We start from the raw sequence: 57,900 nt of genomic DNA on the forward strand, positions 1-57,900 counted from the left end.
TAGTCAGTAGGCATAATGTATTCACAAGGACTCTGTGTATTCCTTCCATCTTCTTTTGATGCTTTCTGCATCATTCAATAATTTGCCCAGAGATTCCTTCAGTAATGAAAGTTGAGGCTAGAATTTTTCCGTCAGTTCCCTCAGCTTGAGAAATGCTGAGTGTGTTATTCCGTTTTGGTTTTCTGATTCCAGATCTTTGCACATTTTGTTGTAATATTTGACTTTGTCGTCTCAAGCTGATCTTTGAAATTTTCAGTTCAGCTCTTGTACCTCCTCATTTCTTCCATTTGCATTAGCAAAACTCTATGCTGGTGAGCAAATTTCAGTGTCTCTTCTGACATCCATTTTGATCTTTTCCTTCGTTCTTGTCTTAATGACTTTTTGCTTTTTTTATGTATGATGTTCTTGATATCATCCCACAACTCGTCTGCTCTTCAGTATTTAGTGTTTATGAAATCTTTTCTTCAGATGATCTCTAAATTCAGGTGGGATATATTCAAGGTCATATTTTGGCTCTCGTGGACTTGTTTTCATTTCCTTCAGCTTCAATTTGAATTTGCATATGAGCAATTGATGGTCTGTTCCACCATCTGCCCCTGGCCTTGTTTTGACTGATGATATAGAGCTTTTCCATCGCTTCTTTTCACAGATGTAGTCAAATTGATTTCTGTGTATTCTATCTGGTGAGGTCCATGTGTATAAGTCATCTGTTATGCTGTCTAAAGAAGGTATTTGAAATGAACAAATCATTGATTTTGTAGAATTCTATCATGCATTCTATAGCATCATTTCTATCATCAAGGTCATATTTTCCACCTACTGATCCTTCCTCTTTGCTCCCAACCTTTGCCTTCCAATCACCAGTAATGAGTAATATAGCTTGATTGCATGTTTGATCAATTTCAGAATGAAGAAGTTAGACTTCTTCTATTTCATCCTCACTGGCTTTAGTGGTTGGTGCATAAGTATGAATAATAGTGGTATTAACTGGGCTTCTCTGTAGGTGCATGGATATTATCCTATCACAGACAGCATTGTACCTTATGACTGATCTGGATATGTTCTTGTTGACAATGAATGCAACACCAATTTGTCATTCCCAGCATAGTAAACCATGAGCTTGTCAGATTCAAAATGGCCAATACCAGTCTATTTCAGCTCACTAATGCCTAAGATATCAATGTTTATGTGTTCCATTTCATTTCTTGACAATTTCCAATTTCCTAGATTCATACTTTGTACATTCCATGTTCCAATTATTAATGGATGTTCACAGCTGTTTCTCGTCTAGTTGTGTCCGATCAACAAATGAAGGTCCTGTGGGCTTTACTCCATTCATGTCATTACAGTCAACTCTACTCTGAGGAGGCAGCTCTTCCCCAGTCGCATTTTGAGAGCCTTCTAACCTGAGGGGCTCATTTTCTGGCACTGTATCTGACAGTGTTTCTCTGCTATTCATAATGTTTTCAGAGACTAAATATTCAGAAGTAGCTTGTCACTCCATCTTCCTAGTCTGTCTTCATCTGGAAGCTGTCTGAAACCTGTCCACTATGGGTAACATTCCTGGTATTTAAAATACCCGTAGCATAGCTTCCAGAATCACAGAAACTCACAAGCCACCACAGTACAACAAACTGACAGACCAGTGGTGGAATACACAGTCACTGTACCAAAAGGAAATGGTTGATGTTCAACCATTTCAAGAGGTAGCATATGATTAAGAGCCAATGATAATGAAGGAGGAAGTCCACAGTGCATTGAAGGAATTGGCAAAGAACAAAGCACCAGGAATTGATGGAATAAAAATTGAAATCTTTCAACAAAGTGAGGTGGCACAGGAGGTACTCACTCATCTCTGCCGAGAAATTTGGAAGACAACTATCTGGCCGACTGATTGGAAGAGATCCATATTTGTGCCCATTCCAAAGTGAGATGACCCAATAGAATGTGGAAATCATTGGACAATCTCTTTGATAGCCCATGCGAATAAAGTTTTACTAATTGTAATACAGAAACGGCTGCAAGCATACATTGACAGAGAACTTTCAGAGGTTCAAGTCAGATTCAGAAGAGGTTGTGGAATGAGGGATATCATTGCTGATGTCCGATGGATCTTGGCTGAAAGCAGAGAATACCAGAAACATGTTTACCTGTGTTTTATTGACTACGCAGACTTTTGATTGTGTGGATCATGACAAGCTATGGACAAAATTGCAAAGCATGAGTATTCTGGAACACATAATTGTGCTCATGAGGAATCTGTACACGGACTACGCAGTTGTTTGAACAGAACATGGAAATAAAATTAAGAAAGGTGTGTGACAGGGGTGTATTCTTTCACCATACTTATTCAACCTGTATGCTGAGCAAATAATCCAAGAAGCTAGGTTCTATGAAGAAAAAGGTGGCATCTGGATTGGAGGAAGACTCACTAACAATATGTGATGTGCAGATGATAGGACCTTGCTGGCTGAAAGTGCAGAGGACTTAAATATTTACTGATGAAGATCAAAGAGCACAGCTTTTGGTATGGATTGCATCTGAATGTAAAGAAAACAAAAATTCTCACTACTGGACCAATACACAACATTCTTATCAATGGAGTAAAGATTGTAGTTGTCAAGGACTTTATTCTACTTGGATCAACTATCAACACTCATGGAAGCATCAGTCAAGATATCAAAGGACGTATTATTGCATTAGGCAAATCTTCTGAACAAGACCTTTTTAAAGTGTTGAAGAACAAAGATGTCAGTTTGAGGACTAAGGTGCACCTGACCCAAGCCAAGTATTTTCAGTAACCTCATATGCATGTGAAAGCTGGACAGTGAATAAGGAAGACCGAAGAATTGATGCTTTTGAGTTAAGGTGTTGGAGGAGGTCTCGCATACTTTGGACCTATTGTCATGAGGGACCACTTGCTGGAGAAAGACATCTTGTTTGGTAAGGTAAGGGTCAGAGAAAAAGAGGAAGACGCCCAGCAAGATGGATTGGCAAAGTGGCAGCATCAATGGGCTCAAGCATGGCAACAATAGTGAGGTTTTCCCAGGATTGGGTGGTGTTTTGTTCTGTTGTGCATAGGGTTGCTATGAGTCGGTACTGACTCGATGGCACCTAACAATACACAAGGATATTATTATACATCTAAATTTGGTGAGTTGTGTCTGGGTTCTTAAAAGCTTGCAACTGGCCATCTAAGATACAACTATTGAAAATGAAAGAGTCAAAGAAACTAGTTCACAGGACTAATAAAATAGTCCTCACAAACCACAACTTCTATCTGAGACCAGAAGAACTAGATGGTGCCCATTCTGATCAGGGACACAAGAGCAGGTCCCAGATAGAACAATCCTCAAATTCCTAATAAATGGTTAGACTTATTGCTCTAGTAGAGTCAGGAAGTGATAGCCAAGACTTATCACCCTCACATATCCTTTGAACTTGAATCTATTTCACAGGTCATCTTTCAGCCAAACAACAGACTGGCTTAATAAATGATATCTGTGAGTTATGTGCCACTTAAGCATAACTATAAGATCAAATGGTAAAGTTATCCAAAAGCAAATATGAGACAGCAAGAGTGAAAGGGACGGTAGATCAATGGAAACAAGGCAAACAGAATGAAAATAATGAGAATATTGACACAGTGTAACAATTAACTAGTGGCATGGAATGACTTTTACAAATATTGTTAAAGGGGAGCCTAATTTACTGGGCAAATTTTCTCCTAAAATACAATAAAATACTATTAGTTTTTTTTTTTTTTAAAGGCAGCTGAGGATAATTTAGCAGACAGGCAGCAGAATAAGAACTTCATTCTGGACTAGCTCTCGAGTGTGTTTGCCTTTGGGTCCTTGATTCACCACTGGTTCACTATGCAACCTTTGGCACATCTCTCAATCACTCTAACTTTCTTCCTCCTCCCTAAACTGGGAGAAAGATGGAGGCTTTCTGCTCCCAAGATGATTTGAAGTCTTGGAAATCCTATATAGGGTCATTATGAGTTGTAGCTGACTATGCAGTACTTAACAATTTGTATGTTCTGAATGAGCATGCAGCATTAATGATGACTGAATGTGTGTGTGTGTATAAAATAGTCACAGTCATAAAGCAAGGGTTAGCACATGCTCTGTTCTCAGAAGGTAGGCAGGTAAAGCAAACATTTGAGAGAATTTCATTTGGGAACATACTAAAAAGCTAACAGTGATTATTGGGAGAGGTATGATTAAATCTTTTTCTTAAAATTTTAAACCTTTATTTTTCTCAATGAGCATGTTTTATTTTTAAACTTTTTAAAAGGAAACTTTCCATTAAAATAAAAGAGTAATCAAGAGTCTGTGCTTTATGTTTTGTGTGACCTGTATGTCTGTCTCTGTACTCAATATGTCCTGCAACTGCCTTCTTCTGGTCATCTAAGTACGCCTCATTCCTAGGTTCTAGAAGACCTATGTCAAATCATCATTCTCTATTAGGGTTTCTGCTTGAGAGAAACCGTTCCTTCTCTTGTCAGCCAAGACACCTGACACGTAACAAGAGCTCAACAAAAATGAATTTGAATAAATGTAGGAAACAAACAAGCCAGCAAGGTCCCCAATAAGAAACCTCCTCCCATGATTAGAATTGCACCCTTTATCTGAGCTAAAGGAGCTCTGGTAGCATAGTGGTTACTAATCGGGCTGCGTACCTTAAGGTCAGTGTTTCGAAACTTACCAGCCACTCTGCGGAAGAAAGATGAGTCTTTCTACTCCCGTAAGGATTTACACCCTCGGAAACCCTGTACAGGGTCGCTATGGGTCGGAACCGACTCGTTGGCACTTAACAACAACAACAATCTTAGGAGAATAAATCAAGTTCCTTATATATCCATCTACCTGTATGAATTGAACTTTGTTTAGTGTTCAACTACCAGGGAGGGAAGCGCTCATTTGATGGGCACCTGTACTCAAGGCTTAGAGCGGACACTACTGTGTGTGGTTGGTCTGTACTGCAGCTGGCTGGGAATGGCTAGATGTGGGTTTTCCCTGCTGAGTTTACCTGCTCAGTCTAACTCATCTCACTAGTATGAGGCTCTGGAAAACTCCAGCAACCTAACCAAAACTCTCTGCTTCTAGACATTGAATAAAAAAACACAATTGAAATTTAGTAGGTGCTAAAACTTGGTTTTGAAATTTTATTAAAAAAATATATTTGCAAACATATAAAATTTAGAATGAAAAATGCTCATTTTAAAACATGTAATAACTTAATATTTGCAAACATACACAGATGGTATAAAATCCATACCATTAAAAATGTTAATGATGCAGTATTGCGCTCATGGAAGAAAAATCTTGCTGTAACTTCAGAGCTTCTCACCCCCGCATTTCAGGGAGTGGAGAATCTGGTACACTGAAAGTCGTAAGAGCCACATGGCCAAAGCAGTAATACAGAATAAAAAAACCATTTAGAACACGTATTTCAAAAACACATTTCTTGAGGAATCACGCGGCTAAAAGGGAAACAGGTTTTTGTTTTTTCGCATATTTCCCACTTCAAAGTGAATATTGCCATCTTAGCATTTTAAATAAAGATGTTAAATATAAAACCGAGTGAAACACTGAACACATGTATCCTGGTGGATGTGCTGGAAAACAGGCTCCAGGAGGCCCCGGCCCACACAGGGAAAGTATTCTCAAGAACATCTTTTGAGAAGCCTAGTGTAAGTTACTTCGCTTTCTTTAGATTTTTATAATTTAGATACTTGAAAACACATGCCATTATTGGCTCTGGAAGGTACTTTCAACACAACTAAAGGAAACCAAAGGTAGGTAAGAAACAAACATGTTCAGCAGCAAATGTGCAGCAAGAACGCAGGACAGACATTCCTGGGATTCCCTCCTGTCTCTTCACTCACAAGGGTTGAGTCACTTGTGCCCGTGCTGACTCTCATTCCTCTGTTTATGTTTGGCCCAGTGTTACAGTATAATGATGGATTTTGTTTTTTAAAGCAGTTAGGCACCTTCAGTTTCACGTTGCATTATTAGTAAAAGAATGGCAGTCACAGTCTCCACTACCAAAAAAGAAAATTTCAAACAACATTCTTTGGGGAGGAGAGTAATAAAGCTGCATGGTTTAAAAATATTTACCTAGTAGAGGATTCAATGGGGTTTATAATTTTTAAAAGAAAATATAGACTAGCAAAAAACCAAATCCGTGACATGCAAAACCTGTTCAGATATTTTCTAAACTAAGCCTGTGCATCCTTTGGACAACAAGGATCCAGGTCAACTCAGGTGCTTCTCTAATGGCTACCCATAAGCTTTGATGGTTCGCTGTGGATATTCCACATGCAGACAGCATGACCTGCTTCTCCTGACATGAAAAGACAGGATCCAAAGTCAACCAGGCCAACTTTCACATCTCAAATCTCATGACAGATTTGAGATATCAAGAGGAGCATCTGCCTTACAAGGAGCATGGCTGTTTGGAAGAATGCATGAGTCCATTTAAAGTCACCAACCATTACATAGAGAAAGGCAGGTCCACCCCCAGTGACACCCTAGACACACTCCCGTTCCAAGCTCTGGGCTGCTCCTCTCCCTTGTCTGCACCCAGGCCTGGGGCTGGGCACACAGAATGCCCTGAATATAGGTCTCTTGGGGTCTAACCCAAACCTAGCAGGAAACATCTCTTTTTCTAGTGTCTGTTTAGATTCTAAACAGTTTTACACTAAGGTTCTAATAAAGACACGACAGTAATGTAAACATGCAACCTAAGCTAGCATGAGGTTCTGGATCGCAAGCTTGAATGAGGAATAAGGCAACTGAACTGCAATTTTCAGGCCAGTGTCATCCAACTACAGTTATCCAGGCTTGGCCTGGCTTCTCTAGGGACTCATTCTGGCCTGAACTTTCTGGTAATAACAACCACGAGCTTCTGGTTTCTGTATATTAATTAAATGCTTCAAATATACAAATTAGGGAGTTGAAGCTGGTTTACCCTTTTCAAGTCACCATGACTTGGGCACTTAAAAGTTTAGCTTCACACTGAGGGAAACCTTATCATAGATTCTCCTTACTATCATATTCATTCCTTGGATTAAAGGGTGAAAATCCTTATAAACCCTCTAAGATATTTTCTCTTAACTCTTTCACAATATTGTACATTCAACTCAAATGTCTATTATAACAAGAATCCCTTGATTCTTCTGTTTACCAAAGCCCGGAGAGACAACACTTGTGGGTATGATGAAACCTACTGGTGCATCCATTTTATGAGAACAGTCACATAGCTCCCTGGACACCACATCTCCTGGTGTCAGCAACACAAGTCCTTATTACAACTCTCTTTCCTGGATGATGCATGAACAATTCATTTTGGTTTTATATACTATCTTTGAAAACAAACAATTCCTAATTGAGTGTGAGAACTTAAATAAAAGCTTTCCTGAATTCTGTACAATTCACACATAACTAGGTAGACAGCAATAGAAGACAATAAATTGCGAAGCAGAAAAATTGTTCAGGAAGCATATCTAGATTAACGAAATCCAATTAAAGTATTCTTAATGCTAAAAAACAAAGACCAAACTAAAACAAACATGTAATTCACAAGGAATTCTTAAAAATTTCAGCTAGAAAAATCTATGGATTTATGATTGAGTTACCATTAAAGCTTAAATGATCATTCCCGAGGAACAATCACATCTGTCAGCATTATTCACAGCTAATCCTTATGCTAGCTGGTTGAGCCAATTGGGTTTTTACCCCATCATTAAATAGTGCTCAGAAAAGTAAGCAGTGCATCTTAATTGGTTAAATACTACAAAATGACCTGTATCATAGAAACAAAGACACTTTCATTCAAAGGATTATCTTAAAATTACTACTGCTGAAATAAATCAAAACCTACATTAAAATATTACTAATCACCATTACATGCCATAAAAGAATAAATATAAATCATGGCAGATTAATAGCAGCATAACACAGCATCTTTACATATTTTCAAACTTGGGGCTGGAAAAATACTCACAGCCTAGGAATACATTGGTAAAATTCTTAATTTCACACTTTTTTTCAACTCCATAGGCTACAACAAAGTAAGGGCAGTGTGAGTAATAGCTCCTTTTTCTGCATAGCTTTAAAACTACTCTCAGTACATGAGGAATGGAACCAGAATGGCTTTGTCATATTGGTCCATCGGTCCTTTTGTCAAAATGTTAAGGAAAATAATCAATGACATTTTCCTGGTGTTTACCTAGAAAAGGAAAATAAGGCTATGCTTCACATACAAACAGAACACTCTTAAAACCACTGCAGAGAGCTCATTTTAGTGTGAAGATTTCTGATAGGATTTGGGTTTACCAACCCCAGTCTTTGCTTCACAGGTGTGACATGCCTGCAGCCACACCACCACAGGGCCTGAACTGGCCCTGTTCAAACAGTGACGTGACAATGGGAGCCCGATGCATGGCAGGACTGGGGACACTTAAAATGAAACATAGTTAAGAAATGATGGAACTCGTACGGCCCAAATGGGACATTCATATAAAACAGACTTCACCTAGACAAATCACTCTCAATTTTCCAACCTAAAACTCTGATTCTTAAAATGCGAAGTTACTTCCCACAGAGCTGACTGGACTCTGCTCAGAGCTTCACTATCAGCCTAACGTCCAAATGAGTCATATTACTAGGAGGTAGGAGGTGGGAGTAAAAGTGCAGGCTGGGCTGAACTCGGACTGCTGCAAAGCTGGTGACTCCTCCTCCCCAAGTCCATGAAAAGGACTGCAAGTGGAAAATTAGACTCCCCAGTCCACATAATCACAGCTGATGAAAATGTCTACATAACTTAATGACAGTCCTTTTTTTGTCAAAACAAAGGTCTGCTGGTGATGCTTCACAGTGAAACCTCTGTCGTCACTGAGAATGTCACTTGGAAAACATTCTTAAGGGATGAGTCTCTTTTCTTATAGGCTCAATTTCAGGATTCTCAAAATTCAATGTTCTGTTTAGAAATTTCCATGATGAAGCCTATTGGTTTCTGACGTTGACAGGCTGCCTTCACATTGACACAGCCCCAGTCATAGACTGAGGTTGTCTTTGTTCTTGGTCAGAACCTGCAAGTAGACTTCGTGAAGTGTACTGAGAAAGCTGGAATCATTCTGGAAAAGATCATAACACGGAATGACACCTTTATCTCATCAGAACTTATTTCCTTGATAACAGGTTAGAAATAACTTGTACAAACAGCCCAGTGCTTATCTTGCCACTGTAAGTGCCACACCAGGAGTCCCCCAAATCCCACTACCCAGAGACAATCAAACCATGAATAGTATTTTAGATATTTCTTTTAGATATTCTTCCATCAGCAGTATATGCTCGGGAAGAGAGAAACATTACTCCTAGCTATTCTTTGGTACTGGCTTTCTAAGGAAAATCTATAAATTTGCTTTCTTCTATAAAAGAACAAAAAGCACAAGACTCAACTGCTGTTTTACATACCTTTATCATGTGTATTAATGTATCCTGGAGCTGACTTTTGCTGAGAATGATGGAAGGTTTTCTCTGATTTTCTGATGTTCCCACAGTTAGAGGGGAAGGTGAGTTTGCTTTCCTTTCCAGCTCTGTGGATCTTGTAGTTGCCTGCTGGAAAACACTTGGGGATAGCAGAAGAGAAGGTATTGCCGGAGTCGCTGCGGTAACCAGTGGGGGGCCTGCCACCTACAGAGAAATAAGGGTGATTCTGCATCAAAATGTAGAAGGCAGTATTCAGGACCAGAGTAGGACATAGAAGCAGAGTCAGATGCTACTGGTTGCTGGTAAAGAATATTGAGTAAAAGCATCTGAGTTTGTCGTGCTGTGATGACTTATGAGTTGCTGTGATTCTGGAAGCTATGCCACCGGTATTTTAAATACCAGCAGGGTCGCCCATGGTGGACAGGTTTCAGATACGCTTCCAGATGAAGACAGATTACGAAGAAGGAGTGACAAACTACTTCTGAATATTTAGTCACTGAAACCTTTATGAATAGCAGAAAACACTGTCAGATATAGTGCCAGAAAATGAGCCCCTCAGGTTGGAAGGCCCTCAAAATGTGACTGGGGAAGAGCTGCCACCTCAAAGGAGAGTTGACGACCATGATGATGTGAATGGAGTAAAGCCCATAGGAGAAAAGCCTGGGGGACCTTCATTTGCTGATGGGGCACAACTCAAAATGAAGAGAAACACTGTAAACATCCACTGAAAATTGAAACATGGAATGTATGAAGTATGAATCTTGGAAAATTGGAAGTTGTCAAAAATGAAATGGAACGCATAAACATTTATATTTTAGGCATTAGTGAGCTGAAATAGATTGGTATTGGCCATTTTGAATCTGACTACCACATGGTTTACTATGCCAGGAATGACAAATGGTGTTGCATTCATTGTCAAAAAGAACATATCCAGATCAGCCATGAGGTACGATGCTGTCTGTGATAGGATAATATCCATGTGCCTACAGGGAAGACCAGTTAATACCACTATTATTCAAATTTACACACCAACCACTAAAGCCAGTGAAGATGAAATAGAATCCTACCAATTTCTTCAATCTGAAATTGATCAAACATGCAATCAAGATGTATTGATCATCACTGGTGACTGGAATGCAAAGGTTGGGAGCAAAGAGGAAGGATCAGTAGTTGGACAATACGGGCTTGGTGATAGAAATGATGCTGCAGAATGCATGACAGAATTCTGCAAAATCAATCATTTGTTCATTTCAAATACCTTCTTTAGAAAGCATAAAAGACGACACATGGACCTCACCAGATGGAATACACAGAAATCAAACTGACTACATCTGTGCAAAGAGATGATGGAAAAGCTCCATATCATCAGTCAAAACAAGGTCAGTCCAGTTGATAAGAAAGGGCAGATGCACAAAAACACCCACACTTGCAGATAATAGCTACTTGTCCTGGCTTCAATGACTGGATGATCAGAGCTCAACCAGAAGAAAGAAGAGGAAAAAAAAGAGTAATCTGATACAATTTGATGAACTTGACCTACACCTATGGATGCAGTAACTCAAAAGAGGGAACAAATCCTTACAGCAAGAATCATTCCCACCCCCGCTCCACACACAGAGTAGACAGAGATGGGCAACTTGGACACTGGATATCCAAAATGGGGGTGGGTGGAGAGAGTACAAAGGCAAGAAGTGACTGGATTACAAGCTTTCAAGAGGGGACCTAGAGCCAGGGGGCATGGAGGAAGGCAGAATCTCCAGTATTATCCAATCTGTCTAGGCGGAGTTGATGAAATGAAACGCAGATGGGTCACTTGTGATACAATAGTGAAAAATTGTTATCAGGACTGTGAGGGTTGGAAATGTAAAGGTAGACATTTTATAGCAAGAAAGGGAGTGATTAACTCTCCAGTCTAGGAGCGGAGGTCTCTAGGACCATCAATGGAGAAGAGCCGAGAGCGGGACCCTACCCAGAGAAGCAGCGAGGCCTGAGATAGAGGCAGAGACGATGACATGGAGTGCTGAAGCGGCTGGGGACTTTGGATCCAGAGAGGGAGAGGGACTGTGTGCTGTCAACCGGGGAGCAGATTTGTAGTGTATACCCTTTGGTTGGTTGATGATGCATGGAGGGGATTGTAACCATGGCAATGAAATGAGATATGATAGGATGAATGTAAAACTATTGTTCTCATATAATTCACATTAAAAACATTAAAAAAAAACCAAAACAAAAACCAAACAAGGCCAGGGGCAGACTGTGGAACAGATCATCAATTTCTCATATGCAAATTCAAACTGAAGCTGAAGAAAATGAAAATAAGTCCATATGGCTAAAATATGACCTTGAATATATCCCACCTGAATTTAGAGATCATCTGAAGAACACAGCTGATACATTAAACACTAAAGACCGAAGAGCAGAAGAGTTGTGTAATGACATCAAGAACATCATACATGAAGAAAGCAAAAAGTCATTGAGAAAGAAAAGATCAAAATGGATGTCAGAACAGACACAGAAACTTGCTCCGCAGCGTAGAGATGCTAAAGCAAAGGGAAGAAATGAGGAGGTGCAGGAGATGAAAAGAAAATTTCAAAGATCAGCTTGAGAAGATAAAGCCAAATATTACAACAAAATACACAAAGATCTGGAATCAGATAACCAAAAAGGAAGAACACACTCAGCATTTCTCAAGTTGGGGGAACTGAAGAAAAAATTCAAGCCTCGACTATTGTTATTGAAAGATTCTGTGGGCAAATTATTGAATGATGATGAAAGCATTAAGAGAAGATGGAAGGAATAGACAGAGTCACTGTACCAAAAGGAAATAGTTAATGTTCAATCGTTTCAAGAGGTAGCATATGATCAAGAGCCAATGGTACTGTTAAGAAGCAAGTCCAAGCTGCATTGAAGGAATTGACAAAGAACAAGGCACCAGGAATTGATGGAATAAACATTGAAATCTTTCAAGAAAATGAGCCGGCACAGGAGGCACTCACTCATCTCTGTCAAGAAATTCTGAAGACAACTATCTGGCCAACTGATTGGAAGAGATCCGTATTTGTGCCCATTCCAAAGTGAGGTGACCCAATGGAATGCGGAAACCATCAGACAATCTCTTTGATATCCCATGCGAGTAAAGTTTTACTAATTGTAATACAGAAACTGCTGCAAGCATACATTGACAGAGAAATTCCAGAAGTTCAAGCTGTGGAACAAGGGATATCATTGCTGATGTCTGATGGATCTTGGCTGAAAGCAGAAAATATTAGAAAGATGTTTACCTGTGCTTTATTGACTGTGCAAAGGCTTTGGTTGTGTGGATCATGACAAGCTATGGATAGTATTGCGAAGTATGAGTATTCAGGAACACTTAATTGTGCTCATGAGGAATCTGTACATGACCAAGAGGCAGTTGTTTGAACAGAACATAGGAACACTGAATGGTTTAAAATTAAGAAAGGTGTGCGACAAGGTTGTATTCTTTCACCATACTTATTCCACCTGTATGCTGAGAAATTATTCAATAAGCTGGGTTATATGAAGAAAAAGGTGGCATTAGGATTGGAGGAAAACAAAGAACCTTACCACTGGACCAATAAACAACATTCTTATCAACGGAGAAAAGATTGAAGACTGAAGTTGTCAAGGACTTCCTTCTTCTTGGATTAACTATTAACACTCACGGAAACAGCAATCAAGTAATCAAACAACGTATTGCATTAGGCAAATCTGCTGCACAAGACTTTTTTAAAGCGTTGAAGAGCAAAAATGTCAGCTGGAGGACTAAGGTGCGCCTGACCCAAGCTATGGTATTTTCAATAACCTCATATGCATATGAAAGCTGGACAGTGAATATGGAAGACTGTAGAAGAACTGATGCTCTTGTGTTATGGTATTGGAGGAGAATATTCAAAGTGCCATGGGCTGCCAAAAGAACCAATAGATCCGTTATGGTGTTGGAGAAGAATATTCAAAGTGCCATGGACTGCCAAAAGAACCAACAGATCCGTTTTGGAAGAAATGTAGCCAGAGTGCTCTTTGGAGGCCAGGATGGCCAAACTTCATCTCTTACACTTCGGACATATTGTCAGGAGGGACCAGTTACTGTAGAAGGATATGTTTGGTAAAGTGGAGGGTCAGAGAAAAAGAGGAAGACCCCCAGTGAAATAGATTGGCTAAGTGGCAGCATCAATGGATGCAAGCGTGGCCACAGTAGTGAGGTTGGTCCAGGATCGGGCAGTGTTTCGTTCTCCTGTGCTTAAGGTCGCTATGAGTCGGTACCGACTTAATGGCACCTAACACCAACATGAAGCTTCTTTGAGCTAAAGAATAGAGTCCATTTATATGACAAGAAAGTCTTACAACTGTTATGGGTAATCAAGTCCAATGACTGCAGCAGACAAACATGGTAAACAGAATAACATGAACAGTAAGAACCATAGTATGATAAATCAAAAATGTAAGTCCAGCCAAATGGAGGTAGGAAAACGATTTTAAGAAGGCAGGCAGAACTCTTAGGAACAATGAAAATGCTACATTTTATGGTATGCAAATTATACTTCAATTGGAAACAGAAAATTAAAGCAAATCTAGTTATACGCAGCAAGTTTCTTTGGTAGTGTTCAATATAAAAAAAAATTATAGGTGTCAGAGACCAAATTTCTTAAAGAAGTCTTTAGTACAAACAAAAACATACATACTGTGTTTTCCAGTAAAAGGGAACCCTTACCGGTATGGCACTGGATGACACCTTAGGCTGGACAAATACTTCAGAGTCCTGGCTCTGCTGCATAGACTGCAATATTTAAAAGGAAGAGATGAACAGATGTGGCAGGTACCAGCTAAGATTTTGTCACTGGTGAAAAATGTAGGTAAGCAGTGAGGTATGCTTCAGATATTAATTAGTTCCTAGATTCTAGAAGGAAGATGCTGACAAGCTTACTTACTGTGAGAGTTATAGGACAGTTTTTCCTCCCATTTTTAGTTCTCAAAAAACAGGGGTGCATATAAAGTCTTCAAGGTGTTACTCAGAAAACAGCTGAAACTGCTCTCTCTTACAAAAGCTGGGGATACTTACTCAAGCTTGTTTTTGTGGCCAAGTTCTGTCTAGATGAGACATCTGGTACCCTAAGACCTCTTGATGAGGTGATTTAAACTTTGGACAAGTAATACTACATACAGTCTTCACCCAGTCATTCTCCATGCTAGATTTTATCCTCACTCACTGGGTTTCTTATTGCAAAGCAAAGACATTAGCGCTCAGTGATGTCCTGAGTCCTAATATTAGATTGTTGCTGTTAAATGCTACTGAGTTGATTCTAATTTATAGCAATCCTGTAAAGGTTTCTGAGGGGTGGGTGGTAGGTTTGAATATCGACCCTGTGGTTAGCAGTCCAGTGTTTACCCTACAGTACCATACCAGGACTCCCTTAATATTAGAAACTGCCAAATATATGGAAATTTACATGATGCTGCTTCCCTTGCCAGGAGATGGGCTAGAGAGCAGGTTGTGTCCCCGAGGCCATGGTCTGGAGAGGACAGCATTCTGATCAGGCTCTCCCAAAGCTTCCCAGATTGCTAGTGCATTTGAGGGGTATGATTCCTGTCTGTTGAACTAAATATTCTCTCCTGTTTTATGTATCAGAAAACTTCAGCAGAAATAGCCAAAAAATGACACCGCAATGTTACCACAATACTGTTTCCTTTCTTACTATATGAGGTTTCAAGGAAATAGAAGAAAATACTCTATTAACTAAAAGGATATACAATTACTATGATGGCTCTTCTACACATTATTATTTGGTAAAAGTTAAGATTGGAGATTATTATTATTACAAAAGAGCACCCTCTAAATAAAATCTTGAAAGGCAACCAATGCTACTGTAGAATAGAAGGCTGTATTCCTTTCAGTTGTATGACTTTGCATGTCACTTCAGCTGAGTTACTTTTCTCTGTAAACTCAGACCTTAAGGATTTATTGTGAGGGACAAACCTCTTCTCAACCCCCACATCCAATTACTATGTTCCACTGATTATACACATTAGCAAATCCACCTGTCCATTCTCCCAAATTGAAGTCTCTACCAGTTCTTTCCTAGGTGGCTGCCACAGCCTCCTTCCTGATGGGTTGTCCTATTCCTATGTATTTTCCTGCACGTTACCCTTGGCTCAATGCCCTTCAAAGACTCCCAGGGCTCTGAAAACAAAGCTCCACCTTCATGACACAATTTACAAAGTCTTGCTCATCTTAGTGTAGTAGACTTTTTTAATGGCACCTAACAACAACAACTATTAAAAAAGTAGGTTACACTATGGTTCTTTTAAGTTCTTCAAATGCCTTCTTACTGCTAGGGTTTTGCATCTGCGTAGTGGTTACCGCAAGGCCAGCAGTTCCAAACTACCAGTTGTTCTGTGGGAGAAAGATGAGGCTCTCTGCTCCTGTATAGATTTACAGCCTCGGAAACCCTGTACAGGGTCGCTGAATTGGAATTGACGCCACGGCATATAACCACCACCACCACCACCATTCTCCTTGCCTCAAATGCTCCTGCCACCTCTAGGCAAGATTCAGGCTTAAATGTTGGTTTCACTGGAAGGCTTTATTTGCCTCATGCCTACAAATCTGGAATGCACCCCTAGAATGCCAGGCACAAAGTAGGCACCAAAATGAAAGTATTGAAGGAGCCGGGAATGCAACAAAGTTTTGTTCGCCTTTATCTGTTGAAATAATTTTGAGAAGTGAACTGAGTTGTTTACTACAGGACTTCTTACCTCCCCTTTCTAGCCCAACACACTTAACAGGTGCTCTTCAAAATTACCCCAACGCCTGCAAAACCATGGCTTTGGCAAGTTGACACTACGTAATTATAGTTAACTCCCCGATGCACTCCTTCCCCATCCTGTTAGTACCTGAAGGGGAGAGAGCACCACGTTGCACAGGGAGGCTGAGGCTGCTGCTCTGGCTGCTCCAGTTTTAGGAGGCTCTATGAAGCTTTCAGGTGTGGCCAGTTGGCCAGATGCTGGAAGAAAGCTGGGTACCACTGCACCTTTCCCAAGTGACTGTGTCTGTATTTGGTCATGCTGTGGAGTCAACCTGAGTTTCTGGAGAAGATCCACACTTGTGAGGGAAGTAGCAGCTGTGCTTGTCACACTCAGTGGGGCCCTGAAGGGACTCTGGCTGGCAATCAGACAGGCTTGGGTTAGCTCAGGGACCGGCTGATTGAGGAGTGGAGACCTCTGTCTCAGCGCGGTTTTTACTGCCTGCATTGTGGTGCTGTTTCGAGGTAAGCTGGGGGGAACCTGTGCAGTAGGAGCTTCTGCTGGCATAGTGGGACTGAGAACAGGGCTCAGCGGGATCACGTAGCTTGGGGCATGCTTTTCACTGGACTGCGTTATGGAGGCAGGAGTGATGAGCACTGGGGTGGTGATTTCAAGTTGGGGGGCAGCAAACGGAACACCCAGGTTTTCCGATTGAGGGGCCCCTCCTGACTGTTCAAAGGAAAACGGGAGGAATGAGCTGGGATCTTTCTGAGAGGCATCTCCTGGTAGCTTCTCCATTTCTTCTGCATCAGGACCCACAACCATAGGCTGTTCCTTTGGCAAAGAAGTTCCAAATAATTCTTCCACTGTCAGATGTTTGTGTCCAGATGGAGCCGACTGAAAAACAGATCAAACCACCCAATGAAAGCAATCTCTTGAAAGTGGGCAGAATTAAATGTAGAGAACCCAACACATTGTCCTCCAGGACAGGGGCTATCATCCTCACTGGGGATTGCTGCCCTCCTTCCTGTCCAAACAATGCCCCCCCCACCCCCAGTACCACAGATCTAATAAGGATGCAGCAGATGCTCAACAATCCTCTCTCCCCAAACACCCCCAGACAGAGAAAGGCATGCAGGACAAAGGGCATTCATCCAGAATAGTATCATTAAGGGGTAGATACAGGATCCCCTTTGTTTAGGAGCGACTCATGTCAAATACCAGGGAAGAGGCTAACATCGATGACTGAGGATGCAGGGACATTTGCATGTGAGGGGCAGAAAATTAAGGGAGTACAATTTTGTACTTTTCCTGGTGTGGGGACAGCATTGTCTGCTAGGTAAGAGGTGGTTGCGCAGATCTGAGGAGAGTGCAGGTGCTTGAAACAACTACTGTAGAGGAAGAGGCAGTGGTAAAAAATTGTAACTTCATACTAAGTCATTTTTTCCCAGCAAAACTCAATGAAGAAAATTCTATTAATATTGAACAGTTAACATATCTTGGCAAGTTAATGTGACAAGAGGCCTTTAAGTCAATGAATCCTCAAATAGCAAATTTAGGCTTCAGTTAATAATACTGTAGAAAGACTGTCTTGTTCCAACACTTTCTGGCATGTTATGAGATTTTCCATATTCGGAATCTTACTTCAAATATAGGGCAGTAATAACATATAATTATAAACTCTGGATATAAAAAAAGCACAAGATTTTATGGTCCTATTTCTTCCCATTTTTCAATCTGAGAAAACTAGAATTGGAGTCTAGAATCAAAGATTGCTGTTATAGAGCCCCTGTATATGGTTTCTGAGGAGCAGCTGGTGAGTTTGAACCACTAACCCTGTGGTTCAGTGCTTATCCTACAGCATCACACCAGGACTCAAAGATATGTAGTTTCAATTCCTAGCCATGTTACCTGGGAAGATTACATAACCTATTAGTTTCCTCATCTGGAAAACTGGGATAAGTGTAGTAATTACTTCACAGAGCTGTTGTAAAAGTTAAATTCACAGTATAAGGTCTTATGACCAACAGGCACTTAATAATGGAAGTTGGCTATTATGAAAATCATTTCATGGATGCCAAATTAAAAACTCACCTTCTAGAATTATCATACCCTCATAATATAAAGCAACTGAAAAATTATTTGGTGGGCTACCAAGGCTGTGTTGTTTACTCTGAACCATCCTGTCACTCCCTGGTGTGAGGAATTATCAAGGACGCAGCAGTTTAGAACTCAATGGTTTTTGTTCTCCCTTAACTTTTTTACTGTGAATTGGGTGAAGGGCTAGAAAGAAAACCATCAGTTTTACATCTAACAATTCATACACATTTTGTTTCATCTCACTAATGGCCAATTCCCTCAATATAACCTCACTTCCTCCCTGTGTTTCTTGTTTCCATTCCTCCTCCTTTCCTAAGCCTTTTGACCTTTGGGTAAATGCTACCTTTTTTATCTCAAATGTGTGTATCTCACAAGTGTTATTGCACCCCTATAGATCTATATACTATTTGGTTGAAAACGGAATCATGAGACTAGTTCAATTCCAGACCTGTTACAGCCATTGTGTAAATCCAGTCCTTTGGGGGTTTTCCGCTTTTTTGCTGACTCTCCACTTTACCAAGCATGATGTCCGTTTCTAGGAACTGGTTTCTCCTGATAACAGTAAAATCCTAATGTATAGATATATGTTGTTGTTACTTGCTGTTGAGTTGGTTCCAATTCATGGCAACCCTGTATAGGGTTCCAAAGAGTGGCTTGTGGGCTTGAATTGCCAAGCTTGCAGTTAGCAGTCCAGTGCTTACCCTACAGTGCCAAATGAGAACTCCATACCTTGCTTTATTATGCTTTGCAGATACCTCTTTTTTGTGTTTGTTGAAAATCAAATAGAAGGTTTGTGGCAATCATACAGTGAGCAAGTTTTCTCAAAAGCATTTGCCTAATCCATGTATCTCATAATATTTCAAACTTTTTCATAATGATACTGTACATTTTCAGGAAAAGTGTGCTGTCTTCTTTCACCATACTTATTCAATCTGAATGCTGAACAAATAATCCAAGAAGCTGGATTATATAAAGAACTTGACATTAGGATTACAGGAAGACTCATTAACAACATATAATATGCCAATGATAACAAAGTTGCTTGCTGAAAGCAAAAAGGACTTAAAATACTTAGTGATGAAGATCAGTATGGATTGCATATCAATGTGAAAGAAACAAAAATCCTCACAAGTGGGCCAATAAATAATATCATGAAAAATAGAGAAAAGATTGAAGTTATCAAAGTCTTCATTTTGCTTGGATCCTTAATCAATGCTCACGGAAGCAGCAATCAAGAAATCAAACAACGTATTACTGAATTAGGTAAATCTGCTGGACAGGACCTCTTTAAAGTGTTTAAGAACAAAGATAACATTTTGAGGTCCAAAGCGCACCTGACCCAAGTCGTGTATTTTTAATAGTCTCATATGCATGTGAAAAGTTGGGACAATGAATAAGTAAGAACATAGAAGAAATGATACATTTGAGTTTTGGTGTTGGAGAAGAACACTGACGGTATAACAGACTTCCAGAAGAACAAACAAATCTGTGTTGGAAAAAGTCGAGTCAGAATGTTCCTTAGAAGCCAGGACGACGAGACTTTGTCTTTCATACTTTGGACATATCAGGAGGGACCAGTCCCTGGAGAAAGACAGCATGCTTGGTAAGGTGGAGGGTCAATGAAAAAGAGGAAGACTAACTTCTGACAAGATGGCAGAATAGGCAGATGCACTACACTGACCTATACAAACAAAGATATGAGAGTTAAAATAAAGCAGACACTGATGAAAACTTTGGCACCTTGACCTTCAGAAGAAAAGCTAGAGGTGGATAGAGTGCTTTCAGGGAGAGCGAGAGAGGGAGACTGACTACTGAATGGCTGGCCAGATGCGGCTTCACCATCTTGTGGGAGGCTGTGGCAGCGGAGGAAGGCCATGCAGAGAAGATTTGTACAGGTGACGTACAAGGTGTGATTTCTTAATTTCCCCAGGGGACCAGAAATAGGGCCATCCCACCCTTATGTCCCCTAAGTACAGACCCTGCTTTCCCAGAGTTTGGAGCCATCCAGTGTGAGGTATGGGTTGGCTGCATCCCTTTGGTGTGCTAAACAAACAAACAAAAATCTAACTACAAGGTGACTTTTAAGGATTCAAGTGTATGGAACATTAATAAGGCTTGACAGTTTATTTGTTTTTCAACACTAGATGGCACTATTACTAAATAAATGTAATACGTGCGTGTAGGGGCTGAGTACGGATTTGAAAATAAATGTAATACCTGCGTGTAGGGGCTGAGTATGGATTTGGGCTAACTTTACCACATGGTTTCTGATAATATAGATTTTTGTTATTTTACAAAATCTTATCACTTTAAAACTGGTAAGTGGTAAAATTCTTCAAATTCATCATCACTGGCTTTAGTGGTTGATGCATAAATTTGAATCATACTGTTAGTAACTTGTCTGCCTTGTTGTTAAGCACTGTTTATAGTCAGTTTCAACTCACAGTGACCCTATGTAGGGATTTTGAGGAGCAGCTGGTGAGTCTGAACTACTGACCTCGTGGTTCAAACCAAACTTGCATTCCAATGTTTAGCCTACAGTGTCACATCAGGACTCACTCTGGTCCGCTTAGTAGGTGTATGCATACTACCCTATCAGAGACAGCATTATACTTGAAGATAGACTCATACATTCCATGTTCAAGTTATTAAGGGATGTTTACAGCTAGTTCATAACTACCAGCTGTTCCGTGGGAGAAAGATGTGGCTTTCTGCTCCCGTAAAGATTTACAGCCTTGGAAACCCTGTACAGGGTCACTATGAGTTGGAACCGACTCCACGGCACACCACCACCACCACCACCACCACCGTTTCTCCTCATTTTGAGTTGTGCCCCACGAGCAAGTGAAGACTGAAAGGTTTACTGCATTTGCGTCGTCATGATCAATTCTATTTTGAGGAGGCAGCTCTTACCCAATTTTATTTTGAATGCCTTCCAACTTGAGGGGTTCTTCTGGCATTATATCTGACAATATTCTGGTGTTATTCGCCATATATCAATATTAAGTATTCTGGCACTGCCTAAGCGTTTTTCACTGCTATTCACAAGGTTTTCAGTAGCTAAGCATTCGGAAGTAGTCTGCCTCTACTTTGTCTGAATCCGTCTTAGTCTGAAAACTCACCTGAAACCTGTCCATCATGAGTGACCCTGCAGGCATTCAAAATAGCAGAGATATAGCTTCTAGGAACACAAGCAAGCTACCACATACTACCACAGTGGGATAAACTGACAGATGAGTGGTGGAGATAGGTGAGGAGCAAGGTCAAAAAAGCTGTGAGAGCACATAGGAGGTTACAGAAAAAGCCAGACCAAAGACAGTTAAGTGGACTCAGAGCAATGATCTACATAGATGTTATGATACTGCCAGATACATGTTGCTGCATGCACATACCTTGACATATAGGTGACAAATCAAACTTACATGTCATTCATATCCTTACAAAATTCTTTGTTTTGTTGCTCTGGAAAAAGTGAGGGCTTTAATGTACAAACCTTATCTTGTGACGATGAGGGCATATCTTCTAAAGTCTCTGTACTTCCCAAATTGGATAGCTGAGTGCTTGGCTGTAACCCAGGGCTAGAGATATCGGAGTCACCCATCTGATTCTTAAAAAATAAAATAAAAATAAGTATACCATGGGCTAGGCCTTATGGTATATATATTTTTCTTTTAAAACTTTTATAGCTCTACATTTAGATCTGTGATCCATTCTGGCTTGATTTTTATATAAGGTGTGACATTAAGGCTGTAATCTAATTTTTTTTTTTTTTTTAGGGCAGGGCATATGGATTATCAATGTGTTTTAATACCATTTGTTAAACTCATCATACATTCTTTAAAATCTATGGTTAAAAAAAAAAAAAAAAGCCTTAACCTAGAGCTTATAGAGATTTAGCTTTCTTGATTATATACGTTGTTGTTAATACCATTGCATTGATTTTGACTCAGAGTAACCTAGTATATGGTTTCCAAGGACCAGCTGGTGCATTTGAACCACCTACCTTGTGGTCCTGCACTTATCCTACAGCACCACACCAGGACTCCAACAACATGCTGAGCATAAAAGAAAGCACTCAACTATTAAATGAATGAATGTTTTTTTGTTTTTTTTTTTTATTCAAATGATTTAGTCTTTATATCTTTTCAGAATACCATTTACTCAGTGCTAAACATTTAAAGACGTTCTGGTGTGGCACTGTAGGATAAAGCACTAGATCACAACCACAAGTTTGGTGGTTCAAACCCACTAGGCACTTTCCAAAAACCCTAGACAGGGTCGTTATGAGTCAGAACCGACTTGATGGCACTTAACAACAAACTCATTTAAAAAGATGTGAAATAGTCTGTGAAAGCCTATGAAATATCTTAATCTAACACATTCATCTTTGTGCAACATTATCATCAATCAATATCATCACATTATTGAAAATGGTTAGAATGCATGAACTTGAATTAGACAAAACAAACTCGAAAGTTCCTAAAACAGGTGTACAGGTTTAGAAATATCTTAAAGTGTTGGGAGCTTTCACATAAAAATTCAGTCTTGCCATTTTCGGAGATAATGATCTGGCAGTATCTGCTCATCTGGCAATAACTAAGTGTTGATGAACTGCAGGCGACCTTTTTTGTTCTCCATGGGCTCTAAGTCTACTCTGGCCCATTTTATTCACTAAATGAAGAAAGCTATTAACTGTTTTAACAAAAACCTTTCTTTCTCCCAATGAAATTGCACAAAGAATCCACAAGAGATAAAAATAAAAAGATAGGTAAGCAGAAATATTCCAGTTGAAGTGGGCCCCAAAATGCCCCCACTGGCTAACCTCTCACACACCTCCTCTTCAGAATGCTAGCGGTAATCACTTGAAATTAATAGTCACTATCAATGAATGGCGCTGTAAGATACGCACTAGACCACAAGGTCGGTTTAAACTGCAAAGTTGGCAGTTCAAACTCACCAGCCACACCTGGGAAACCCTATTCAGGGTTGCTATAGTCCGAACCGACTGGACAGCACTTAACAATCACAAAATAGACCCTGTGTGGTGGGGGTAAAAACAGGTTACAAAAGAGTATTTTAGTAAAACCAGTATTTTTTTTTTTGGAGTTGCTGGTGTGGTGCTAGAGGCACTGGAGTGCTAACTGCAAGGTCAGCAGTTCAAACCCACCTCAGAAACCGAGTCAGATCCAATCCAACAGCACTTAACAATACACAGATTTTTAGAAGACTGCATAACAAGATTTTTTTGTTTTTAAGTGACACTGAATTAATTCCAACTCATAAGGTTTCTGAGGAACTGGTGGGTTTGAACCGCCAACTTTTTGTTTCAAACCGAACTTGTGATCCTGCACTTATCCTACAGTGCCACAGCAGTACCCCTAGGTGGTAGAATTACGTTTTTCTTTTGTGTTCACTTTAATTTTGAAAGATTAAAATTATGATACTTTCAACCACCTTTACTTACATTAGAAAAATGGACAGCTAATTAAAACAAACTACAGGAGCTATGGGAAAAATGATTATAGAGAGCTTATATTTTAAAAAATCTCTAATAACATAAATGCTGTATTTGAAAGACTAGAATTTCACTCATTATGTTATACACAACAGACAAGGGAGATTAGATCTGGGACTGAATGGCATCAGTGAGGCCTAGTGACCATGTACAGGGCTTCTGAGAAGCGGGTTTGAACCATGGACCTTGTGATTCAAAGTGACCTTGCAGTCCTGTGCTTAAACCTACAGTGCTACACCAGGATTCCTAAACTAGTGGAAGACAGCATTTTATTTATTCCAAATTGAGGACCATGTTTGAATAATCAGAAACCATGTTCAAGTTTTAGGTTTCACATTTGACCCTAAAGTTGTTTCATAGCTTAGTGGACAAAGGTTTTACTCTCCTTTCCTCTTTCCTTCTGTGACTGGCTTCTCTTTATGAGAAATTAGCCAGGCAACTTCCTTGAGAATATGTAACTTTACTACACCTAGTTTCTGTCCTATGTGGCCCTTCTATCCAGTCATCACAGCAAGGCCTCTAAAAAACTGAAATTTATGCAAAGTACTTAAGCAAAAAACTCAGGTCTCATTAATGTCAAGTGGGGTGAGTAACCCAGAAGTCCAGAAAATGATTCTTGAAACATTCTCATTCAGTTTCTAAAGAACAAATTCATAAAACAGATGACTGAATTTTCCTATATTTAATTTTCACAGATGTAAGTTGTTGTTCAGTGTCGTGGAGTTGCTTCCAACTCATCGCAACACTATCTAGGGTTTCTGAGGCTTTAAATCTTTGCAGGAGCAGAAAGCCAAATCTTTCTCCCAATATATAAAACTATTTATTTTAGATAAAGGAAATTACTTTCCAGAGTGCTTTTTCAATTATGTTCCCTGAACTCCAGATTTTAAGTCTAAATTGGTAGTGCGAAAAGATGGTCTTGAAAAGCGAATCTGAGAAGCAGCCTTAGCATTTAATTTACTGTGCGACTGCTAGGCGTCTTCGGCACCATAAAAGCCCATGAAGGCATGGGGAAGAAAGAGTCAAAAGGCCAACATCTCCGAAAGTCATTTGACAAAGGAATCTTTTTGCAAAGTTCATCTATTAACAACTATTGTCAGTGTTACAACAGGATATTTGGGAAACAGTCTTAGACAGTGTGTTTTTAAACCTTGCTCCTTGAATTTTTGGTGAGACAAGGACCAAATAAAAAAATGAAAGAAAAGTACTTAACCCAATGTTTAGTGAATGGTAAGATGACAATTACAATTCTGCTGAAACAAACCAGAACAGTAGAAACCTTTAGTCTCACTTCAGTGAACCATGGCATTGAGGTACTGCTCTCATGTGAAAGCTATCAAAGTTCCACAGACAGGTTTGACCACCGTTCCCTGAGCGCTTAGTCTTCAGTGGACAGTTTATAAATATGTGCTGAGTAAATTATCTGAAGTACCAAAACTTCCATTTTACTCACTTTTTGGAAGAATATTAGTTAACTTTTACATGAAACAGGAGAAAATGGAAAAAAACAGAATTCAAGAACACTCTCATTTGAGTAAAGTTTACAAGGGTTGTGCATCCACTACAAAAAATATCCGTTTTAATACTGTTGTTGTTGTTAAGTGCCATCGAGTCGATTCTAACCCATAGCGACCCTGTATAGGGTTTCCAAGGAGCAGCTGGTGAGCTTGAACCACTGACCTTGCAGTTCAAACAACTTTGCAGTCTGATGCATTAGCCCACAGTGTCACACCAGGACTCCCTTTTAGTATTAAGGGGTACAAATTATTAGAATATTTTTCCTAAGCCAATGATGATCAAGCCTACACAAATTTCCAAGCCCGGTGAGCATCCTTAACAGAGACTGTGAGACTGCCGAGGTGAAGAAAAGTCTTCACATGAAGCGTTTCCAGCACAATCTGTAGCAAGCTAACGCCAGTCTCCAAAACCATGTTCTCCCACAGTAACAGTATAGGAATAGAAAAAGAGCATTCTTTTCTATTGATTTTGACAGCATCTGGTTAAAATCAAGTACTCTGAGATAAGCAGATTTCTTCCCTTATCTTTTAGGTGTAAAACGATGTAACACATACTTCATTTAAAAAAAAAAACCCACATACTTCTTCTTGAACAAATTATTGGTGTCTTCCCCAGATCATAAGCCCCTGCAGACCTTCTAAATGACTCATTTGGTCTTTCCTGGGCAGCACCCAGAACATCTCACCCTTTCGTATTCATCCTTGGCTCTGCTCAACATTTCCAGGATGTCGATGGGCCTGTGGTCACTGCAACCATTGGCCTGGCTAGGACTCTGCTTATCCCGAGCAGCTTGCTGGGACCTCCGTGTCTCTTCTTCTACCACACTAGAGGAGGAAGACAAACTATTAGAAAGGTCTGTTTAGACAAGATTTGAACCAAAAGCTCTCTTAATGTCTCCCTTCTCAGGATATAATAAGATTATCAAGTGATGACACTGTCTTTGCAATATACAACATGGAGCCTTGGTTACCTTATCCCAGGAATAGACGACTTATCATTTCACCAGCATGCTACCAACATGGCAGCTACTATTTCCACTTTTATAGATAGTAATATGGAATTTGTTCATAGAAGTAGGTACATAAAAATCTTACTAAGGTCTTTTCTTTTCTAGAAATATCTTTAAATCAGTCAAATTAATTGAAGGGAATTTGAAATGAACAATGCTATCAAGGAGAAAGGAGCTCTGGTAGCATACTGGTTATGAGTTGGGCTGCTTGCTAATCTCATGGTCAGCAGTTTTAAATACCAGCTGTTCTGCAGGAGAAAGATGAAAGTTTCTGCTCCTGTAAAGATTTACAGCCTCGAAAACCCTATACAGGGTTGCTGAGTCAGAACCGGCTTCATGGCACATAACCACCAACCACCATTACCATCAAGAAGAAGCAAACAGAGATCCTAAATGAAGCCTCAAATGTTACTGATAGAATGTGCTTTTATTGGTGGTGCTTAAGTTGATTTTTAATTAAGAAATACATAAAGTAAGAAAAGTCAGAGTAAGGACTTCCTCAGTCTCTCTTCCCAAAACCAGAATGTTGTAAAAAAAAACAAAAACAACAACAAAAATGGGTTTGCTTAAAAGTGGTTTTATCTTTTTTATAGAAAAGGTATTTCAAAAAGAAAGTGTGGTTCTAAGAGAACCAACCCATTTTCAAATAAGAGAGGTTATATGGTCATATGAAACAATGTCTTCTGTGGTGCAGAGTAATCCACATAGACCTGCCATCAAGCTCACAACCACAACAGACAATATGGCAGCAGGCTGGTTCACATACAACCGGGACACACATAATAGCTGTTCTGGACTAGCACTTGGACTTAGTCATGTACACCTTTATTTTCACCAAAAAATGCAAATAAACCTGGAGCTGAAGTTTTGGGGCTAATAATTCATGTATATTTTTTATAGGATTAGTTAATAACAAACTGTTTATAAAAATTAAAGACGGTTTACTTTCCAACATGTAGGTAAGAATGTAGGAGAACAAAAAGAATTTTGATTTGATAGAAGAGGATGAGAGGGCCACATTTCTGAAAACATCCAGACAAAAACTGAAAGGGAAGCAGAAGTATACAAGAACACACTGCCTACTTAGCAATCTGACCAAAGTTCTGCAGCAAGTCGGGCCCTGTAACAGTACAGGCTCCTGGGCTCCCAGAGCCTAGACTGCCATAAACCACACAGACATATACACAAAAACAGGGCAGGAGAGCAAAGGAAATTTTGATTTGACAGAGGGGCAGTTTTGTAGGCTAGCTTGACAAAAGGACATCAAGACACCTTTTTGAGCATTAATTCAATGGAAACTGCTCTCCAAAAATCAAGATGCTAATTTAAAAATGGAATACAATCCATTAGTGGACTGGGGACTGCTAAACCTACAATCTGTGGTGTCAGTGCTAAATTTACTTAGAGAAACTAACCATGGACACGTGCAAGAGTTTTCTGCATCAGGCAACTGCACAAGTGCTACTTGTTACCATAGGACTACAGAAAGACCGAGATCAGAAGCACTGCATGTGGCAGTCAGGATGATGAGCTCCCTGGCAGCTTGATGGCCTTCACATGCTGCACAGTCAGGTGCTGTCTAAATTATGACCAGCTCATAGGATGAAACACAATGCTGCCACTATAAATATTATAGAGGACTATTTATAATGTTCTGGGAAAATGGTGGTGACATTAAAAGCACTATGTACACTATGATGCTAGTTTTTAAAGAAATGATCACACACATCAACTTACTATACATAGTGAAAATGATGGAAAAGGAAACAGACTGAAATGCTTACCTTTCGGGATCAGGATTACAGATAGCTTTACATTTCCTTACTAAATTTTTGACAACAAATAGGGAATCAGGAGGGAAATATACGGTAATCAAATCTAGTAACAAAGACAAGTGAAAGAAAAAGTCGTTGTCCCCTCCACCCACACCATATCTCTTATACTGTTAATCAAAACTATGAAGTAACACAAATACTTACTTGGCCATGAGTTTGGCTATGCGGTGACAGTCATTCTTGTCATAAAACCAGATACTGTATATTGACACTTGAAAAACAAAAGGGAAAAGAAACTGATGAGGAGAAATGAAGTTTTAACATTTGGGCATATATAAACAGAAGTACCCTGAACTATTATGGAATTTATCACCAGATCTCCAAATTGTTTAATTGCTAAATAGGGGGAAAAAAAGCAAGCCTATCTCCAAAATGATTTAATAAAATTATTGCTGATAAGTGCTGCTGAGTTGGTTCCAACAGGGTTTCCTAGGAACGACTAGTGGGTTTGAACTGACGACTTTGCACTTAGCAGTCCAATGCTTATCCTACAGTGCCACACTGGGACTATTTAATGAAATATTCAAATAATAATTAAAAAGTTTTTAATTGTTATTACTAGATCTCATTGAACCAAGTGCCACTAATAACACATAACATTATGTGTTATTAAGAGCAAAAGAAAGCCAAAGTTAATTGGCTAATCAAATACTAAAACCTTTTGAGTTTCTTGAAATTGAAAATAAAAATTGTTATAATAAAAAAATATTTAAACTCCAATACCAACTCCAGATCTAGCCTATAATTGACACTGTTCACATGCTAATCGTACTTCTTTTCAGACCTCTTTATTTGCAATGTGACCAACACAAAGGAAATCTTCAAAAAATATTTAATGATTAAGTCAGTTCCGATTCATTACAACCAGTTTCTGAGGTTGTAAATCTGAGCGGGAGCAGAAGGGCTCATCTTTCTCTTACAGATGCAGGAGGGCTTGAACTGTTGATCTTGTGGGTCTCAGTCCAGTGCTTGTTCTACAGAGACACCACAATCCAACACAATACCTTTTATTCTTAACAAATTCTTCTACTTAGCATAATTCCTTGGAGATTCAACCAAGTTGCTGCATTTATCAATAGTTACTGTTTTCCCAGAGTGGCTGTATCAGTCCAACCAGCTATGGATGAGTGATCCACTTTCTCTGCATCCTTACCACTATTTGTTGTCACTATTATCTATCAACTTTTGCCACTTCTAACTGGATTGTTGGTTTCTTTAGTATTAAAGCTTTGGAAGTTCTTTATATATTCAAGATAGCAGCTCTTTGTTGGATATGCAATTTGAAAATATTTTCTTGAGTCTACAGCTTGTCTTTTCATTCTCTTAAGGTTTTCCTAGAATAGAAGTTTTTAATTTTGACAAAGTCCAATTCATCAGTTTTTCCTTTAGCAGATAGATCATCATGATTTTGGCATCAATTCTAAGAAAGTTCTGATCTTCTCTAAATACTTTCATAAAAGGTTCATTTTTTTCTGCCCAACTGTTCTAACACTATTTGTTGAAAATGCTACCCTTTATTGATCGGATTTTGTACATTTGCCAAATACTAATTAGATGTATTTATGTCGACCTATTTCTGGAAGACACTGTAAATACTGGCTGATTTTTTTGTTTGGTAAAATTCTCTGGTAAAACTATGTGAAAATCTGAAGATTTATTTTTCAGTTGTTTTAAAATTACGAATTGAATTTATGTAATGGGTATAGGACTGCTCAAAACTTCATCTCAGTTGAGTGCTTTTGGCAGTTCAGGTTTTTGATTAATTGGTCCATTTCTTCTAAGCTGTCAAGCTTATGAGTGCACAGTTTTTCATAGCATTCCCTTATTAGACTTTTCATGGCTACTGGATCTGTATTGATAGTCCCTATTTCATTCTTTGTATTAATTAGTTGTTGTTGTTGTTGATGTTAAGTGCCGTCAAGTCGGTTACAACCCATAGCAACCCTGTATAGGGTTTCTGAGAAGCAGCTGGCGAGCTTGAACTACCAACCTTTTAGTTCAAAAGGCTTTGCAGTCTGGCACATTAGCCCACAGTGCCACACCAGGACTCCATTAATTAGTTAGTGCCCTCTATTTATTTCTGCCACTCTTGCAAAAGTTTTAATAATTTTATTGATTTTTTTTTTCAAAGAACCAGCATTTTGTCTCACCGATTTTCTCGTTTTGTCTTATTGAGTTCTATTTTTATCTCTTCCCTTCCGCTAGCTTTGAGTTTTTACTCTTATTCTAATTCCTTGAAGTGGGAACTTAATGTGACTGCCAGCACTGAGAAAGTGGAAGGAATCTGCTATGAGGAAGAGAAATTTCCTAGTGGCCAATCCTACTTGCAGGTTTTTCCTGGGCTTTGCCTAGTGTTGGTGGAATGCTATTTGTTCCAGGGGAGGAATGAGCCTACCTGCCACATTCTATTGTCAAGTTGGGGGTCAAGACCAATCCTGAGATCTTCTTTTAGTGGATAAAGGGTTTTAAGAAGGCCTGTGGCTGTGGTGTTCCTCTAATCAGAAGGCCCTATTCAGATCACCTTCTTCTTCAACCATCTTTCAGAGTTTTCCTCTGACTGTCTCTTGTATTGTTTTCAGGTTTTAAAATATTACTTAGTAGGGAGACATTGGGAGTCTATGACATCTTGTTCAGACTACGATTTTTTAAAAGCTTTTCTATAGATGAAAAAGACTAAATGACTTATTAATTAATAAATTATAGAGAAAATCTATATCAGAACTAGAAATGAGATCTTCTCACTCCTAGGCCATTAGTCAGTCTTACCACTACAACCCACTGCCTCATTAGTTAAAATAACATAAAACTTTTCATGGGAACAAAGTTAATGAGAGGTTCACTTATATATACTTAAAGACTAAAACAACATATAAAACCAAGCCTGCAAGGCAAGCACTCAAGTCCCTTCAGGGCAACCCCCTTCCAAGACTGAAACTCAAAGGGAATACATGAGCAGGCATGTAATATTTCTGGCAAACATGTTGGTCTATTGATGAGGGGGAAAGCAGCAAAGAAAATGTGGGCTGAGTCCAACCACATTCAGTAGACTCCTGTCAAGCTGGAGTATGGAGAGACCTGGGGACTCCTGAGCCTATGGACAGGAACATAGCCACAGAGGACTAAAGATGAGAGTGAAGCATCCAGCTGATATGAAGTGAGGGGAGATGCACAAGGATGCCTATACTTGCAGATAGTACCCATTTGACCTAGCTTCAATGACTGGATGATCAGAACTTGACTAGATGAAAAAAGAAGAGAAAAAAAGTGTAATCTGCTACAATTTGATGAACTTGACTTACACTTATGGATGTAGTAGCTTAAAAGGGGGAAGGAATCCTCACAGCAAGGATCATCCCTACACCCTCTCTTACACAGGGTTGATAGGGATGGGTAACTTAGACATTGGCTAACTAAAATGGGGGGCGGAGGAGAGGGCTATAAAGGCACAAAGTGATCGGCTTACAAGTTTTCAAGAGGGAGTTTAGATTCAGAGGATTCAAGGTAAGGTCGAGTGGTTTTCAACCTGTCTAGATGGGGCGGGTAAGCGGAGACGAGGATAAGATTCTTGTGGTTCAATAGTCAGTAACTGCTATCAGCACTGATTGTGATCGTCACAAATGTAGAGGTAGATGTTTTGTAACAAAATGCAGGGATCGGTTGATATTGCCGCCCAGGAGTGTAGAACCCTGGGACCACAAAGGGAGAAGAGTGGGATTGGAGTGTGGGGCCCTATTCAGACAAGCAGTGACGCCAGAGATGGAGGCAGAGATGATGATGTGGAGAGATGGAGCGGCTGGGGACTCTAGACTCATGGAGGGAGAGGGGCTGTGTGCTGGCAGCTGGGGGGCAGGCTTACTATGCCCTTTGGTTGTTTGAACGATTACATATTCCTAAGTGTTTTGGTGTACACCAAACAAACAAACAAACAAACCAAAGAAGGAATAGAGGCAAATACTGTTGAATGACAATGCATGGAGGAGATTGTAATAATTGCAATGAAAACGAAATACGATAGGATGAGTATAAAACTGACGTTCTCCTGTGTAAACTATCACTCAATTCACAATAAAAACCTAAAAAAACAAAAAACAAAACCAAGTATATAACCTGAGCAAGTAAAAAATACCTTACTAGAGGAACGATGACATAGAATACAGAAATATAAATGCTAGCATAAAAAAAAAATCTTAATTAAAAGTATTATAACTATTATGTAGACTGTATTATTAGATTCTATCAATACATAACATCAATTTAGAAAGGCAATGTTAATAAGAATTATTTTAATTGCAAATTATTTGTTACACCCTGAATTAAGACCATTATTCCACAAGTCTTCATGTGCAATCACAACTTTAAAGGTTCTCCTTTCAGTAGAAAATAAAAAATTTAACTGAATTTTTCAATTGTCACAGTTATTGCTAGGTATTGAGTTGGTTCTGACTCACAGCAACCCCATGTACAACCGAACGAAACACTGCGCGATACTGCACTATCCTCACAATCTTTGTTATGTTTGAGCACATTGTTGCAGCCACTAGTTAATTCATTTCCTTGAAGGTCTTTCTCTTTTTCACAGACTCTACTTTTCCAAGCATGATGTTATTCTCCAAGAACGTTTCCCTCCTGGTATCCCGTCCAAAGCACATGAAACAAAGTCTTTCTATTTTCACTTCTAAGTAGCATTCTCACTGTACTTCTTCCACGACAAAGTTATTCATTTTCTTCAACATAATTCAAACACATCCATGCTTCTTTGGTCTTTCTTATTCATTGCCCACCAGCTTTTGCTTGCATGAGATAGAAAATACCATAACTTGGATTAGGCACACCTTAGTTCTTAAAATGACATCCTTGTTTGGTTGTTTTTAATACTTTAAAGATGTCTTTTGCAGGAGATCTGTCCATTGCAGCATGTCGACTGATTTCTTCAGTGCAGCTTCCATGGGCATTGATTGTGGGTTTATCATGATGTTGCTTATTGATCCAGTTGTGAGGATTTGCTAACTTTATGTTGAGGTGTGAAGGCTGCAGTTGTTGATTATTAAAAGACTGACTGTCATTGTAAAGTGTGTTAAAACATTATGAATGTGAAGACCAAGTGAATGGCTTCAAAATTTAACAAATGAAAATCAAGAACAGACATCTGTCTCCAAAGCTGTTCACTATGAGCCTTCCCTGACAATAAAAACCTCCCTCCACACTAACCACACCCTAAACTGACTATAGGACTTCAAGTCTGCTCATGCCCAGGTCACCGCACTATGCAGAGGTGGATCTGGGTGGTCAGATTCTGTGCCTCTTCTATATACAGAATATTATCAATGCTTCAGACAGAAAGCCCAATAAAAAACAAGTCACTTTGGAATATTTTTCATGATATAAACATGATATAAGTCAACAACCTTTTTTTTAAAAAAAACAACAACAAACTTTTTACTGTGATTTGAATGAAGGGTTAAGAGTAGCTCCATTTTCCTCTTAAACTTAGCCATGACATCTCAATGGAAGGGAAAAGAAGCAACCGTGCTAGGGAGGAGATAATGAGTATGTGTTATCTACAGTAGGGTCTCAGTTATGTTCTTAGCAGCTAAGGTTTGCTCTAACTTTGAGCAAATCAGATCAGGGCTTTGAAAAGACTCCATATCTGACAATTATACACAATGTATACAACCACTTTTCCTTAAATATGTCTCTCCCACCTTGGCTAAGAACACCCAAAATATTAAACACTCCAAATATAAAAGGATTTCATTTTTCCCCTTATCAGAGCACATATATTTGGACATACCAAATAACTTACAGTAATGACAAAAAGTTTATTAAAATATATCATGTTCAAGAGAGGTGCACACAAACTTCTAGTGCTGAATGTCAGCAATTAAGCATGTTTTTATGGGGGATTCTAAACTGAACGTGTAGTTGAGAATTTCATAGTGATATCAAAGTACATCCCAGCTATCAATTTATAACAAATCTTAATTTAAGTTCCCCCTTTTCCTTTGAAAGAACACAATATAATTTAGAAAAAGACACATGCCTTCTACTCTTGTACTTTATCAAATAAACTGCCAAAAAGAGCCAAACACCTTTAAAGGCATGTTTGCAGAAGAAATACAGATAAGGAAGCCATAATGATAGCTTAATGGGTAAAGGATAAGAGTCACACTCCATTCTGCTAAAAGCAGACCTGTAGAGGTTCAGACATGCATTCAAGAATCAGCTCTGCCTGCCAACATATCAAATGCTCAGTACACGTAACTAGCAAGAAGGTCCAGGGAGCTGCCAGTAAGCCTGTCACTGTCACCGGTGAGGAAGGACAGGCAAGTTCACCAGATAACTAACACCAGGGAGTACCTTGTCTCTAAACCAAGCCTAAGTGTTCTTCCTTCAAGAGAACTTATACACACACACTACATTCTGCTTATAAGTCACTTGTTAAAAAACCCTGAAACAGTTTCCCGATTATTGTATAGGGGATTTCGGTACATATCATTTCACTACGGCAAATAGCATTTTGCTTTATAAATGGTTTTTCCTAAGATGAAAGCCAATAGTATTGTATACCCACCACATAGCAGGACCACAAGAGCTGTTATCAGTCACTGAAAAGCTAGGAGTGTGATAGCACATTTAGGTGCCTCTAGGGTATATATCCATGAGCAATATGAGAGGGCTTCAAAAATGTTTGTGTAATAATTCCATCATTTAATTCTACTTTTTCTGAAAACTTTTTGAAGACCCCTTATATCAAGATGCAGATAAAAAATACCAATCGTCAGGAAGAAAGGCCTGGCAGTCTATGTCCTGAGAAATCAGTGACCGACAACCCTATAGAGCCTGCCATCTTAAAAACCTACAGTCATTGAAAGTACAACAACTGGTCTCTACTTGGTGGGAACAACAGATGAATAAAGAGAGTCAAGAATATAAGGAGTAAGTATAATGTGCAGCTAACCTATGTACCTCTTTTGCCATGAGACCAGAAGAACTAAATGGTGCATGGCTACCGTAACTGAACATTTTGATCAAAGATTATGTAGAATAATCTTGAATACAGAATTTTAAATTCTCATGAACTCCAGATTTTCTGGAGGCACAGAAGCTGGATGAAACCCTGAAACCCTGAGATAGTCTTTAAACTTTAAAACCGAAATATTCCCTGAAGTCTTAAAACCAAAAAATTGCTTAGTATAACTAGTAAAGAATGTCTGTCTTGAGCATGATGCTATTTTAAGAACTATTTATGTGGGATCAAACTGACAACTGCAGCTTCAAAGATTAGATAGAAACCTTAAAGGGACAGCGAGTATACGTTAACGGGGGAGGAACAACCAACCATAAAAGGAGGGTGAGAATGGTTGTATATCTCAGAAGAATTTAATCAATGTCGCTGAATTTTATGTAATTGTGGAAACAGTTGTAATGGTATGTTTTTGCTGTGTATATTCAACAACAAAATAAATTATCATAAAAGAAAAAAAGAATATCAATAATGAAATGTTTTCTTGCTTTTCAAATGAAAGTTCCTCCTTTTAAAAAGGTGAAAAAATGAGAGTAAGGACAAAAATATTTAAACAATTATCTAATACTGAAAATTTTTTAAAAGCTGAAGGATAAGAGTTTTCCATTTGCCCAGGAGCCCAGTTTAAAGACCTGGAAGCCTTTACAAATTGATGTTATACTTGACTCTGCTTCTTATGGCAAACACAGGATCAAGAAAACCAAAATTCATCTGGGGACACTGTAAAATCCCTCAAGACTTAGATATGTAGTGAAATATCTTATAAGCAGAGTTGGAAATCACTCTTACGTACATTGTCTTTTTGATTCATTTATTATTTAGATGTGACCTATTTTCTAAAAGGATGTAAAGAGGCTTGAGATTCTTTTCAGTATGGTGCCAAGCAGAAAAGGGCATTTGACAAAAGCTTTTTTGTGGTGGTGGCAAGAGTTAACAAATATTCTCTAAATCATGAATCAAAAACAAGAATATGGGCTTTGAATATAGCCAAAAACATTCACTCTAAGACACAAGATTATAAGACACTCTGATTATAATAATAAAAATAAATAATTAAAAAGATGATGGAAGTATGAGTCTGTACTAGCAGGTGAGAAAGAACATGTTTCTGCTCTGTCTGATCATTTTCTTTAAGACAAAAATAAGCCCCATGAACAAACACCAAAAGGCTTGGAAAGAGTGAGAAAATGGTTGTGAGGGTATAGCACTTGTGACGGCGCACATACCATGGATGGAGTCAAACACTGACTGAGCTGGGATTATAATAGATTTTGGTAGGTGGCATTTAGGCAGCCAAGTAGATACCGTGTACTTATAAGTTAGACTTGAGTTCCCTTTATCCAGGCTTGGTACAGTTATGTCAGATAGTGGTATAAAAACTGTATCTTCTTCCCTCCCTAACTGCTATTCCTATGCAATTTTCTAAGAGATCATCCAAACCACCTTTGTAAACTCAAATGCCCACAGGGCATGATGGAATCAGTAATGGACTGTGGTAGGCAAGCTCACAGGGGAACTTTGGCCATTACTGCTGGCAGGAAAGGAGATGCTGTACAGCCAGCACACATTCTGTCACAAGAAAAGCTAGAAATCCATATTTGTGTGTGCAAAGTAGCTTGATTTTGAATGTTGGGAGCAAATGCATATCCTGTGCTTTCCTTTTACTAAAAAGAAAAGGCTGAGCATGCCAGGCAGCAGTGACTCAACAAGCAGCTCAGATCAGCCTGAGTCTTCCACGGATGAACCTCAAGGGCTCAGTCTTAAGATTGACTCGGTCCAATCTTAAGAGTAGCTTCAGTTCTCTCAGGGACTAGTAGTTATTCTGTTTCTTCTTCTTTTTTTAATCTCCAACTGAACTTCACTGTATAAACACAAGATGACAACCTATATACCAGTACATAATAATTAAGAACAGATTTCTGCCACTTAAAGGAATTGCTTTCTAGTGTGTTCTGAAAAGAAACAATGCTAAAAGTATTAAATACTTAACATGCTAATTATCAAAGAGAGATGAATAGTTTATATTTTTAATTTTCGCAATTAAAACAGTACATGCTATATTTGGGTTGGAAGAGGGATTTAAAGCCAATAATTATTAGTGAAGCACAATGAAAAGAATCTATTTTTGAAGTTCTGAAATATTCATGGACTTACAATATTAACAATGAAGAAAGAGTTCGATCAAAGGGCTCTACTAGAATACTAAGCATCAATTTACTACAAGATAGAAAGCAACATCAAAAAAAAAAATTCTGACCTAACAGTGTCACCAGGTTAGCCTAAATCACTCTGTTTTCATGATGTTTTTATTTTTACCTCTTCAATCTACAAATGTAGCAACAGCAAAGCTCTTTCCTTATCTTGGTCCAGAAGGGCAGCCTAATGCAGTTACTACACAGATCATTTCTCCTTCACTGATTACAGAATCATACCAACCACAAGGACAGACTGCCTCTCTTCAGGCTAAGCAGCACTGTGCTGAAATCAAAGATCACAAAGAAGGAACTGTGGGATTTTTCCTATTGTTTATAAACTCCTATTTCAGTTTGGTAGCAGAACTGTTTTTGACTTCCAAATTCATGACCCTATCTTGCAGGGAAACTTCTTGCACTGTGCTTTAAGTTATAAGATTCGTGATATATGCTAACAACTACCTACCATCTCTACTGTACTGTGTCTTGAATGAGAAAGGACAAGCAGAGAGAACAAAACATTCCCCCCATACAACACACATCAGATTTTTTCTGCTACTAAAACTTTCTGTTTGACAACACTATGGAGATGAATCTCCCTACTTTTTCTAGTGATCTAATTTTAATTAAAAACATTCTGTATCAAGAAACTGATGTCCGGTATAAAGGAAAAGTTGTAAGTGAAGCAGAAACGAAGGGGCAATTCTCGCAAGCTTTTGGAGGTAAGTTTTTAAAAATACTAAATAATAATAGAAGTTTTATTTTTATGCTGTTATGCTGGCTGTCTTTTTAAGCATGCTAACAAGAAACAAACTGGACTAGCTGCTATATGGCATTCACATTTTCTTCAAGAAATTTTAGAAGAGATTTTACTAGATTTAAAAGTGTTTTACACAAATCACAACTTGTTATTGTTAAAAAATGTACAAGTAAAATAAAATTCAGGATATATGAGGGGGCTTTAAAAAGTTAATGGAAAAATGGAATGAAAAGATACTAGAACCTTTTGAAGCCCCCTCAGATTTGGGCTTTTTGGAAAAACTGAAAATGGGTTTGGTTCACTTTTACAGAAGCACTTTTAGATGACAAAAAAATTTTAAATATGAAAAGTGACATTTATGTTTTTAAGTTGTTGGGTAGAGGAAACAAACACTAATCTGAGAGGAGACAACCTATAACATACTCTCTAATTTGTGGATAAATGTTACTATTTTAAAAAAGACCAAAGTGTGGGGACATATAAATACTCCCATAGTCAGTTATTGCAAAAGAAAATCATTAAATTCCAGAACTGATTTTACAGAGCTTGATGATACCACAAACCTTTAAGCTTAAACAGACTGTCTAGCTGTAAAAGAAAAAACAGTAACAGCAAAATTTTTCCAGGCCTTTTCCCTTTTCAACAAGGTTTGGATTAATTATTCAGAACCCAACCTAATATTCTTAGGGGTATTCCAAAATTAATATGTTGCTGAAGGAATGGTGGGTAACAAAACTATGACTGCTTCACTGGAGAAGAGTAGCCCATGGAAATGATGTTTCTTATAATAAGGTCAGAAATATATAAATTCTGTATCTGGTTTTCTATACAAAGAATTAGTACCATATAGTAACCCTTCTGGCATTTCCTTTATGTGATAGGGGAGTTTTGTAACTATCAACCGAATTAATGATTTTATTCTTTATAAATCCCTTCAATCCTATTTATTCACAAGTGCTACTACTCTATGTTTTTCTGGAAAACTGTATCATCTAAAATTTAAACTTACAGGCAAAAAGTTGTTCAGTGATTTGTTTCACAGAAACAAACTTGTCATATGTATATTATTCCTAATATTACCTATTGTGCCTCCTGTTCTTTGATAGATCAATCATGTTATAGATAAAATGTTTTTGGTTATCTGTACTATTGCATTCTTTTCTACTCTTATCTTTATTTTCCCTTTAACTTTACCTAAGAAACACCAAAATCTATCTACGTTGTGGAGTCGATTCCGACCCATAGCGACCCTGCACAGGGTTTCCAAGGCTGTAAATCTTTACGGGAGTAGAAAGCCTCATCTTTCTCCCGTGGAACAGCTGGTAGTTTCAAACTGCGGACCTTGCGGTTCAAAGCCCAATTTGTAACCACTACGCTACCAGAACTCCTTCTCAGCTGTATCTTTTTTCTCACCCAACTTCGTGGACTGGATGCTCAATTAATTCTTTTTTTTCTAACACAGCACGTAGGATTATAGACATCCCTCTAAATACAACTTAAGCAAAATCCTACAGATGTTGATAAGATTTTTCATTATTCATTTCTAACTATCTATTACTATAACTTGTTCTTTGATACGTAAATGATTTAAAAGAGTGCTTTTAAATTACTAAACTTAACGGTTGCTTTGGTTACTTGTTACTGATATTTAGTTTAACTGCACTATGATCAAAGAACATAGTTGCATTACTTATATTTGGTATTTTGGAATGATTCACTTTGTGGCTTTAATTTAGTCATTTTTATAAAAGTTCAAGTATGTACTTTAAAAAACAAACAAACAAATTCTCAGAGCTCATTGTATGTCCATTAGAGCAACATTTTTAATTATAATAAATACTCTATAACCTTACTAAATTATATTTTATCTGTCAGTTTATCTGAACAGTTAAAATCTCTCACCCTAACTTTAGGTTTTTACATTAACTGTAATTCTGACATACAGTAAGCACGTGATGGTCCAGAACTGTTTCATCTTTGAGGCAATCTATTCTGTTTTATTGTGATATAGTGACATCCCTAATGATGCTTTTTTGGGGGGCCATAATATACATTATATATAGCTAACATAGCTACATTAGCCTTTTTGGCTCATTTTTGCCAGCTGTACAAAGAGGCTTCAATAAGCTTATGGAACGGTAATAGAATTTTTCCATAAACTTTTTGAACCTCCCTCTCATATCACTCTATACCTTTACTTTCAACCTTTCTAGGTTTTTAAACTAAGAATCTTGAAAACAGCAATTAGGCTAATTTTGTATCATTATCCAATCATAGAATCTGTTTCTAACTGGCAAAAACAAATGTATTCTAATCATCAATTTATTTTAGGCTTTCTATTTACTCCCCCCCTTCCCCCTTTCCTGGTTTATACTGGTTTGAAAGTTAAAATACTCTATATTTGTTCGGCATTTGTTACCCTGAATTTTCTGAACACAGAAGATCTGATTTAAAAGTCTACAGTAAATCACTTTATCTACCTTTCTCCCAATCTTGTAGTTGTTTAGATTTGAACAGCTTTTCGTGTTTACATTTCATATTATTAAAAAAAAAAAATTCGTTGTTGTTGGGTCAACTCAAACTGATAACAATCTCACAGTACAGACCAGAACTATACCATAGTATTTCTGCTGCAGTAGCTCTTTATAGAGTTAACTGTCACACCTTTCTCCCGTAAAATGGCTAGTGAGTTAAAACTGCTCGCCTTGTCATTAGCAGCTGAGCACTTTATTTCCAAGTTTATGATTTTGCTTCAGACACTTAACGCTTGTCTGATTTACCCCACTATTTCCTATATTTTATTTCTCCTCCTATGTTCCATTTTTCTTCTTTCTGAACTATATCCTTTAAAACTGTACTATTAAATTTAAATTGAAGAAACTGAATAAATGACAAATCTAGCTTACTTAAGATTAAAACTAAACATTCAGTTGCATTAGCCATATTTTAAGAACTCAATAGCCACATGTGGTTCGTGACTACTGTGCTAGATGGAGCTGCTTTGGAAGGTCCTACATCAAGAGTTTGAAAAAGGCAAACATTCTGTTTTTGTTGAAAACTGTACTTCATTCTCTTAAATTATTGAATTAATAGGTTCCCCCCTAATACTCTGAAAATAATTCCTGTCTTCAACTGCCAATTATGCTATCAGTTTAATTTGTGTTCCCTTGCAAATTATACATCTTGAGTTGTCATATATTAGACCTACCAACTCTATCACCTATCAAATTTTCTCTTTCCCTTTCTCAAGCACATGCTGCATGATTTCCTCAGCTCTCCTTTCTAATGTGCCAATTCTCTTTTCAGCTGTTTCTAAATAACTGCTTAATTCACGTAAAGAGTTTAATAAATGCTCATTTTCTATAAGTTCTCCTGGGTTATTTTTCAAGTCTACCTGCCAATTTTCCCCCCATAGTATTTTATGCCTTTCTTATGTTTTTGATACCTTCTTCTTATTTTATAATTTATTTCTGGAATTTTTATCAATTGAAGTCTCTTTCTGATTATTCTATTAACAAAAAAGTTTTTGGAAAGGACTGCCTAATCCAACTGTTTCATAACTTTCACTTATTGTCAATTATTTCCTTGCATATTTAGTAATTTTGGACCACAAGGATTATCTGTAAGAGTAATGGGCAACCTTTGTTAAGAATGTAGTGGTTACACCTCCAGAAGTTTTTTTTGCATCATTTTCACCAGCCAAGGATTAATCTTGTGTTAATCTCTTGGGCTGGGTAAGGAATTATACCATACCAGCCGCTCCCTGGAAACTCTATACAGGGTTATGCATCAGAACTGACTTGACAGCACTTAGCAACAACATATAATAAGAACTCCAAATATGCACGAGGGGAAATACATTTTCAGAGGAGACATGTTCCTTACATTCTGGAGTCTAGACATTGAGATACATAAGCTTGTTTGTCATCTCCCTAGGTAGCACGCAACTGTAACTCATCAGGGAACCTGACTATATGCTGGTGTATGTGTCTTAGCGCCATGTGGGTCAAAGGTCTTGCCTCGAATCCCATGTATGCATCATAATATAGTCCTTACATTAAGGAAAGTTATCAACTCTGAAGACCTTCACTACAGCAGTCAGCGTCAGCTCTTATGTTTCAACTTAATGTTGTTAGGTGCTGTCGAGCCAGCTCCAACTCACAGTGACCATATATAAAACAGAAGGAAAACACTGCCATTCTCACAATTGTTGTTATACTTGAGGCCACTGCTGCTGCCATTGTGTCAATCCACATGATTGGGGGTCTTCCTTTTTTGTGCTGACCCTCTTCTTTACCACACATGATGTCCTTCTCCAGAGACTGGTCCCTCCTGATAGCATGTCTGGAGTATGAGGGATGAAGTTTTTTGTTATCCTGACTTCCAAGAAGCATTCTGGCTATACTTCCAACACATATTTATTTGCTCTTCTGGCAGTCCATGGTACTTTTAATATTCTCCTCTAACACCGTAATTTAAATGTATCAATTCTTCTATAGTCGTACTCACTGTGCAACTTTCACAAGTACACAAGGCTATTGAAAATATCAAGGTTTGGGTTAGGTGTACCTTACTGACATCTTTTCTCTTCTCTTGAACACTGTAAGGGAGTTTTGTGCAGATTTGCCTAAAGCAACACATCACCTGATTTCTTGACTGCTGCTTCCATGAGCATTGACTGTGGATCCAAGTAAAATGAAGTCGTTGCAACTTCAATCTTTTCTTCATGTTTTTTACTGATCTGGTGGTGAGTTATTTTTGCTTTACTTATATTGAGGTACAATCCATACTGAAGGATGTGGTCTTGATCTTCATCATTAAGTATTTTAAGTCCTCTTCGCTTTCAGCAAGCAAGGTTGTATCATCTGCATATTACAGGTTGTTAATTAGCCTTCTTCCCATCTTGCTGCCATGTTCTTCTTCATATAATCCAGCTTCTCAGATTATTATATTTGCTCAGCAACAGATTGAATAAGTATGGTTCAAAGTTAGTTGTCATTTTTTACTTTTTATTTTGTACTTAATATATTTTATAAAAAAATTCTAAATGTTTGTAGTGGAAAGATTTTCCCATTGGACAGACACTGAAGGGTATTTTCTTTGTTGTGCCTATGCCATATGGCTCATAGAATTTAAGCATCTCCAAATAATAATTTTATAACTCAGGTGTTGTTGTTAAGTGCCGTTGAGTTGATTAAGACTCATAGCAACCCTGTATAGGGTTTCCAAGGAGCAGCTGGTGAGCTTGAACCACCGACTTTGCAATTCAAACGACTCTGCAGTCTGATGCATTAGCCCACAGCGCCACACCAGAACTCCATAACTCAGCTAGATACAAAGGCTGCAGAAGGCATTGATTTGCTTTAATAAAATAAGCTATATTGCTTATTAAACATATATATATAGCCATCAATTTGATTTATCCCTTTGTAACTGAAATCTGTTATACCTCACGTAGTTAGTATAACACATTTCAGTTACCAAGGAATATATAAAATTGATGGCAATATATATATGTTTAATAAGCAAAATAGTTTACTTTATAAAAGCAAATCAATGCCTTCTGTAGCCTTTGCATCTAGAAATTATTTACAATTTTTTTTTTAAACGGAGATATAAAAATATAACCCAAAGGTTCTCAAGTGTCTGGTCAATTCAGGTATGCCATAAGCAGCTCTGGTAGCGTAGTAGTTACGAATCAGGCTTCGAATCTTAACGTCAGCAGTCTGAAACTACCAGCCGCTCCGCAGGAGAAAGATAAGGCTTTCTGCTCCCGTAAAGATTTACAGCCTCGGAAACCCTGTATAGGGTCACTATGGGTCAAATCCGACTTGACGGCACTTAAAACAACAACAACAACAACACAGCAAAGGATAAGAGCATGGATTCGTGTTTTAGACCTCCACTGTTCACCACAGTAGCACCTAGACACATATATAACCATTAAAATGAAAAATTCAGTTCCTAAAGCACACTAGTCAAATTTCAAGTGTTCAACAGCCACATGTATTTGGTGACTATACTATGAGACAGTGCTGAGACAGAACATTTCCATCAGTGCAGATGGACAGCACTACTGGACAGCACTGCTCTAAAATGTATAAAGAACATTGACTTTGAAGTCCAACGGACCTACACTGGAATTCTAGACGTCTAAAATCTGTCATGTATTACCTTTGTGACACTTGAGCCAATTTGTTACTTCTCTGAGCTTTATTTTATGTTCCCTATCAGTAAATTAAGAATGAGAAATCAGGTGCTGGGAACATGACTGTTTCTCAGTAACTACAGAATCTACAGCTTCCCCACCTCTCACTGCCTGAAGCATATAACACTTCCAAAGGATTCAAAATTGCAGGAACTATAGAAGCTATAGTTTCCCCAACTCTCACTGTACAGATATATATACCACTTCCAAATGATTCAAATCTGTCACCAAACTTAAGCCCTTAGTTATTGTAATAATGTTTTCTGTAAGATTTTACTTTTTTTTGATGGGGGTGGGGTGAGCAGTGTAAGATTTTTTCTGTAATACTTCACTTTTTTTTGGTATGGTGGGCATTTTATACATATAAAAAAACAACTAGAACTGGAAAAAGTTAGTTTCATTTCTATTACATTAACTTTAAGAACTGATTTAAGTGACAGATGCTGGATCCAAAGGTGTAACTTGAGATAAATGGGCTAGATGTCTGATGGTATTTTCCACAAGAGAACTTCAAAGAACAGCTACAGAATCAGGTATAATTACCTGTATGCACCGTCAGACACTAATTAACTTTTTATTTAAAGAACAAATCCCTAAACAACTCAATAGCTTGCTGAACCAATAGACTATTTTCTATTTTTCAGTCTAGTACACAAAGCACACAATCAAGAGGCCCTAACACGGAGTTCCACTTTATGTTGTCCTGTCACGTCTCCTGGACTAGCTAAATACTCCTTTTCCCCAAGCTCCTCTCCTTTGTTGTTATTGTTGTTACGTGCCATCGAGTCGGTTCCGACCCATAGCGACCCTGTACAGGGTTTCCGAGGATGTAAATCCTTATGGGAGTAGAAAGCCTCATCTTTCTCCCGCACAGCAGCTGGTAGTTTCGAACCGCTGACCTTTAGGTTCGCAGCCCGATTCGTAACCACTACGCTACCAGAGCTCCTCTCCTAGCTGCTTCAAACACACCCACAGTGTTATACTTGACCTTTGCAGGCCCTACTGTGGTATGAAAACAAGCTGGTGTGCTCTCAAATTTCCAATTAATAATATTAGAAACTCTATGGCTTTTAAGAGATGATTCAGTGCCTTAATTAACCAAGGAATGGAATGACCTGGTTAAGTGAGTTTCCAGTTTGAATAAGAAAAACCTTTGTTTCAACCCTCTGTTGAAAATTTTTCTAAATAAAATGCATTAATTTACTTTTATAGCCCCCAAATTCTAATTAGCATCATAAATTCTTCCCATGATTTAAGGTCTGACCTCATCACTATACCAGATTAATCTGTTATACTACAGTGGGGTTTAAAGTTATCCTGCTGCCTCACATTTATACTACATATTTATTAGAGTCTCAAAAAATAAAACCAAACACAGGCTTTTATTTCTCATTTCCTTTCTTCCACACTTAGACTATATGAATAGAACTGTTTTCAGGTAACTGAAGATCTGAATAGTTAAGGTCTCATTAACTGTGGTTCAATTATATTTGTACTGTGTCACACTTTCAACTTCAAGGAACCTTTACTTGTGAAATGAATACAGTCTGGCTCACTTCAAGCTTATGCTAGATGGTGATTACGTATGGGGATCTCTCACAGTTTCCTCTATATGGATCACTTTAACAACTAGATTTTCCCTAGAAGTAAGTGTGGTGTTGTGGGTTAATGCACCAGACTGCAAAGCCATTTGAACCGCAAGGTTGGCAGTTTGAATGAACTGCAAGGTTGGCGGTTCAAGCTCACCAGCTGCTCCTTGGAAACCCTACACAGGGTTACTATGGGTCGGAATCGACTTGATGGCACTTGACAACAACAACAAGTCATAACTAGACTAAGTTTACAAGTAGTGTAAAGTGGAAGTGAGTCAATTTCACGTAAAAACAAACAACAACAGAAAAAGAGAATGTGCATTCTTATGCTGAATTCCCCCTTTAATGGAATATTCAACACAAATCAGTCATCTGAAGTGATTCTGTTATCATTCGCTTAAAGAATCCAACTGAACTTAAAAGTATTAAAAAACACTTCCAATATGTCCATAGAATTTAAAAGCTCAGTTAATTACTTGGGAAATTTTTTGTTGCTGTTGTTTAAGTACTCAATAGTTTCGACTGTACAATAGTACTATACAATAGTACTGTACAGTTTCGACTCAATAGTTACCCTGCACAGGGTTTCCAAGGCTGCAAATCTTTACGGGAGCAGAAAGCCTCATCTTTCTCCCGTGGAACAGCTGGTAGTTTCAAACTGCCGAACTTGAGGTTAGCAGCCCAATTTGTATCCACTATGCTACCAAAGCTCCTTAGAGTTTACTGAAAAGTCTAGAGAAATATTACATTTCACTTAAATATTTCAAAGTGAGGTAAGAAGAGAAACTTAAGGCTCTCGCTTTATAACATATTTTAAGTCAGAGAATCAAAAGAAAGTAACTTTACACAGACGACATCTCCATGCTCCTCCTGCCCAATATTAGTTAATTCCCAGTCAAGTACAATTCAAATGCAGTAACTTTTACTCTTAGGAACCCTGGTGTTACAGTGGGTTACACATTGGGATGCTAACTGCAAAGTCAGCAGTTCAAATCCACCATGGAGAAAAATGAGGCTTTCAGCGCTTGTAAAGATTTACAGTCTCAGAAACCCTATAGGGTTGGAACTGACTTGATTGCACTTAAGAACTTTTACTCTTAAATTAGAAGTGACGTTTCTCCAGCAATTTCTTAGATGGCAGTTAAAGCACAATCATTCTACCACAAACAGTATTAATGCCTGAAGAGACCCTGGAATAGGTGGCAGAGGGTTATAATTCTAATTACTTAATTGAGAAGCTGTCACTCACCACCTTTGAGTCCCAGTAGACCTAATTTCCAGTCCAACCCACACAGGTTAGTGAATCATTGCTATGAAAGTTCATGACAGCGCCTGGCACACCACTGATACCCAGTAGGTACTCAATTTGAAAAAGATACTTATTCTGGGCAAAGATAAGACTATGTTTGTGAAAAGTCAATACCTGTCCCCATCCTGTGTCTTCCAAACTAAGTTCTGGGCATGGACAGTCAACAATTCATCATCACAACAGAAACAAAGAAATGTAATTTATTTTCATTAAAAAAAAAAAAATCAGGAATATAATGCTAGTACTTTGAACTGTATAGTAAACAAAAATTACATAATAGGATTTTATATACAAGAGAACATTTTTAATATTAAAAACCCAGTTTAAAATATTTCATTAAGATACACATAAATAATCATAAACAGAGTATGTAGATTATATTTGTTATAATTTGAAAAGCTAAACACAATGTGGAGTCCTGGTGTGGAGCTGGAGGATAAGCACTAGACCTCAAGGTCGATTTGAGCTGAATGGTGGCAGTTCAAACCCACCATCCACTCCTTGGAAACCCTATATACAAGGTTACTGTAAGTTGGAACCAACTCGGCATTTAACAACAACAAAAACAATGTGCTGACAGAAACTAAAGTCACTCAATTTTAGATGTAAATATATTAAGTGTAAAAAGGCAATTATACTCACAGCTTGCGTTTCTATATAGAAGAAATGGTTCATGAAGCTGAAATTCCAAATCTTTATTGACTGGTTCAACTAGATTGTGCATATTCAGTCGATTCACAATTGTAAAACCATGGTAAGGTGAAGCTGACCTTAGATTTAATAGAATTAAAACAAAAACAAAACAAAGAAGTAATCTGTTGTCACTTGTTTAATGTGCAAAAATGTTTTAGCTACTTTAATTTCCATTAAAAACAGAGTGACTATATTAGTAAATTATACAATATTACAAGCACTTCAAATTTTAATAAAAGACAAGTCAGATTACATCTCTCCTTTGCTCAGAACCCTAAAAGGACATATTATTTCGGAGTAAAGGTCAAAGTCATTAAGGCCATCAAGGCAGTAACTGATTTGCTGTCTCTTCCCTTGGCCTCTCCAGGTATGCTTCTACCTAAAGGTCCCCAACTACAACATTGCCCCTAGAATCTGCAGTTATCTTACCTCCAACAAGCCTTTGTTCAAATGTCATCTCTTCAATGAAACCCACTAACTACTCTATTTAATATAGTAACCTGCTCTCAAGCTCAATTCTTCTTACTTCTCTCCTTTTCTAATCCACTTACTATTTATATTGTTCTATCTCCCTCCACTAGACAGTTCTATACAAATCAGATTTTTGTCTTACTAATTTTATGATGTACGCCAAGATCTTAGAACAGGCATAGAGTAAAGAGCTAGAAAATATTTGCTAAATAAAGTATTACTTATTCTAAATATGGTACAGGACTGGCTATAAAAAAATTGCCATCATTATAATTATTTTCTTGCACCAAATGGACCTTTACATAGCTTTATATATGGAGTTAGATGGATAATCCTTGAATCCTTCAATAATAAAATGTCCTTGGTTTTCCACCCCATGGGGGATTCAGTACACAATCACTTAAAGACACTCATGACATGCATTTTTTCTATGAACTTCATAGGGGACACAGTAAGAACCCCACAGATCAGGAAACAAGCTCAGCATAATTAAGGTTTGTGCCCAAAGTCACACAAATGCTGTAATGGGAATTCAGCTTCAGGTTCCGAGACTCTAAAACTAGGCTTCTTCTATACTAAGTGGTCACTGCAAAGTGATATTCTGAAATCCAGATATCCTTTTATCCAAGGTATGTAAAATGTTCTCACATTTCCCCCAAGAAAGTTTTTTCTTTCCTTTTGACTATGTTAGCTTGCACAATTTTTGTGAAATTCACCCACTGACTACATTGTCTCATATTTTGTACAATCAGTGCACATGCCTTATATTTTAACAATAAGGTCAGAAAAGAACTTTCCAAATATTGTAAATATCCATGTTCTAAAAAAGTTAAGATGTTTCTAGAGATTTTTACTGGAAATGAAGAGTAATGAAGGAGATTAAGTGTAAAGGCCTTTAAAAATCCTTATAAAAGAAGGATGAGAGGAAACGAAGTGTCAAAGAACTCAATGTACCACTAGCAAAGCACTTTTATGAAGGGAGTCCTGGTGTGGCCTGCAGGATAATGCCCTGGACTACAAGGTCAGTTTGGGCTGCAAGGCTAGAGGTTCAAACCCAGTAGTCATTCCTTATAAAACCTATACAGGGTCACTATGAGTCGGAATTGACTTGATGGTATTTGACAACAACCATATATATGAGGGGACTTCAAAAAGTTCATGGAAAAATCCCATTATCTTTCAATTCCATTTCCCCACAAACTTTCTGAAGCTTTCTCATATAAGAAGAGCCCTGGTGGTTACAGGTTTGGCTGCCAACCAAATGGTTAATGGTTTGAACCCACCAGCCATGGCTCATCGGGAGGAAGATGTGACAATGTGCTTCTGCAGAGCTTTACAGTCTTTAATGTATAAATCTAGGGGGCAGTTCTATCTACTCTGTCCTAATGAGGTCACTATAAGTTGGAATTGACTCAATGGCAGTGGGTTTGTTTTTGGTTGACATAAAGAGAAAAAAAATCAGTGTTTGAACAAGATTGCAAAGCTTTACACCAAAATTAAGAATATTTCACAAATTAGTTTTAATTAGTATTAACAGAGAAAGGCAAAAAGACAATTCACATAAGGTACAAAAAAAAAGGGGGGGGAGTTCAATTGTCATTAATAACCCCTGCTGAGTCTCTAAGCTTTAGAAACTGGAGATGGAAATCGCACTTGTGGGAAAAATCTTAGGAGGAATGATTCCACGACTATCATATACTGTTAGTCATTTTTAGGCCAAAAAGGTGCCTAACAAAATCAAGATGCAATCTGAAAACCAATCACATATTAGGATAGTAATTAATGGAGTATTTGAAAATAAAAGGTGCCATTATGAATAATCCAGGCTATCTAAAGAACTCTCAAACTAAAAATATACATTACTAAGGGCATTGTACACAATCCAGAATTTGGGGGTGGCATTGGTAAAGAGGTCAGAACCAGAATCACAGAAAACCAACTGTCATTTAGTAAACCCCCAAACGAGGGACTAATATCTCAACTGCATTATTTTATAGAGCTAGTCTATGTATTTTTCTCAACATTTATTTTTTAAAATACTGGGGTAGAAGGAAGCATCTGTTTTAGATTCATTCATTACTAGAAAATGCTTTCTATTTTGAGATTATTCTGATAGTGTCTTATTAAGTTCTGGTTCTGCAGGCTCAAAAAAAGGAAGTGACTTAGTTGATTAGGATCTCATACCTTGGGCTGTATGAAAACTTGAAAGGAACAAGCAGGAATGTCCCCTACCCCCAAAAGAAGTTGAACCACTTCATATAATGCTCACCATTAGAATTTAAAAAAAATACTTTAAAAAAATAAATAAAAGCTTACCTTCGATACACAAATAAGGTTCCTTCTATATCAGTCTTCTCCTAAAAACAGAAAATGAATCAATTAGTGTTTTTCTAATCATTCAAACCCATATAGTCCTAATGGAGAAAAAAATGCCTCATGTTTAAGATCAATTTATTTTTAAAAATTAATAGTTTGAACAGGTTAAGTCTCTCACTCCAACTGCTATTATCAGTTTCTCACGCAACCTTTCATTGCATAGAAGGACACTCAATATTCAATCTAGCAACACATCTGTATCTGCAACAATTTTCTTTCAGCTAAAATATGTTATTCCAATTTCTAAATTTGAAAGCCAAGGTTTCTGAGCAAATCAACTCTTCACTTTTTAAGTTTATTAAAGCTGATAGGAAAAAAGAAAGTTTTCATGTGTTAAGATATTTTGTTTCATCATTGGAGATTTTGATATTTTTAATTGGTAGCAAATTTTATAATTAGTTAACAATTCTGTCAAATACATTTAGCTGGCTATTTTCAGAACTTTGTTTTAGGAAATATTGAAACTATTAAAACAAAACAAAACAGCTGCCTTCAAGTTGATTCATGAAGACCCACGGTTTTTACCCATAGGTTTACCCATGTAAACACCAGGGGGACTGTGCTTGCTCCTTGTAAGTGTCCTCAATGGCTGTGACTTTTCAGAAGTTGACTACTAAGCCTTTCTTCAGTGATGCCTCAGGAAGGATCCCAAGGCAGAACAATAGTGCTATTACTTAGGGACGCCTAACTGTTAATAAACCCAGGGCAATCAAGTCCATCCTGACTCACTGCTATCCTGAATGGATTTCTGAGACTGCAAATCTTTTCCGGAACAGACAACCTATCTTTCTCGGGCGGAGTAGCTGGTGGGTTAGAACTGCCAGCCTTTGGATTAGCAGTTCAATGACTAACCCCATCACCACCAGGGAGCCTTAATTACAACTATACCTTAATTATTATTATTATGTTAAGTGATGTTGAGTTGATTCGACTCAGCGACCATGTATGGGGTTTCCAAGGAGTGCCTGGTGAGTTTGACCCACTACCTCAAGATTCAAATTGACCTTGCAGTCCAGCACTTATCCTACAGTGCCACACCAGGACTCCATGTCCGACATTCATTACCATCAAAAGCTTACTGAGGTTTTAAACACAGTTGCAATGTTTAAAAGAACAACAAAAACCCAACCCAAATAACCATACGAATTTGCAATTCAGTAAGTCACAATTTGCACTTGACCTTAATATTCTGTGACACTGTATAGGGTTTTCAAGAAGTCACTGAGTTCGAACTGCTGACCTTGTGGTTCAAATTGACCTGGCGGTCCAGCCCTTTAACCCACAGTACCATAAACTTACAAACTTAATTACAATTCACAGTAAAATAACCAAGAGAAATTTTAGTTCTGTTTTATGTGCCGTGATCCAAATACACAATGGCAGCTTATTTTTCAATTCAGGTTATTGTATCTTGCATCTCATATGTAAAAAAGAAATCTACAATTAAAATTTCAAAGTATTAAAAGTCTGTGCTTTCACCATATGTCCACATCCATGCTTGTGCCTAGCCACAAATGTATATGCAGAACAAGAAAAGAAAAACGGTTCAGAAGGATTCAAGCTAAAGCAATGTCTCATATAGATACATGTTTCTAAAAATCTGTTAATTGTGTTTTTTGTGGCTTCTTCCCAAACCTCCTTTTCTTCCACGTGGTGGAGGAAACAAGATAAAGGAAAACAAAATGGTTTGGAAAAGTCTCTTCTTTCAATTATTTATAAATGACAAATTATTTGCACAAAGTTAATGATAAATATAAGGAGTTCTGGTACCGTAGTGGTTATGAATCGGGCTGCGGACCTCAAGGTCAGCAGTGTGAAACTACCAGCTGTTCTGCGGGAGAAAGATGAGGCGTTCTGCTCTCGTAAAGATTTGCAGCCTCGGAAACCCTGTGTAGGGTCACTATGAGTCGGAACCGACTCCACGGTACTTAACAACAACAACAAATGATAAATATAATACGTCCTGGTGTGGCGCCGTACGATAAGCACTCGGCCTCCAGCTCGGTTTGAACCTCAAGGTTGTTGGTTCAAACTCACCGCTCTTCGGAAACCTTATACATGGTCTACTATTAGTTGGAACTGACGTAAAAAACAACAATGTATCTGTACTATATTGCAATGGATACAATAATCAATAATAACTTCTCAGTTTTAAGGGTTTAAAATTTTTTTCTTTTAATTGAAATGTGAATGTCAGGTACAGATGAATTCAACCCAACAAACATTTACAGGCTATTTTCTAGGTGTAAAGTCTGTAACTGACTGAATTCATTAGGAATGCTCAATTACAATAAAACAAAAATTGTGTTATTTCAACAACAAAAGTTCAAGCTGGGGTTAACTAGAGACAACGACCAGATTGAATATCATCTTTAGGATCCCCTGTACCAGAAAAAAGCGTCCAAATGTACTTAATCTGATGGGAGCATTCAGAGGTGACATCACCAGCATTACAGCTGGAACAAGAACACAGTTACACGGTCTTTCCCCAAAGATCTCAAGGGAATTCGGATAACATGGACACCCTGAAATCTTGCCCCAAATTCGGGAAATATTGAACTTCGATTAAAGCCAAACTCAATACTCACTCCACCCCTCCAAGAATGGTATCTAATTTAATTAGATTTAAAACTTTTAAATTTAAATGACCTTTGCGGGGAGGCTCTCATTTGTATGCGTTCCGAGAGGAGTGTTTCTAATACATACTATGTATACGCAACTGGGGAGTTCTGGTGAGGGCAATGTAGGACTGCTAACTTCAACGACGGCGATTCGAACCCACCAGCTGCTCCCTGGAAACCTTACACAGAGTGGCTGTAAGTCGGAAATAACTCTACGGCACTTAACAAAATATGTAACTTCTTTAATAACCCTTAAAGCCTCAAACACAACCTTTCAGGCATCTGTTTGGACCCACTGGTCTCACATGCCCCAACGCATGTGCAAAGAAGACAGATGGCCCACGTCCCCGGAGCTGACCCCAAGCAAGTCGACCCTGCTCTAAACCTCCCTTTCCACGGGCTTTCCCCACAAAGAGGCCTACTTTTCTCGTTCCTCTGCCTCATCTCGAAGGCTCCCGCTGTGCCTCCGGTGCCCGACCCGCTCTCTGCAGGATCACAGCCTCTCCCTTGGAACCCTGACCTCCCTCATCGCCCCTCAGCCCCAGCTGCCCGCGCGGCCCCTTTAAGAGGTGGCGGCGGTCGAACTCGTGTTCTTCATAGTCGGACCACACTCACCCACTGGTTGGCCTTAGGGCAGAAAGTGTACAGAGCGACTTGGCCAGTGAGATCTGCGATGCTGGTGATGTAAGGGTCGTGCTGTTTCAGAGCCGCCAGACTCATCTCCTGCCCAGCTCTACTTAGAGACTCCATCTTGAATCTCAGAGCCGAGCCCCTCCGATGAAGGCGGAGTCACGGGCTAGAAAGTGCGTCGAAGCAAAGTTCCCCCAGTTTTGTTAGCGACTGTGTTTTCCGCTATTGGTCCGGTCTTGCAACATGAGCCCTGGATTCCAGGTTCCGGCGTATCAGGTTCCTTTCGGCCACCAGGCGGAGCTGGAGGGCGGGGATTAGGGCGTATTCTTTTATGTTTGGAACTTCCCACGCGTTTTCTTCGAGCACGTTCCGGGCGGGGCTGGAGACGGACAGCCGGGCCTCGCACACGACCACGGCGGGGCCAAAGAACAAAAAAATCCACCGTGGAAATTCCACGGGTAGGTTGGAGGCCTGGTGTGGCGCTGTACTGCAAAGTCGGTTTGAAACGCATGGTCTACAGTTTAGGCTCACCAGCCGCTCCTCAGAAACCCTATACAAACGCTGTAGGTCGGAACCAACTCCACAGCACTTAACCACAACACCGGGCAGTTCAGAAAGCCCAGAAACAAGAGGAAGGGAGGGAGGATCCTAAAATTACCTCACATCTCATTTACCATTAACAATTTGGTGTTTTCTGAAGAAAAACAAAACTTAGCCAAACCAATCCTCCCCAAGCCGTGGTATTTTCAATTACCTCATATACATGTGAAAGCTGGACAGTGAGTAAGGAAGACCATAGAAGAATTGATGCTTTTGAATTATGGTGTTGGAGGAGAGGAATATTGCAGTAAAGTACCATGGGCTGCCAAAAGAACCAATAGATCGGTTTTGGAGGAAGTGCAGCCAGAATGCCCCTTGGAGGCCAAGATGGCCAAACTTCGTCTCCCATACTTCGGACATATTGCCAGGAGGGACCAGTCACTGGAGAAGGATATCATGTTTAGTAAGGTGGAGGGTCAGAGAAAAAGAGGAAGACCCCCAACATGATTGGCCAAGTGGCAGCATTGATGGACTCAAGTGTGGCAACAGTAGTGAGGTTGGCCCAGGATCGAGCAGTGTTTCGTTCTGCTGTGCATAAGGTCACTATGGGTCTATCGACTCGATGGCACCTAACAACAACAACAACAACCCTCCTGGAACTTAACTGGCTTGTCTTATCCTACCCGCTTTTGTCCCTTATTTTCCTCCTCTTGGTCTCATGTGCATATTTCCACTCAATTTTGGGAAGAGCCCATTAAAGCTTGAGATTGTCATGTATCATTTAAGGGATTCAAAGGATATTTGCTTTTAGTAAACACTAGTTGAAATTTTTATGGCATTTTAAAGAGCAAAGTCGTGTTAGCTAAAGAGTACAACAAGCATCAGAGACTATGGAGGACTTCCTTCACCTCTTCCTCCCCTCTCCTCCAGTTTTCTTAAAAAGCAACCTTTTCTTTATTGAAAAGATACTTTCAACTGAAGAAATGGCGGAATTGGAAAATTTAGAAGGGAAAATATCATTTCATCAATGTAACACTATAAGTATTTGTATTGCTGCTTATGGTTTTATAGCCTGGGACTAATATGGACAGAAGCCTATGCCTTACATTCTTGGTAGGAACATGTACGAAACATGTACAAATGTGGATGAGGAGACATATTACTCACCCTTCATTAAGCAATTATTTGTTGAAGTCCTAAGTTTGAACTAAGGAGCTTTGTTGTTGTAGTGGTGAAAGCATGCTGCTGCTAACTGAAAGGTTGTTGGTTAAAAACCCACTTGCTTCTCGGGAGAAAGATGTTGCATTCCCTAAAGACTAAAGTCTTGGAAACCCCATGGGGACAGTTCTACTCTGTCCTATAAAGTCATTTTGGGTCGGAATCAACTTGAAGGTGTTTTGGTTTTTTAAAATTTGGACTGTAGCTCTTTGGGAGCTCCAAAATCTGATGAGATGACTTTTGGGTCTGGGAGATACTGTGAGAAGCGGGACAATACAAGGAAATTGGACAATGCTAGAGACATTTCATTTGAAACCCAGTGGATGGAGCCTAGTCTGAAAGACTAGGAAGCACGCATCGGGGAGATGATGTTTGAATTGGAGCTCCAAGTATTAACAGAAGTTCATCTGGAAAAACAAGGTAAGGGGGCTCCATTTCATTTCACAGCTGGAGGGGTTAGGGAGGGAATCTGTATTCGTTCTCATTTGGCTATTTAACTGGTGTGTGAAGGGGAGAGATCACTGGCTCAAAATTCCATATTGGTGGTAGTGGTATGTGCCATGGAGTCAGTTCTGGCTCATAGAGGCCGGGAGGTGAAATCTTTAAGGGTCTTTCTCCCGTGGAACAGCTGGTGGTTTCAAACTGCTGACGTTGAGGTAAAGTTCGTAACCACTTTGCTGCCAGAGCTGCTTATTTCCATATTCATCACAGGGAATCTTCTACCCGAGGGTACCTTTCTCCACACGCACTCAGTCTTTCTCTCTCTCGATAACTGGAGGTAAAACTGTCATTCGTGTATTCCTGTCTGTCTATTTTCAGTTGAATCTACCCTAATTAAAAATATATTATAAATATTATAAATGAAGGTGCTTCAAAAAGTCTGTGGAGAAATGGAATTAAAATATAATGGAATTTTTCTACAAACATTTTGAAACCTCTTTGTGTATATTTAAAAATAAATAACACATTCTCCAGCTTAAAAAAAAAACCACATAAGAAAGCACACCTGAAACTGAGTTAAATTTTTTTCTCACTTAGGTTTCCTAAAATAATCTAAAACCTTTATCCTTTTTATTTACAATCTTTGATTGTGCTAGACTAGTAAAGAACACGAAACTATTTTAGGGCGTTTTCATGCTCTGACTAGAAAATTACATCAAGAGACATGTTTGCATGACCCCAAACATATTGATGTTGATTCTCATGCACCTTACTGTTACAGCTCTTACGGCATCTTAATGACAAAGTCAGTATTTTGAAATAGAGTATCACTGACATTTACTAATTCTACTTTGGAGTCCTTGGGTAGCACAAATGAAAGATTAGCAGTTCAAACCCACCCAGCAGGGGCCTCAGAATACAGCCTGGCAGTCTGCTTCCAAAAGATTACAGCCTTAAAAACCCCATGGAGAAGTTTTACCCTGCATACATGGGTGACCATGAGTTCAAACTAACTTGACAGCAACTCACAACCAACAATTCTGTTTACATTTGTCAATCAAACCTTAACACCTTAAGTGTGTCTTCTAGAAAGTAAACCCAGTGAGAATTAATTGTGTCTTTTTTTAGTTTTTAACTTTTTATTGTGAGTTGAATAAAGGTTTAACAGAGTAGATATCAGTTTTACATTCAACAAATCATACACATTGTTGCCGCTCAATGACTGCAGTCCCTTCAATTTAACATGGAGAACATTGAAGATTTTCAGATCAAGGGAAATGTTTGTCTCCTCAGAGTATTGGATTGATGTTGTTGGTGTTGTTAAGTGCCTTGGAGCTGTTTCCACCTCATAGCGACTCCAGTATAGGATTTCCAAGGAGCAACTGGTGAGTTTGAACCACCTACCTAGTGGTCCTCTTTGCTCTTGAACACTTTAAAAAGGTTTTGTGCAGCAGATTTGCTAATACGTCGTTTGATTTATTGACGGCTGCTTCCTTGAGTGTTGATAGTTGATCCAAGAAGAATGAAGTCCTTGACAACTTCAGTCTTTTCTCCATTGATAAGAATGTTGTTTATTGGTCCAGCGGTGA

The 57,900-nt window shown here is 38.6% G+C and overlaps 1 protein-coding gene across 2 annotated transcripts; it reads right to left on the reverse strand.

Annotated features, from left to right (window-relative positions):
- Positions 1 to 8,845: 8,845 nt before the first annotated feature.
- On the reverse strand, positions 8,846 to 54,309 carry DCP1A (decapping mRNA 1A). 2 transcript variants are annotated; one of them, XM_006876042.1, is made up of 10 exons: positions 54,098 to 54,309; positions 50,802 to 50,842; positions 47,964 to 48,091; positions 28,381 to 28,447; positions 26,078 to 26,216; positions 21,853 to 21,966; positions 16,410 to 17,156; positions 14,230 to 14,295; positions 9,486 to 9,704; positions 8,846 to 9,145 (listed from the first exon to the last, which is right to left on the reverse strand). In XM_006876042.1, exons 1-10 carry the CDS (start codon positions 54,230 to 54,232, stop codon positions 9,065 to 9,067), a joined length of 1,737 nt encoding a protein of 578 aa, XP_006876104.1. In that variant the 5' UTR covers positions 54,233 to 54,309; the 3' UTR covers positions 8,846 to 9,064. The 2 variants fall into 2 exon arrangements, with proteins under 2 accessions (XP_006876104.1, XP_006876105.1); XM_006876043.1 differs by lacking the exon at positions 21,853 to 21,966 and having other exon boundaries at positions 8,853 to 9,145; positions 54,098 to 54,234.
- Between the last annotated feature and the right edge of the window lie 3,591 nt (positions 54,310 to 57,900).

Source organism: Chrysochloris asiatica, unplaced genomic scaffold, assembly GCF_000296735.1.
Source record: "Chrysochloris asiatica unplaced genomic scaffold, ChrAsi1.0 scaffold00350, whole genome shotgun sequence".
Taxonomy (NCBI): Eukaryota; Metazoa; Chordata; class Mammalia; order Afrosoricida; family Chrysochloridae; genus Chrysochloris; species Chrysochloris asiatica.

What these genes read in the sequence shown, in the direction of transcription:
- DCP1A (XM_006876042.1), bottom strand. Translation starts at nt 54,232, where the DNA reads ATGGAGTCTCTAAGTAGAGCTGGGCAGGAGATGAGTCTGGCGGCTCTG. An exon ending in ACCTTATTTGTGTATCGAAG is followed by an intron (nt 48,092 to 50,801) that starts GTAAGCTTTTAT and finishes ATTAAATCTAAG; the next exon opens with GTCAGCTTCACCTTACCATG. An exon ending in TGTCATCCAGTGCCATACCG is followed by an intron (nt 9,705 to 14,229) that starts GTAAGGGTTCCC and finishes ATTTCTCTGTAG; the next exon opens with GTGGCAGGCCCCCCACTGGT.